This window comes from Schistocerca americana, chromosome 3 (assembly GCF_021461395.2).
Source record: "Schistocerca americana isolate TAMUIC-IGC-003095 chromosome 3, iqSchAmer2.1, whole genome shotgun sequence".
NCBI lineage: Eukaryota > Metazoa > Arthropoda > Insecta > Orthoptera > Acrididae > Schistocerca > Schistocerca americana.
Genome location: NC_060121.1, coordinates 237356633 through 237428721, shown reverse-complemented (window position 1 = coordinate 237428721; position 72089 = coordinate 237356633).

Genomic DNA, 72089 nt, shown 5'->3' with positions numbered 1-72089 from the left:
TTTCGTCCAATCGTGTAGCCCTCCTGTGTAACCGAATACAATATTGCTCAAACAGAACTGATGGCAGTAATTCACTGTACGTATTTAGCTTCTGTAGCGTAAGTACAGAGAGCTCTGATTTCTTTATGTTTCTGGCTAACACTTACAGTTGATAGCAAATGTAAAAGGCCATTACGGAGAGTAAACATCTGATAAACAATCACATATATCTAAACAATTAGAACCGCCAAATCAAACGAAAGGCAGGAAACACTGAACAAAACGGATAAATAAAACCACGGGCAACAGACATCATAAAAGCAGGTTACAACACTATAGAAAACTAAATTTCTTAACATGGCGATAAAGGGTCTCTATAGTTTGTGCGTTACAAGTCGTTAATACTGCTGAATTACGGAATTACACGTATGAATGAATTACACATACGTATGTTGCTGAAATGATTAACTCTTACTAACTCTGGGAGTATAGCCTTCATGACTGTGAGCATTGAGGGATATTTGTGATGTCCCGTTGTAATCAGAGAGATAAATAGCCCTAAGAGCTTCGTTGCGAAATTTCCAACTTTTCGATACACAAAGTACAGTCTCAACGTACTTAAGCAGTGTTACTTTCAAATCCATAAATCTCCGCCGAATATTAGTTTTCTGGGTGTTTGCTAGAAATTAGAATGTGAAATATTAAATGTCAATAGTATAGGCCTATTGTTATTAACAACGAAAACCGTCTCCGGTGAAATGACAGAATCGACAACATTCTACTAAGCGAGCAGTTTACAAGATAATTGCCAGTGCGTAGTTACAAGCTGTCATTAATTCATTCCGTCAAAACAACATTGTGCTTTACTCAATACGTTCAACAATGCCCCCGATGTAGTATTGTTTATAGAACTGAAAATTGCCAGATGGGTATGTGATCGCACCATATGTACAAGATGTACAATCTCGACAGGGTGCGCACTAACAGCTCGTACGTCGCTTGTGTCGGTAGGGACAGTTTAGTAACGCTGGAAGCTTACAATAACGAAGAGTATGTGCACATGCTATTCGTATGTGGTACGACTGACGGCATTTGCATGGAGAACTGCATGTTAAACCGGTAAATAAAATCTGAGCTGTTACTAACGTAAGTCTTTGATCATAATTTGGATGTTGTTACCTTTCTTATTCCCCGTGCATGCTAAGAAAGAGTACAGAGAAATTCTATCATATACAAGATACGTTTGAGTATTTTCTGTTTTATCGAAATATATTTCAGCATTTTCTGTGCTGTTTCCATATGGATTTCTTCATTTTCATTCTGTAAATTAATGTTACATGTTAATGCCTTCTGAAATCAGACTTCAAGAAAGCAGGTGTTGACAGATGTTAAAATTACCAAACTATCAGTTTAATAAGTCTCAGCTGCAAAATATTAACACGAATTCCTTACAGACGAATGGAAAAACTGGTAAAAGCCGACCTCGGGGAAGATCAGTTTGGATTCCGTAGAAATATAGGAACACGTGAGACAATACTAACCCAACGACTTATCTTAGAAGAAAGATTAAGGAATGGCAAACCTACGTTTCTAGCATTTGTAGACTTAGAGAAAGCTTATGACAATGTTGATTGGAATACTCTCTTTCAAATTCTAAAGGTGGCAGGGGTAAAATACACGAAGCGAAAGGCTATTTACAATTTGTACAGAAACCAGATGGCAGTTGTAAGAGTTGAGGGGCATGAAAGGGAAGCAGTGGCTGGGCTGGGAAGGGAATGAGACAGGGTTGTAGCCTATCCCCTACGGTATTCAATCTGTATATTGAGCAAGCAGTAAAGGAAACCAAAGAAAAATTCGGAGCAGGAATTAAAAGCCATGGAGAAGAAATAAAAACTTGGAGGTTCGCCGATGACATTGTAATTCTCTCAGAGACAGCAAAGGACCTGGAAGAGTAGTTGAAAGGAATGGTCAGTGTCTTGAAAGGAGGATATAATTGAATATAAGATGAACTTCAACAAAAGCAAAACGAGGATAATGGAATGAGCCGAATTAAGTTGGGTGATATTGAGGGCACTAGATTAGGAAATGAAACACTTAAAGTAGTAAATGAGTTCCGCTATTTGGGGAGAAAAACAACTGATGATGGTCGAAGTAGAGAGGATATAAAATGTAGACTGGCAATGGCAAGGAAAGCGTTTCTGAAGAAGAGAAATTTGTTAACATCGAGTATAGATTTAAGTATCAGGAAGTCTTTTCTGAAAGTATTTGTATAGGAGCGTGGCCATGTATGGTAGTGAAATATGGACGATAAATGGTTTGGACAAGAAGAGAAGAAGCTTTCGAAATGTGGTGCTACAGAAGAATGCTGAAGATTAGATGGATAGATCACATAACTAATGAGGAGGTATTGAATAGAATTGGGGAGAACAGGCGTTTGTGGCACAACTTCACAAGAAGAAGGGACCGGTTGGTAGGACATGTTCTGAGGCGTCAAGGGATCACAAATTTAACATTTGAGGGCAGCGTGGAGGGTAAAAATCGTAGAGGGAGACCAAGAGATGAATACACTAAGCAGATTCAGAAGGATGTAGGTTGCAGTAAGTACTGGGAGATGAAGAACCTTGCACAGGATAGGATAGCATGGAGAGCTGCATTAAACCAGTCTCAGGACTCAAGACCACAACAACAACAACACCTTCTGAAACGTATGTGACCAGATGCTTAAAACTATTCACAGTCACCAAACAGTGCTTATAAGGCGTTAGGTTTTACGTTGATTTACATGTATCTGGTACCGCGCGCCGCGGAATTCGAATCCGCGCCAGACGCCATGGACGTCGGAGACCCATAGAGGTTGCTGCACCGTAATCTGTGGCGGCGCGTGCCACCTGGCCCGCTTTTAGTGTGGGGGCGCCGCAGTGGAACACGTGGTCCCAGCGGCCAATAGCGGCGCTCCCGAGAGCGTACTTAAGCGCCGGCTACTCGCTCAGCCAGATCAGCCTTACCTCGGTCTTCAGCAAGGTCCTGGAATCTATCCTCACCCGACGCATCCACCAGCATCTCCGCCAGCACCGCCTCCTTCCCGTTACCCAGTGCGGCTTTCGGCCGTCCTTCTCGTCCGACGATCTTCACCTCACTCATCTCCTGTCCGACCAGCTTAATTCCCGTCGCTCCGCAATCTTCCTCTCCCTGGACCTCGAACGTGCTTATGACCACGTATGGCATTCCGGTCTCCTCTTCAAGCTCCAAACCTTCGCCCTTCCCATTAACTATGTCCGCCTGATCGGCTCCTTTGTCTCCCACCGTCTTTCCTACGTCACCATCCATAACGCGGATTCCTACACCTTTTTCCCCTCCACCGGTGTGCCCCAAGGCTCCGTCCTCTCCCCCCTTCTGTACCTTTTGTACACGGCGGACATGCCGCCGCCATCATCCCCCGTCCACCTTCTGCAGTTTGCCAATGACACCGCCTTCCTTGCCCTTGCCCCCACCCTGCAGCGCTCCCAACACCTTCTCCAATCCCATCTTGACTGGTTCACCACTTGGTGCAACCAGTGGTTGCTCAAGGTCAATCCCTCCAAATCCCAGGCGATCATTGTAGGCAAAACCACCCCTTCCTTCCGCCTCCTTGATTTCTATCTCACCATCTATGGCCGTCCTATCGCCCTCACTCCCACCCTTAAGTACCTTGGCGTCACCTTCGACCGTCGCCTCTCCTGGGCTCCACATCTCCGGACAATCCAAGCCAAGGCACGCTCCCGAATCCGTCTCCTCAAGCTCCTTTCCAGCTGTACGTGGGGTCTGGACCCCTCCACCATCTTCCACACCTATAAATCCCTCATCCGCCCTATCCTTTGTTACGCCCATCCGGCCTGGATCTCCGACCCCCCTACCCTTTATAAATCCCTCCAAATCCTTGAACGCCATGCTCTCCACCTCGCCAATGCATCCGTCTCCCTTCCTCCACGCAGATCCTGTACGATCTCATTCCGTTCCCCCACCTCCTCGATTTCCTTGAAAGGATACAGATCCTGTACACCTCCCGCAAACTCGATCCTCCTCACCCGCTTGTCTCACCCATCCTCTCCCACCTCCGCCCACTGCCGCACCTGTATTCCCATGTCCCACCCGGTCTCCATCTCTCCACCCTCCTTACCCTCTCCCAAGGTGGCTTCTGCCAGCTCCCTCTCCCTGATGATGTCCTCCTCCCCTCCATATACCCCTCCTATCAACTTTGATCCTGCCCCCCACTTCTGGTGTCCTTCCTTTAGGCACCCTACCTCCCTTCTCTTTCCTTTTCCCCCGTCCCCTCCCTCCATTCCTCTTCCCCTGGGCTTCCCCTCCACCTATCTCCCCTGCCCATGGCTTCTCTGCTCTCCCCTCTCCATCTCCCACTCCCCTTCTTCCTCTTCCTCTCTTGGCAGGTTCCCAGACTCGCACACGCCCAGTGAACATTCGCGCGCCGGAGATCATCGCCATCAGTGTCTCGTGTGTGTGCCTTCGTTTGTGTTTAGTGTTTGTTCGCCGTCACGCCACCACTGTGCACGTGTACCGTCGCCATCATCCATATTACGTGCGCCGTGTCAACTAGTGTTAGTGATGTTTCTCGTCCAGCGTGAACGGCTCCGTGTTTTCTTAGTGTCTGCATTTTTTTGCCCGCCGTTTTGATTGTATTCTCTGTGCCACCTATATGTATTACTTATTGTAAAACTCAAGGCTGAAGAGTGGCGTACTCTGCTGCTGACAGCCCGCCTTGTGTAAGATGATCAAAATCACAATAAAGAAAAAAAAAAAAAAACTCAGCCAGTCAGTCTAATCTCGCTTACGTCGGTTTACACCTCGCTTGCGCTAGACTGCTTACTTCCTGGTTCGTGTTCGAGTGGACGTGTTTGTTTCCTTGTGACTCTGTTGTTCGGTCTCGTCGTATTCGTTCTGTCCTACGTTGGTCGTGTCCGTCCTTTTCCGTTGTGTTGTTGTTCGCGGGCCTCTCCGCGGGTCCCACCGCTCCTTCCGTCAGTGCAACCCCGCGACCGTCCTGGTCGCAGTTACAACAATGCACATCTAAAGACACAACTCACAGAACTGAGGCACTGATAGTGAAGGCTTTTTTATACTGAGAATTAGGCCTAGGACACCAATTTCGAAATTATATATAAATATATAGTTGTTCACACATCTCACATGATTCCTTGACTTACGTATATTGACGGTTTTATGTACACAAGGCAGTCCACAGCTTATCTGCAAACAATGAAACCTTTGGATTCCTCTGTTTTTCCAACAATACATTCGACCAGCGATTTAGGGCTGCGACTGTCAGTCATTAGTTTTTGTGATAATGGTGTGTCAGACCACATTCGTTGTGATTTGAATCTACATTAGTCTGTTCAAGTTTGTCATTTCTGCTGTTATTGTCCCAACATTGTCATTGTTCATTGTCTTATTAGGTAGGTTGCTATCTGAAGTTGTGGTGCGACTGATAATGCCTTCTATTGTTACTCATGACATGAGTGCATGCAGTCGATTCTCTTCTCTCTCCTCCACAATTCTCATATTGTGCACCTCTCCCATTGAACCTTGCAGAAGTCGTACTTTTTTGTTTTTGTGAATGCTTCCACAATATCTGGTCATTCTAAAGTTGTGGCTATTAAGGATCCTCATCTATGTCTAAAATGCCGATGCTATGAAGTGCCGCCAAAAATTTCATTAAGTCGGAATCAGGTGCCATTAATGGTTTTTCTCCGATGTGGTGTGGCATTTTTCCCATAAGAAATCTCAAAATGTCTACTGGTGGCATGTATTGATCCCTATACTTCACTTCCTTATGATACCTTTCGGAATAATCTACTAACAAAGTTTCGAGAACTAGCTTTAAGCGATGACTCCAGGAATACTCTATAACCCTTACATATCGCTCCCACAGCTACGATGAGTACAACATTAGATTATCATGCACAGAGGTATTTCAATAATCATTCTTCCCATGCTCCATACATGAATGGAACAAGAAAAATCTCTAGTAACTCTCAATGAAACATACCCTCTGCCATGTAGTGTATAATACTTTATGGAGTATAGATGTGGACAAAGATGTAGAATAGCTACATAGTATCCCACGTGTTACGTTGTTTGAATCCTGGTTAAAAACTGACTAGGACATCTGTCAACTGCACGTGACCAATCTTTGAACAAAATTACGGTCTGAAACTATTGGTAAGTCTGACATGTGTAATCAACTTCTGTCAGTCATTATAGAACATTGTCTTGCATACAGACTCTGACAAATCTCGTCTTTTGCTTTTGGTTCAAGTTACACAAATGCATCACTGAAAGACTCTGCAGGTACCACCGGATAATGCCGTGTTTTCAGAGTATAAATCTAGAAAATTGCCTTTATTGCATTATACCACCCTTCCTCATGTCAGTCAGCGCTTCTGCCTCCAGGCCATCAGCTGTTCTTACAAAACGTGATTCATTCATGGTGATCTCAACACATTTAACTTTGCTCACAAATCTCATTAATTTTAACTACAATTTTTAATTTGAACTTTAATCTCATTGTTCATCATTTTCCATGTCGAAAGTGACTTCTTTTCCTTGTTTATTTCCTGATTAACAGCTTCATGCACCTTGTCTGTTATCTCAAAACTTTCATTTTTGAATTATTTGCAGTTCCTCTCTAGACCAACGATTTGCTTTCAGATTACTCCAGTTACATGTACGTTTTTCTGTAGATTCTACTCACTGAAAACATCCAGAACTACTTGGTGTATGCTTCTATCCAGCCTGACAATTTTTTATCTTGTACTTTGTGTTACCCTTTTAATTCGTTATCAAATGTTTTTACAAGTTGTTCGCTTTTTGTTGAACCCCCATGTCAAATTACTTTTCCAAGTGATTAAGCAACTTTGGATTTTTTTTTTTTGCTAAATTTTGTTCTTGATTGTGGAATTTATTATTCATACCTTCTTCTATAGCTCACTTTGAATGTTTTTCTCTTACAAAGCATTTACGGAAGTGGTTTATTCCTTTCGTGAGTTATTAATGTCATTGACTTTTGGGGCTAAATTCCTCTATAACTCAGTCATCCAATCTACTGTCACAATCAGTATCTCTTAGGATCCTATCATTGTTGTAATTCGCAGTGTCTAATAATTTAACTGCTTAATTATCCTCGATATTGTCTTAAATGTTTCCATCTTGTTCATTTTATTTTCCAATTCATTGAGAAAAGAAACAAATTTCACTAGTACATATTATTTTAAGCACACAGAATAGTTAATTGTTATTATCGCTCCAAACTGGCATCAATCTGATTTTAATAATGATTTAAATTGCGTATATGTTCGCTTATAACAATGTATTCTTATTGAGATACGCTTCCGTCAGTTTCTGAAATACATAGCTAACTACGCACTGTCAGTCACCAAGAAATAGATACTAAATGAATAGTGTACAACAATACACGCATTAAAACTTCTAGAAATTAAGTGTTTAGTCTCCCACCTCGTCCATTTCCTTTGTCGAAGTTTCCTTCCGTTTCGCTTGTTTTTATTTACTCTCTTCGTTTATTTGTGATTATGCATTGAATGCTTTTCAAATAGGTAAATTACTGTTATTATTCCATCGAATTAATCCTAAGTCAAACACTGAATCCGGAGATTGTCTGTCCTGGAGCACATCGCCCCATCTCGTGCAACAAACAGCGACTGACAGAAGAAATCTTTTCTTTCCATTCAGAGCAACTCTCATTCTGCATCCTTTTTCTAACAACATAAAGACAAAGTCTTTGAATGGTTTTTGATTAACTTAGTACACACCAAATTATTTACAAACTCACCGTCTATTGCACAAATTTGTTACGTAAAAGTGGGCGCGTCTTTCTTTGCATCTGCTCAGTTAAGCATACACCAGGAGAAGACAAATTAGATCTTCATCTTCCTTTTTCATTTATTCTTAAGGTAACAGAAAATGGGGCGACGCTGTGATAGAGCAACTCAAGTGGTCTAGATGAGAAAAATAACTACGTTCACGCTACATAAAACTGCGAAACTTAAAGTAAAGGGTTATGTCGCAGCTGGAGGAGCTTATGTGGGGACATCGTATACAATGAAAAGAACATATAAGAGCCTGGAAATACGGTAAAAGACCCACTACTTTTGCAGAATATTTAATAGAAATGACTCTCAGGCCAACTCCAAGAGAAAAAGACATGAAAAGACTAACAAAAAATGACATAGATTTTCTAATTTTGTAAGAAAATTATCGCATGAACAAAAAGAAGCAAAAAAGAAACTACTGATAAATGCAAACAATCCTGTCGGAGGAGCATGCGCGACAGAATTATACCAGTGATCGAAATTACCGTTACAGTTTTAAGGTCTACATCTACATCTACATCCACTCTTTTATTTAGAACACGACTGGTTTCAGGTTCTTATACGCCAGCCTTCAAGTGTTATACTGGAAATAGCAAGAGATGGGAGTTAGCAGGCTTTAAATTGACCCCACTTTTAATGTGTCCCTTTCATGCTATTTCTGCTAGCTATTAACTGGCATAACAGTTTTTGATAGGGTGGACTGAGGGTTTAGCTACTTTCCATCTTGTTCAGAAGCGAGATTCTTTTCAATAGTAGTGGCACATGTGTATGTTTGCATGGGGGCTTAATTAAATATATGATTGAAAATATTTTTTAGTTAGCTGTATGTCCGATTACGTAAGTCTCGTAATCGGTTGGCCCTGACTAGAATTGTTACGCTATCTGACTGCAAAGAACAATGTAAGAAAATTTTCGTAAACACAGTTAATTAATTAAGACCCCAGCAACTATAAAAATCTACGAAACCAATGAGCACAAGAGTAACTGTTCTGTATGTGGGAGTGTGACTCAACGCCCACATCTGGCACGGTTCTTTTCCAACAAGACAAGAATTTTTAAATACCAACTATACTGACGTGACAAAAGAAATTTAGAAAAACTACAATTACGCAAAAAAATCACAATTACACTCTAATCCAAGAACACAAGCCAGATGCTTTGTTGACTGAACCTGTAGTGACACATTATTTCAGATACACAACTAATAAAGGAACATTATAAATTTTACCTTCATATATATTGACGAAATGCACTCATTACAATAACATCTGCTATCTCTCCCATCAAATAACTGCATAAGACATGAAACAACGCTCTTTACTACTACATCTCGCTCCAACTTCACGACAACCACGAGCTCTGCCCACGCACACACTGTCCTCTCCGATGTCACAACAAGCACTGACTGCTACGAACTCTAAACATGCACTGTCCTCTCCGATCTCTTAACAACCACTGACTTCCACGAGCTCTCTACTAGCACTGACTGCTATGAACTCTCAACAACCACTGACCTCTACAATCTCATAACAAGCACTGTGGAGGCGGCTTAATAGTACTCTTTGGCGCACTCTCTGGCGCAGTGGCACAGTGTAGCCACCTTTCATATGCCCCTCCTCCACAGGCCAGAATTTGATGGTATTTTTGCCAGCATTGGTGGTGAAAATACCACCAAATTCGTCCACAAAAATACAGACAAAAATAAAAGATAATATTAATACCTAAACATCACATAATTAGTTAAAAATTTTGGCTTTGCACTGACCTTTCACTAACCTAATGTATGAAATACAGTAAGCAATACAACTTCTTTTCATACATGTGACTTTACATAATAGTTTACAATATACAAAAAATCAGTTTATGCAAATATTCACATAAAATGCCTTCAATGATTAGTTTATACAAAAAAAGAACACCAACAGGTAACATCTTTTCAGTAGAAGCAGTCCATCAGTTGCACCCAGTAAAGTTTAGCAGGTACACCCAGCAACAAGTCACATTAATTCAGTAGAAACAGTTCATCAGTGGCACCCAGCAATGTTAAGCAGGTGCAGACACCAACAAGTGACATCATTTCAGTAGAAGCAGTCCATCAGTTGCACCCAGCAATGTTGAGCAGGTGCAGACAGCAACAAGTGACCATCATTTCAGTAGAAGCAGTCCATCAGTTGCACTCAGTAAGGTTTAGCAGGTACACCCAGCACAAGTCACATTAGTTCAGTAGAGGCAATCCATCAGAGGTACCCAGCAATGTTGAGTAGGTGCAGACAGCAACAAGTGACTTCATTTCAGTAGAAACAGTTCATCAGTTGCACCCAGCAATGTTGAGCATGTGCAGACACCAACAAGTGACATTATTTCAGTAGAAGCAGTTCATCAGTTGCACCCAGCAATATTGAGAGCAGGTGCAGACACCAACAAGTGACACCATTTCAGTAGAAGCAGTCCATTAGTGGCATCAGCAATGTTGAGTAGGTGCAGACAGCAACAGGGGACATCTTTTCAGTAGAAGCAGTCCATCAGTTGCACCCCGCAATGTTGAGCAGGTGCAGACAGCAACAAGTGACTTCATTTCAGTAAAAACAGTTCATCAGTTGCACCCAGCAATATTGAGAGCAGGTGCAGACACCAACAAGTGACACCATTTCAGTAGAAGCAGTTCCACAAAATTCACAAGCACTGATCACACAGTTCATCAGCAGAAATTAAACACGACCAAATGTCACACATCATGTTGAAAAGTGCAGGTAACAGTTCAGAATATTTATCTTCACTAATCAGACAGTTCAGGCATGAACAATAGTTTGAATGCACATACAAATGCTTTTACACTAAACATACAAATCATAACAAACACATAAATGATATCAGATAATTGTCCTATTAACTATTACAATACACAAATACCAGTAAACCTATAATATTCATGGGTGTCAGTGCAAGCCACTACCAACAATAAAATAATATTTACGAGATAGGTGGGTAGGATTAGGAAAGGAAAACACACAAAACACACTCACTCATCTCTCATCCACATTAAGTACTACTGTGTAACTGAATAGTGTTAATTGTGTAAATGTAATTCTGTCAAAATCTGATGTTCATCATGTGTATCAAGTAGTACTGGCAGCAATGTATAACAGTCAATAATAGTTAAGTCAACGTCATAGTCATCATGTCAAGACCAATGTTTGCCAAGCCAGATCAAAATGTACTGTTGTTGAACAACTGTCAGTGAGCCAAGATATGCAATTACTTCCTCTCTCCAAAAAAAAGTATATACTGCTTAGTGATTTAACAAAGTGTGTGTATAGACTATCTTCCTTCTATTTTAGTGTTCTAGTCTGCTCTCTTCATCCTCCTTGTTCCATAAGACCAACAAAAAAAATATGCTCCTCACTTACTTTACCTCTTATACACCAAAACTCCAATAATCATCAACTTAATCTCAATAATACCTCAATAATACCTCTTCAATACGTCTTATCATCAATATCATTTACCTTACCTCTCATCAACTTCATATAATCTCTATACCTCAATAATACGTCGATAAATGTGAACCTTATTGCCAATATCATCTCACTTCCAACACAACTCTTTCCTCTAGTCAGTCTCCTCGAACAAGTACAGATAAAATCCTAATGCAACTTCAATTCAGCATCCCATACAATCCGAAGACACAGTGTCAACACACAACCTCTGTGTAATCCATCTGACCCAAATTTTCTACTCATTATCACATAATCTCAATACGTCACTAATACTTCTTCAATACGTCGATACATAATGCAACTTCAATTCAGTATCCCATACAATCCGAAGACACAGTGTCCACACACAACCTCTGTGTAATCCATCTGACCCAAATTTTTTACTCATTATAAATTATAAGATACATTTTGGTTCCTTGTCCATCATTAAATAAAAGAAATGCATACCTGACCTCTAACAGACTTAGTTCGAATAACTCTCAGTAATTAAGTACGATTACGGAGTGTGAATGATCATAATATTTCACAGTGTGTACACCACTTCAAGAATCATAGCAGAAGCAAACATGTGGAGTATTTTTTGTGTCAAGTGTCACTTCCTATTTCAATTGCTCACGAAAAATGCAGTGTAATAACTGTTAATGGTCTAAACCTAGTATTGGTATGTCATGTCGTTAGCTTCCTTCCTATTAGCATAAAGTTATACAGCTTCCATAAAACCTCAGCTCATGTGACTTCAATGACTTTCTTGTACTAATGTCGTTCGTCGAATGATAGCAGTTCATTTTCTCATCTTAAAAATATAAGGCACTGAGCGTAAGCAAAACTTGCAATAGCGAGTAAATATACCAGTAGAGAACAGAATGTCAATAAGTGGATGCAGCACAATTCCTACAACGAGGCTTTGCCAAGCGAACAATCTATAATTAATACCACAGTGTAACCTAAACTCTATGTTTATACACAGTACATCAGCATTGCTATACACCAAATTAAAGAGCAGTTATGGCAACAAAACAGAAATGTGTAAATATGTAATCCATACAAAAAGCAGCAAACATATATCTTACGTAATAAACAGGTCATTAGCATCATATCAGCATAAGCAAATAAATGTTCATATGTAATCTTAATAAGTAAACATGAAGGCACAAGCAGATAAATCACAAAGTATAACTTACATAACTAAACTCATCAGCACAATAAATCAGGTTACAATTATAACTCAAATAAATAAGCACAGCAGGCACATAATAAAAAAATATGACATCAGTGAAAAAGCATAGCACCCAAGCGATGCATAATCTATACAAGTCACAACCCAGTTCATTAATCAATAACTGTCAAAATCAGTCAGTGAAAAAGCATAGCAGCCAAGCGATGCATAATATACACAAGTTACAACCCAGTTCATTAATCAATAATTGTCAAAATCAGTAAATGTACACAAGCACGTCGCTTCACAAGTAAATCCATAGAACATAAAATTAGCACAAAGTATGAATCACGTAATCGCGAGCAGCAAATTACGTCTAAAGTACGTACCTATGTGGAAATATGTTACCTGAAAAATAAACTCAATTAATAGTTACCCTTTTTTAGTTAATTAGTTTCTTCTTGGAAATTACATTCTTCCTGAAAATTTCTCGATAGCAGGTCGTCTTAACGTCGGAGACACACAGAGTTTACCTGAAGTTCTTAAATATTTTATAGAACCGTATCCTGCAAAATACTGAATGTTAATAACAGAATTCATCAAGTCACTATAGCTTTATACAGAATTTAGTCGGAGAAATTAAACTGTGTGTTTGTTTACGGCTGTCAGTGCATTCGCACTGAGCGCTCGATCAGCTGTGGGCGCGTGACGTATTTTATACAACCGTATCCTGCAAAATACTGAATGATAATAACACAATTCAACAAATCCTTATAGCTTTATACAGAATTTAGTCGGAGAAATTAGACTGTGTATTTGTTTACGTCTGTCAGTGCATTCGCACTGAGCGCTCGATCAGCTGTAGGCGCGTGACGTAGGAAGTCATTGTTCGCGGTCAACGACTGCCTTGTGCGGCGCGCAGACTTGACTGTTGCTTTGAGTATGTGCCGCCGCCAAAACATAGCGCGGTATCCTTGTACTCTCCGCATGTTTACATCTAGCTGTTGGTTTCTCAAAAGTATGTCATTCCACAAAAATTTTAACATTTGATATATGATGTATTCCTTTAGAGCGTCGAGATTTAAGAGTTTCTACTTCGACAGTGTTATCATGAATAATTTTACGAATTCTATATGGACCGTTATAAAGCAGAAAAAATTTGCGACACAAGCCTTTTCCTTTGTGAGACAAACGGTGGGATTTAATTAATACCTTTTGACCAACTGACAAGATTTTTAAACGACCAGGACGTTTCGCTGATTTCTCTCTTCTAGCAGCCGCAGATGCAATATTTTGTAGAGCCAGGTTAACAACTTCAGAATGCCGCAGTTTCCGTGAAGGCGGAAAAGGAACGATTTCAGAAATGCGATTTGTTGGTACTTTATTTTTTAATATCAATAGAGGCGGTAAAGAAGTTGAGTCATTAGGAAGTTCATTCAGAATGTTTTGAAAAATATGAAGATACTGATCCCAAGTTCTGTGATTCTGATGACAATAAAGACGGCACAATTTATTGATTTCCTTCATCCATCTCTCTGAAGCATTAGATTGAGGGTGAAAAAGTGAAATGAAAATTGGTTTGATTTTACGACGCCGTAGAGTACGAAGCCAAATTTTAGAACGAAACTGTGATCCATTATCTGATATAACCTTGTCAACATGACCAACTTCTTTAAGAAAATGTTTGATGAAAGCATTAGATACTGAACGAGCTGTTGCTTTGCGTAAAGGTGTAAAACACACATATTTTGACGTCAACTCCACTGCTACGAAAATGTACGCAAAACCATTAGTAGAACGAACCACTGGACCAAACAAATCGACTGCAGCCATCTCCTTTAATTTCGCTGGAATGATGGGAAACAACGGTGCTCTGTGAGAAATCGTTGGAGGCTTAGCCATTTGACATAATTTACATTTGGCAAGAACAGATCGAATACGTTTTTCCATATTACTGAAGTAACAATTTTCTCGTAATTTGTGAAAGCATTTTCGGGGACCAAAGTGTGCATAACTGAGATGCGTATACCAAATCAATTTATTGACCCACTCATCAGGAATACAAACTAACCAAACGGAGTTGTCGACCGATTTTCGTTTAAAAAGAATGTTATTGCGAACTAAATAATGCTGTCTAATCGCTACGCTTTCCTTTCTACTCCACTTCTCCTTAATGTCCTTCCAGATTGGATCCTTATTTTGCTCCTTAGCGATATCCTGGAGCGAAGACGAAATAAAGTTCTCAAACGCAACACCTTGAATATACATCAAACAATAATTGTTTTCTTTGCAGTCCTCTTCAGCACTTCGTTTCAAACCTATAGGTGCACGTGATAAAGCATCGGCAACAATATTAGAAGAACCCTGTATGTAAACAATACTAAAGTCAAATTCCTGTAGGTACAACGCCCATCGTGACAATCTGCCATGAGTTAATTTTGTTGACATAAGAAATTCCAGAGCTCGATGATCGGTGTAAACCTTAGTACGTCTGCCAAACAAAAATGTGCGAAATTTTGTGAAAGCCCAAACAACAGCCAAAGCTTCAAGTTCCGTAATCGAATAATTCTTTTCTGATTTAGAAAGAACGCGACTTCCAAATGCAATAGTTTTCTGTACTACAACGCCGTTTTCTTCTATCTCTTGAAATAAGTGTGCCCCTAGGCCCTTGTATGATGAGTCCGTCGCCAAACAAAATTCTTTAGATAAATCCGGATGTGAAAGAAGTGGAGCAGCAACTAAAGCGTCACGAAGCTGTTCAAATTCTGACTGAGCTTCCTCATCCCAACACCAATTAGATTTCTTTCCGGATAGTTCACATAAACGAGGTGTGGCCAAATCGTCCAATTTAACAAAGCGTCGAAGAAAATTACAGACACCAAGGAAACTACGAACGTCACGTTTTGTAGTAGGAACAGCATAATTACGAATAGCATCTAATTTTTCTGGATCAGGAAGAATACCTTCTGTAGAAATAATGTGACCGAGAAATTTTCACCTGAGAACGATCAAATTTAGATTTTTCTAAGTTCACTGTCATGCCAACTTTTGCAAAGATACGTAACAATGAATCCAAAATCTTGCTGTGCTCACTCCAAGAACGTTTAGCGATAATAATGTCGTCAACATAAGAAGTAATATTGTCACGAAGATAAACAGGTAAAATTTCGTTTAGGCTACAAATGAATACTGCAGAAAATATAGTAACTCCACATGGTAATTTCCAAAGTCACTTTTAGGTACAATTAGTCATATCCGGTTATTGTTCCCTTACTCACTAGATAGATTGATAGTCGAAGAGTTGGTTTGACAGATGCAAAGAATAGTAAAAGAGTAGGTAGCGGTCCAGAAAACTAAAAGAGAAATAGCACCACTACAGCTCGGGGCCCTATGCTCGCTACGGCACATATTCACTTAGAATAGCGAATCCCCTGAGGACATTAATAACTGCACATAATTTCCAGTTTGTGACTTAGTGGCAAATTTGGCGGTAGTGCGTACGTAAATTGATCTAGCCATGAACATGGATGTATGTCGTTCTTCGAATTGCGAAATATCTTAATCTTCCGAACAGTTAAGAAGTGTTTATAGTCAATGTTTGCACCTCGTGGCGACAAAGACCTACCGCGTCTGTCCCAGTCCCAATGTCGATTATTGTTAAATTCACGCGCCTCGCGCTCTCTTACTGCATCCCGTAAATGAAATAAATTGCTTTCTTCAAACCCCTCTGCTAAACTAAGACTTGTCAATTTATCTGAGATGTCCTCAACTCTTTCCGATGAGTCACTTAATTGTCCTTTCTGTTTATTTACGTCTTCTGTAAATGTCGCGACTCGGGTTTCGGTGTTGTCACATTTGGTAGTTAACTGTTCACACTGTTGCGTTAAGTTATTTATTCTGTCATTCGGTACGGATTCCTCGATTCTTTCAATTATTTCTTCCTTATCTTTTGCACGTTGTAAATTTAACTCTGAAAATTTCTGTACTATCACGCGATCTTTTCCTTCCCGTTCTCTGTCCTGTTCCTCTTGTCTGATTTCTGTTGAAATTAAGCTATTATTGTGAGCCTTCAAAATCGGTTGTACTTCTCTAATTTCTTTCTTTGATTCATCATTCGTATTTTTGAAACATGTCCTTATTCGTGAGCATAACCGTGTTGTCATAGCTTTCATCTCCGTTCTAATTGTTCCCATCTCCGTTCTAATTGTTCCCATCTCCGTTCTAATTGTTCCCATCTCGGTTTTAATTGTTCCCATCTCTGTCTTCATTGTTCCCATCTGTGTTACCATTGTTCCCATTTGTGATCCCAGATTTAATATTGCACCCATCAACTGTTCCAAGGTAGCCGGTTCGCAATTCTTTTCGCGCCTAACATTTCCCGCAAAACCAGTTTCCTCCGTCATAGCTGTAAAGCTATCTGTGTTCGATACAATTTCAGAATCTTCTGTCGTTAATCTCCGATTCTGTGAATTTTCCGATTGAGAAACATTTTGAACTGTTACCGGACTATTTTCCTTGCTTATTAAATTGTTTTCCACTACATTACTCATGACACTGTTTTCCTCTGTTGGCGAGTTCGCCATGTTAACAATTTCGTTATTCTGACTATTCATCATTTTGCCTGTTTCATTGACCGCGTAATCATTTACACAACATAAAAAAAAATTCGTCACTGTACGAAAATTACACACAATGACCCCTTATCTCCAACAATACTATTCACACGCAATGTCTCCCTCAAACACGATCAATCGAACAATTGAAATAATTGCACAAGATTGTCAAACGCGTATACAAGGCAATAAAAATTAAATTTTGAAAAATACCATTAGAAGAATGCCAATTACCAAATCTACACACTCAATACAGACTACAATCACTAAACTCAAAATTACTACAACAATACTACAGTCTACAATTTTCACAATCAGAAAAATTCCAAGGGACGATCCGAAGCAGCGGTCGCCACGTGCATGGGGGCTTAATTAAATAAATTTGGTATTGCTTTTAATTTTAGTAACTGTATGTCCGATTACGTAAGTCTCGTAATCGGTTGGCCCTGACCAGTATTATTACGCTATCTGACTGCAACAAACAATGTAAGTAGATTTTCGTAAACACAATTAATTAATTAAGTCCCCAGCAACTATAAAAATCTACGAAACCAATGAGCACAAGAGTAACTGTTCTGTATGTGGGAGTGTGACTCAACGCCCACATCTGGCACGGTTCTTTTCCAACAAGACAAGAATTTTTAAATACCAACTATACTGACGTGACAAAAGAAATTTAGAAAAACTACAATTACGCAAAAAAATCACAATTACACTCTAATCCAAGAACACAAGCCAGATGCTTTGTTGACTGAACCTGTAGTGACACATTATTTCAGATACACAACTAATAAAGGAACATTATAAATTTTACCTTCATATATATTGACGAAATGCACTCATTACAATAACATCTGCTATCTCTCCCATCAAATAACTGCATAAGACATGAAACAACGCTCTTTACTACTACATCTCGCTCCAACTTCACGACAACCACGAGCTCTGCCCACGCACACACTGTCCTCTCCGATGTCACAACAAGCACTGACTGCTACGAACTCTAAACATGCACTGTCCTCTCCGATCTCTTAACAACCACTGACTTCCACGAGCTCTCTACTAGCACTGACTGCTATGAACTCTCAACAACCACTGACCTCTACAATCTCATAACAAGCACTGTGGAGGCGGCTTAATAGTACTCTTTGGCGCACTCTCTGGCGCAGTGGCACAGTGTAGCCACCTTTCATGTTCTTTTAACAGATGACTGTGACACGTTATTCCACGTTACCCTATATGTTGTTATTGTTGTTGCAGTCTTCAGTCCAGAGACTGGATTGATGCAGCTCTCCATTCTACTCTGTCCTGTGCAAGCTTCTTCATCTCCAAGTACCTACTGCTACTTACATCCTTCTGAATCTGCTTAGTGTATTCATCTCTTGGTCTCTCTCTGCGGTTTTTACCCTCCACGCTGCCCTCCAATACTAAATTGGTGATCCCTCGATGCCTCAGAACATGTCCTACCAACAGATCCCTTCTTCTGGTCAAGGTATGCCACAAATTTCTCTTCTCTCTAATTCTATTCAATACCTCCTCATTACTTATGTGATCTACCCATCTAATCTTCAGCATTCTTCTGTAGCACCACATTTCGAAAGCTTCTATTCTATTCTTGTCCAAACTGCTTATCGCCCACGTTTCACTTCCATACATGGCTACACTCCATACAAATACTTTCAGAAACGACTTCCGGACACTTAAATCTATACTCGATGTTAACAAATATCTCTTCATCAGAAACGCTTTCCTTGCCATTGCCAGTCTACGTTTTATACCCTCTCTACTTCGACTGTCATCACTTATTCTGCTCCTCAAATAGAAAAACTCATTTACTACTTCAAGCGTCTCATTTTCTAATCTAATTCTCTCAGCATCACCCGACTTAATTCGACTACATTCCATTATCATCTATTTGTTTTTGTTGATGTTCGTCTGATACTCTCCTTTCAAGACACTGTCCATTGCGTTCAGCTGCTCTTTAAGGTCCTTTGCTGTCTCTGACAGAATTACAATGTCATCGGCGAACCTCAAAGTTTTTGTTTCTTCTCCATGGATTTTAATTCCTGCTCCGAATTTTTCTTTTGTTTCCTTTACTGCTTGCTCAATATACAGATTGAATACCATCGGGGATAGGCTACAACCCTGTCTCCCTCCCTTCCCAACCACTGCTTCCCTTTCATGCCCCTCGACTCTTACAACTGCCATCTGGTTTCTGTACAAATTGTAAATAGCCTTTCACTTCCTGTATTTTACCCGGCCACCTTCAGAATTTGAAAGAGAGTATTCCAGTCAATATTGTCAAAAGCGTTCTCTAAGTCTACAAATGCTAGAAACGTAGGTTTGCCTTTCCTTAATCTATTTTCTAAGATAAGTCGTAGGGTCAGTATTGCCTCACGTGTTCCAACATTTCTACGTGATCCAAACTGATCTTCCCCAAGGTCGGCTTATACCAGTTTTTCCATTCGTCTGTAAAGAATTCGTGTAAGTATTTTGCTGCTGTGGCTTATGAAACTGTTAGTTCGGTAATTATCACATCTGTCAACACCCGCTTTCTTTGGGACTGGAATTATTATATTCTTCTTGAAGTCTGAGGGTATTTCGCCTGTCTCATACATCTTGCTCACCAGATGGTAGAGTTTTGCCAGGGCTGGCTCTCCCAGGGCTATCAGTAGCTCTGATGAAATGTTGTCTACTCCCGGTGCCTTGTGTCGGCTTAGGTCTTTCAGTGCTTTGTCAAACTCTTCACGCAGTATCATATCTCCCATTTCATCTTCATCTACATCCTCTTTCATTTTCATAATATAGTCCTCAAGTACATCACCATTGTAGAGACGCTCTGTATACTCCTTCCTCGTTTTGCTTTCTCTTCCTTGCTTATAACTGTGTTTCCATCTGAGCTCTTTATATTCATGCAAGTGGTTTTCTTTTCTCCAAAAGTCTTTAATTTTTCTGTAGGCAGTATCTATTTTACCCCTAGTGAGATATGCCTCTACATTCTTACATTTGCCTTCTAGTCATCCCTGCTTAGCCATTTTGCACTTCCTGTCGATCTCATTTTTGATACGTTTGTATTCCTTTCTGCCCGCTTGATTTACTGCATTTTTATATTTTCTCCTTTCATGAATTAAATTCAATTTGTATTCCGTTACCCAAGGATTTCTACTAGCCCTCGTCTTTTTACTTAATTGATTCCCAGCCGCCTTCACTATTTCATCCCTCAAAGACATCCATTCTTCTTCTACTATATTTATTTCCCTCATTCCTGTCAATCGTTTCCTAATGTTCTTCCTGAAACTCTCTACAACGTCTGGTTCTGTCAGTTTATCCAGATCCCATCTTCTTAAATTCCCACCTTTTTGCAGATTCTTCAGTTTTAATCTACAGTTCATAACCAATAGATTGTGGTCAGTGTCCACATATGCCCCTGGAAATGTCTTACAATTTAAAACCTGGTTCCTAAATCTCAGTCTTACCATTCTATAATCTATGTGAAACCTTCGAGTATCTCCAGGGCTGTTCCACGTATACAACCTTCTTTTATGATTCTTGAACCAAGTGTTAGCTATGATTAAGTTATGCTCTGTGCAAAATTCTACCAGGCGGCTTCCTCTTTCACTTCTTACCCCCATTCCATATTCACCTACTACGTTTCTTTCTCTTCCTTTTCCTACTATCGAATTCCAGTCACCCATGACTATTAAACTTTCGTCTCCCTTCACTATCTGAATAATTTCTGTTACCTCATCAAACATTTCATCAATCTCTTTGTCATCTGCGGAGCTAGTTGTCATATAATCTTGCGCTACTGTGGTAGGCATGGGCTTCGGGTCTATCTTGGCCACAATAATACGATCACTATGCTGCTTATAGTAGCTTACCCGCACTCATATTTTTTATTCATTATTATACCTACTCCTGCATTACCCCTATTTGACTTTGTATTTATAACTCTGTATTCACCTGACCAGAAGTCTTGCTCCTCCTGCCACCGAACTTCACTAATTCCCACTATATCTAACTTTAACCTATCTGTTTCCCTTTTTAAATTTTCTAACCTACCTGCCCGATTAAGGGATCTGGCTTTCCACGCTCCGATCCGTAGAACGCCAGTTTTCTTTCTCCTGATAACGATGTCCTCCTGAGTAGTCCCCGCCCGGAGATCCGAATGGTGGACTATTTTGCCTCTGGAATATTTTACCCAAGAGGACGCCATCATAATTTAACCATACAGTAAAGCTGCATGCCCTCGGGAAAAATTACGGCTGTAGTTTCCCCTTGCTTTTAGCCGTTCGCAGTACCAGCACAGCAAGGCCGTTTTGGTTAGTGTTACTAGGCCAGATCAGTCAATCACCCAGACTGTTGCCCCTGCATTTACTGGAAAAGCTGTTGCCCCTCTTCAGGAACAACACGTTTGTCTGGCCTCTTAACAGATACCCCTCCATTGTGGTTGCACCTACGGCACGGCTATATGTATCGCTGAGACACGCAAGCCTCCCCACCAACGGTCCATGGTTCATGGGGAATTACCCTATATAGCCCCCCTAAACTGAAAATTTACATGACACTGGTGGAAAGGGAAACGTTTCATTGCCTTTAACGGTTTGTACATAAATTGTATGTCACCGACTTCCACTCACTTTTACTACAATTATGTACTGGCCTGTTCAGTATGCTCATTTACCGCTCATAATGCAGTCTTAACGTTATTCATGTAACTTTCTATGTGATGACATTTTTTGTTTTAAATGTAAATCACTAATTTGAATTGTGAACGTCCGGGCTAGTGGCCCCCGTTCTTCTTCCCGTCAACAGATGACAGTACTTTTGTCCCTCTGGTTTACCAGCTTCCTTCCCCCTTCCCGTACGCCACTCCATGCTCTGCGCTCGCTGGTATCACACCGCATCCTGTAATTGTCCACCGCGGCGTTCGAGGTCACAGCACAAAATGCAAGTGCTCTGGTATTCATTGCAGATTTCATTACCCAGGCAGTCGTTCGTAGTACTGGCTGGTGTCACATTGCACTTAGGTTTTGCAGCACCTAGTCCGACCAGTGCTTTCTAAATTGTTCTATGGACCTGTTTTGTTTTTTATGTGTATTTCTGCGTGTAAAAACTATTATCATTCCCTGTCTCTTGCTATTATCAGTATAACACCTGAAGATAGGTGTATAAGAGCCCGAAACCTGTCGGGTTCTAAATAAGAGAGTCTTACATCTATAGCGGTATTTTCAATCTCTGGTACTAATAAATTACCAAGTGAATATGAGTAACAAGTCAGTGTTGATATTAGATAATTATATAACAGACAAACGGCCCAATAGACGATAACAAATGTCATTCCTCTTCTAAGCATTAAAAAAAAGTACACACACACACACACACACACACACACACACACACACACACACACACATCAATGCTAATACAGTCATATAAAAACGAGTGAAACTGGGAAGTTGGCAACACTTACAAAAGCAAATGATACTAGACACCAAAAATGGCAACTGAAATGTTAGGTTAGAAATCCATAGTGACTACATGAAAAGTGGATGCTTTCAGCAGGTTTTTCGTATGTAGGGCAGTTAAATGGTTTCAGTAGTGCATTATACGCCTTACTGTATACAGCGTGTCCCTGTTCCGTTAGGACTCCTTGTATGAAATTCCAAACTGCAATGCTATCTCGTGGTGAGTTGAGGCGTTACGATCCTTGAAGTTTCAAGAAGAGGAACTGGGACACATTGTGCAAGAACGTCTCTATTTTGTTATAAAATACTAGCTGTTCCCGAAGACGCCTTGCTGTGTCACAGGCTGGTTAAATGTAAAAGGAATGAAAAGTTTAAGTATACGTTTCTAATATGTATGGGAATAGGATATAGGTCCTGATCTCATTCTCCCCCCCCCCCCCCCCCCAACACGTATCTGTCCAGCTCTTCCTACCACTCTCTTGGTTCATCTCCTCCTCCTTCCCCCTCTTTCCTTCCATTACCTCCTCGCCCAGTCCAAATCCATCTCTTCCTCCCTTCACTCTCTCCACCTCCTCCTGATTCATGTCTTTCGCCCTCTTTCTGACCATCATCTTTCCCCATTTCTGTGTCTATCTTCAACTCTCCCCCTCTCTCTCCAACTCCTCCTGCCCTTCTGTCTTTCCATCTCCCTCTTATACTCCTTTTTATGTCCAGTCCCTCCCACACTTTTGTCAAGCTACTATTACCCCGCTCTCTGACCTTGATCCTTGTTTACTCTTATTGCAAATTCAGATTCTGTTGTAGTATTCTAATCATAAGCCAATAACCCATAAATAAATCTGTCCTGCTTGATAACGAAGTTTTACTATTATATACGTACAGGGTGAACATTAATAAACTGTAGAGACGGATTTCTGAGTGGAAATGGAGGAAAAATGGTCCTATAAAAAGTGTGGGGTAATACACCATTGCCACGGTAGATGGCGCTGACGAAAGAAAGTTCTTCTGACCACGTGCCGTGTATTCCATGAGTTTGCAGGCTAGATGATTGACGCAGCTCACTGTAAGCAGTAGAATGGTCTGGTATTCACGTCAGAAACAAGCCGAGATGGTGATTTCGTACGGCGAAGGAGACAGATACGATCGAGACGCAGAACCCGTTCCGGTCCTCCAAATCGTGTGTACGGACAGTACTCCGCTTCCCTGTACCTTCGCCTGTCTGAAAGGACCTATGATCACACAAACGTCCAAGAAGGACTTGAAATGTTGTGTGATGTGGTTGGTGCCTGTGAGAGTATTTGCTTTGGTACAACCGTGTTGCCTCTCGACTGTTTCCATTTGCTTGGCCGTACACAAACACCATCTCGGCGTGTTCCCGACATGAATACCGGAACATTCGTTGCTGCTTACAGTCCGTTGTGTCAATCTCACGGCCTGCAACACACAAGGAGCACATGGCCCATGGTTAGAGGAACTTTCATCCGTCAGCGCTATGTAGCGTGGCAACGATGCATTTCCGGACACATGTTTGTAAGACCTGTTTGCCTCCATTTCCAGCCAGTAATCAGTCCCTGGAGAGTGTCGGTTTCCCGGATTCCTTCATGTTCACAAGTAGGTGTTTGTGTGTGTGTGTCCAAACGTCATCCGGAAGAGTAGGTTCTTTTTAAGAATGTTTCCCCATTGTATACTACACTTATATTTATATATGATATACAGTATATTGAAATGTGCAGCCTATGTCCGTCCGAGTGTTCATTTCCGAGTATTCTATAAAAATTTTATGTAAATCAGTCAAGAACTTCTCCAGATTTTTGTAGTAACTTTTTCCCTTTTGTATCAAATATTTAATTACTTAGTATTTCAAAAAATAGGTGTGTAAAAACACACATGTATTGGAACGCAACGTTGTGTCAAAATCTGAAAGTAATCACCGAAGGACCTTCGAAGATGTGAGCTTTTGACCAAATAAACGTAAAATTTTTTATGATTTTCCCTATAATTTTTACATGTATGTTTATATTTTATATGCGACAGTACAGTACGTATTCGAATGTAACATTGTGTAAAAATTTCAAAGCAATCGTTGGAGAACTTCCAGAGATATACGATTTTTAACAAACGGACTTTTACATTTTTATTTATGCGATGACGCCCTTGGCAGAGGAAGACATGGTAGTCGGTTGGACTCTGTTGGCCCGTCCCGGTCTAGAACAAGGAAGTTTACCGATATTCGATACAAAAAGGCAAATCAATGAAATGATATCCAGAGGAGCTAGTATTGTTTTCTTCACGTTTACTTCGCCTCTCGGCAATCGCTCGTATCGTTTTAAGTTTGTATGTACGGCTTCGATGCTGGTTCTGGTGAGTGTATATTCCAAGACAGGCAGCGTACGAACAACAGAATATCGGCATCACTGGTGTGTTGTTTTTCCATGGGTCACTAACTCACGTTGACTGAAACAATATTTAGAGAAACTGGCCCAAATATGCCATGTTTTCATAAATGGTGTCTTAGATACTAAACCCGGAGGAGAAATCACCATTTCACTGAGTACAGTGAAAGCTGGATACACTAATTGTTTCGTTAGCAGCAAGTCAGTATCTGTTTTTGTTAACTGTATGCAAACTATAGGTTATTATGACTATGTACGTTGATAATTGCTGGCAGAATATTTGTTTTCTAGTAACTTTGACTATGCCATGAAAAGTAACATAGAAATGCAATGTAATAGACGTTCCGGAGTCGTAGCAACATTGAATATTTCATATTCATTAGTAATTTAATAAGGAGGGTGGTAGGAACAACGAATCGTCTGAAACTGTTGTAAATGGCGTATCTAAAAATTAACTTTACCAATTAATCAGAGACTCGTGAGGGTAACACCAATGATCTCCCGGTTACAAATAGGCCAGCACTTTTCCGCAGAGTTAACTTCCAACACGGTATCACTGATGTAGCTCCATTGTAGCATCTGTGACTACGGCTTTAAATAGTAGTGAATGGAAAGGTGAAAAAAATATCTGCTTAATAAGCGCGACACGAAGCACTTTTCAGATTACCTGCCCAGTCAACATTAAACATTCATCTCTAGGACTGTAAACGTGGAGCATATCTCGTGAACTGAATATGAAGATAAAATCAGAGGGATCACAGTTCACACTGAGGCTTACCGAACAATCGTTCATCCCTTACAGTACTCGCAACTGGAGACGGTAAGAGGAGAAATGAAAAAATGTTACACAAACTACCCTCGGACACACGCCAGAAAGTGGCTTGCGGAGTTAGGTGTTCAGATACTGACTGTGTACTCTCGATTATCCGCGGTAATTGGGGACTTGAAAACCGAGGATAATCGAATTCTAGGGATAACCCGAAATTAAATGTCTTACAGTTGTACACAAACAAAAATTAATTACAATGTCATAATTAAGATTACTTAACTACGTTTATAATAAATTAAACTTAATTCATCGCGTTAAGTTTCAGAATACAGTATTTGCAAAGAGTAGAGTGCGAGCCAATTTCACATTACACTACACCACTTTGAAACAAAATAGTCTTGTATTAATTTCTACCTCAGTGAGGTAGCTTTTGTTTAGTATACCGCTCTATGAACTTTACGCAACAACTTATCAGAAAAGGGAACTAGTCTAGTAACTCTTGGGAGGACAAGCATAGTGTAGACCGTCTCACTAGTGAACCTGCTGCATTTTCTAAGTGTTCTGTCAATAGATCGTTTGGATTGCTTTCGCAACAACATCACCTGTGTGAGCGACAAGCATTTAATTTAATTTACAGCTTTCCGATTTGTGTGATTTAACACGTAACCGAAATTTAGCTGATTCCTTTCAGTACCCATGTGGATAACTTCACACTTTACATTATTCATAATCCGTTGCCACTCTTCTCACCCCACAGAGGTCGTATGATGGCATTAGAAAACGGTAAATGACAGAATCATCTGCATACAGTTTAAGAGGGATACTCATATTGTTTCCTAAATCGCTTAAGTAAGGCAGAGAGAGCAGAGAGCTGTAACACTTTCTCGGGGAACGCCAGAATTATTTTTGTTTTACTCTATTACTTACCGTCAGTTACTAAGAACTATGAACTTTTTAACAAAAATCACGAATCACGAATTATAGTCTTTAATAGTAAATATAAAGATAAATATAAAAGTATAGCGTTAAATACAAAATTATGCGGTATCGCAGTATTCATCCAGATATCGCAAGAACATTGTCAGACGATATGTAATTCACACGTTGCAAATGTCCTGTGTTAAGCGATAATCAAGAACGTGTGCGGTGCGTTGGGATGAGAGCCGCTCTCTCGGATTTTTCATCGAGCGTGCTTGTGCCTAGAAGACGTAGTGGCTATAATGTTAATGGCGCTCGTTGATTAAAAGTCGTGTCTTATGCGCGGCACTAACAATCGTGTCGTTTTAGATCTTGAGCTTTAGAACGGCGTGGATTTGAGAAATGAACTTTTAGACGCTTACAGGATTATGTGTGAACGGGGGCGTGAGTCGTGCTTGGGTAGCTCAGTTGGTAGAGCACTTGGCCACGAAAGGCAAAGGACGCGAGTTCGAGTCTCGGTCCGGCACAGAGTTTTAATCTGCCAGGAAGTTTCATAGGATTATATGTATTTGCATGAACGGTGATATCTTGTATCGTGGCATTAAATGTTAATTTAACTAACATTAAATGTGAATATTTCTTTAAGCCAAATTTTCTTAAGGCTTGAAGTGCAACTTTGTTTCAAAAGAACTGAGACACTGTTTCCAGCACAGTACGACCTGTCGAGAAATGTGAGCTAATTGTAAGATCTTCGATTCCAATAAATAAAGGAACTGTAAAGTAAATGTTTTCGTGTCGCCACATTATTTTTGTGTTCAAATCACAGTTCCTATACAGACTGAAAGAATAGGTTTTTACTAAATTGTTTCTGTGATTGAGAGACAGACAACTGCGACCCTGAAAATGACCTATAAAGTGGGAGTCGTATGATCAAAACTGAGTAACTGAATTTCTCGCTGAGGATCTGATAACTGTCTGACTTCTAAATACCGATTACAGCAGATCTAGAATCGGCGTAGTTATCCTACTTTTTAATATTAACTTTTTATGCAAATTACTTGTTCGCAACATGATTATAACTTATGTGAAAGGCATTTAACTAGCTGTGCATTAGTTACGTAGAAGAAGGAGACACAAGAATATTCAGAATGACTAACGTAAGTGTTATATAATTTTAATGTGTCCTATAATAAAACGATATATATATATATATATATATATATATATATATATATATATATATATATATATATATATAAATTTTTTGTGTCCTATAATAAAACGCTCCCCCTCCGTGAACCATGGACCTTGCCATTGGTGGGGAGGCTTGCGCGCCTCGGCGATACAGATAGCCGTACCGTAGGTGCAACCACAACGGAGGGGTATCTGTTGAGAGCCCAGACAAACGTGTGGTTCCTGAAGAGCGGCAGCAGCCTTTTCAGTAGTTGCAGCGGCAACAGTCTGGATGATTGACTGATCTGGCCTTGTAACACAAACCAAAACGGCCTTGCTGTGATGGTACTGCGAACGGTTGAAAGCAAGGGGAAACTACAGCCGTATTTTTTCCCAAGTGCATGCAGCTTTACTGTATGGTTAATGATGATGGCGTCCTCTTGGGTGAAATATTCCAGAGGCAAAATAGTCCCCCATTCGGATCTCCGGGCGGGGACTACTGAAGAGGACGTCGTTATCAGGAGAAAGAAAACAGGCGTTCTACGGATCGGAGAGTGGAATGTCAGATCCCTTAATCGGGCAGGTAGGTTAGAATATTTAAAAAGGGAAACAGATAGGTTAAAGTTAGATAAAGTGGGAATTAGTGAAGTTCGGTGGCAGGAGGAACAAGACTTTTGGTCGGGCGGATACAGAGTTATAACTACAAAGTCAAATAGGGGTAATGCAGGAGTAGGTTTAATAATGAATAAAAATGTAGGAATGCGGATAAGCTACTACAAACAGCATAGTGAACGCATTATTGAGGCCAAGATAGACACGAAGCCCATGCCTACTACAGTAGTACAAGTTTATATGCCAACTAGCTCTGCAGATGACGAAGAAATTGAAGAAATGTATGATGAAATAAAAGAAATTATTCAGATAGTGAAGGGAGACGAAAATTTAATAGTCATGGGTGACTGGAATTCGGTAGTAGGAAAAGGGAGAGAAGGAAACGTAGTAGGTGAATATGGAATGGGGGTAAGAAGTGAAAGAGGAAGCCGCCTGGTAGAATTTTGCACAGAGCACAACTTAATCATAGCTAACACTTAGTTCAAGAATCATAAAAGAAGGTTGTATACATGGAAGAAGCCTGGAGATACTGACAGATTTCAGATAGATTATATAATGGTAAGACAGAGATTTAGGTTTTAAATTGTAAGACATTTCCAGGGGCAGATGTGGACTCTAACCACTATCTATTGGTTATGAACTGTAGATTAAAACTGAAGAAACTGCAAAAAGGTGGGAATTTAAGGAGATGGGACCTGGATAAACCGAAAAAACAGAGGTTGTACAGAATTTCAGGGAGAGCATGAGGGAACAAGTGACAGGAATGGATGAAAGAAATACAGTAGAAGAAGAATGGGTAGCTTTGAGGGATGAAATAGTGAAGGCAGCAGAGGATCAAGTAGGTAAAAAGGGCTAGTAGAAATCCTTGGGTAACAGAAGAAATATTGAATTTAATTGATGAAAGGAGAAAATATAAAAATGCAGGAAATGAATCAGGCAAAAAGGAATACAAACGTCTCAAAAATGAGATCGACAGGAAGTGCAAAATGGCTAAGCAGGGATGGCTAGAGGACAAATGTAAGGATGTAGAGGCCTATCTCACTAGTGGTAAGATAGATACTGCTTACAGGAAAATTAAAGAGACCCTTGGAGAAAGGAGAACCACTTGCATGAATATTAAGAGCTCAGATGGAAACCCAGTTTTAAGCAATGAAGGGAAAGCAGAAAGGTGGAATGAGTATATGGAGGGTCTATACAAGGGCGATGTTCCTGAGTACAATATTATGGAAATGGAAGAGGATGTAGATGAAGATGAAATGCGAGATACGAAACTGTGTGAAGAGTTTGACAGAGCACTGAAAGACCTGAGTCGAAACAAGGCCCCAGGAGTAGACAACATTCCACTAGAACTACTGACGGCCTTGGGAGAGCCAGTCCTGACAAAACTCTACCATCTGGTGAGCAAGATGTATGAGACAGGTGAAAACCCTCAGTCTTCAAGAATATATTAATTCCAATCCCAAAGAAAGCAGGTGTTGACATATGTGAAAATTACCGAACTATCATTTTAATAAGTCACGGCTGCAAAATACTAACGCGAATTCTTTACAGACGAATGGAAAAACTAGTAGAAGCCGACCTCGGGGAAGATCAGTTTGGATTTCGTAGAAATATTGGAACTCGTGAGGCAATACTGACCGTACGACTTCTCTTAGATGCTACATTAAGGAAAGGCAAACCTACGTTTCAGGCATTTGTAGACTTAGGGAAAGCTTTTGACAATGTTGACTGGAATACTCTCTTTCAAATTCTGAAGGTGGCAGGGGTAAAAATTGGGAGCGAAAGGCTATTTACAATTTGTATAGAAACCAAATGGCAGTTATAAGAGTTGAGGGGCATGAAAGGGAAGCAGTGGTTGGGAAGGGAGTGAGACAGGGTTGTAGCCTCTTCCCGATGTTATTCAATCTGCATATTGAGCAAACAGTGAAGGAAACAAAAGGAAAATTCGGAGTAGGTATTAAAACCCATGGAGAAGAAATAAAAACTTTGAGGTTCGCCGATGACGTAATTCTGTCAGAGACAGCAAAGGACTTGGAAGAGCAGTTGAACGAAATGGATAGTATCTTGAAAGAAGGTTATAAGATGAACATCAACAAAAGCAAAACGAGGATAATGGAATGTAGTCGAATTAAGTCGGGTGATGTTGAGGGTATTAGATTAGGAAATGAGACACTTAAAGTAGTAAAGGAGTTTTGCTATTTGGGGACCAAAATAACTGATGATGGTCGAAGTAGAGAGGATATAAAATGTAGACTGGAAATGGGAAGGGAAGCGTTTCTGAAGAAGAGAAATTTGTTAACATCGAGTATAGATTTAAGTGTCAGGAAGTCGTTTCTGAAAGTATTTGTGTGGAGTGTAGCCATGTATGGAAGTGAAACATGGACGATAAATAGTTTAGACAAGAATAGAATAGAAGCTTTCGAAATGTGGTGCAACAGAAGGATGCTGAAGATTAGATGGGTAGATCACATAACGGATGTGGAGGTGTTAAATAGGATTGGGAAGAAGAGACGTGTGTGGCACAACTTGACTAGAAAAGGGATCGGATGGTAGGACATGTTCTGAGGCATTAAGGGATCACCAATTTAGTATTGGAGGGCAGCGTGGAGGGTAAGAATCGTAGAGGTAGACAGTACACCAAGCAGATTCAGAAGGATGTAGGTTGCAGTAGGTACTGGGAGACGAAGAAGCTTGCACAGGATAGAGTAGCATGGAGAACTGCATCAAATCGGTCTCAGGACAGAAGAGCACAACAACAACAACAAGAACAATAATAAAACGCTTCTGTTGAATTTACACGAAATTTCACTAACTGAAAACTGTACCTCACATACTGCCCAAAAATATTTCTTTAGGCCCGACAGCAAATTCTTACCCTGCAACAGATAACTTGACTCTGCTCTGTTTGCAATGCAAATGATGATGTGAAACACATCACTATGTTGCAGTTTGCCATCTTATTATTATTTCTTTTAAGCTGTTGTTTTAGAAAATTAGTTATTGATTCTCTTTTCGAAATTATTAATTATTCATGCAAAAGTATCAGATGCGACAATGCAAATTTTACCGAACATGTTTCTTTGAACAGTGGGGATATGCTTTGTGGAATGTCTGTTAATGACAAAACGAAGTACTTCTAAACTTCCAACTACTATGAACAAACAGCAGTCTCTCTCTCTGCATTGTTATACTCGATAATGCCTGCTCCCACAAAGTATTTCTTGAATTTATAATACAATATTATTTAACTAATCCGAATGGAGCAGAGCTAATGAGAATACTGAACACGTGGTCGGCAGTTCTTCCTATCTGCCAACTCGTAAATGTTGGTGGACACAATATAATCTTTGCACAGCAGCAATTACTGAACTCGTGCTTACCGCTAATACACTCATAATAAGTTAACTTTTTCTGAAATGCTGTTTCCGTATCTAGTCAAGTTGAAAATCATGCTTCATCCTTAGGTTAAGTACCATGGAAAGTCTTGAACCGGAATTTCTTTGCGGCACATATGTTGTCCTTGCTGCTAATTCCACCACGATCCAATCCCTCTCTCCACGACTTGTATTGTATTCGACTTCTTGTTTTTACTGGCTGGATAATGAACTAGAGTATTTGAATTGGGAATGTTTTATGACTTTTAACTGTCAAGTCATAACTGGAAGGTAATGAAATGCTTTTAGCGCCTGTTGCCGAACAGACACCATTAAACATACCTGAAATAAACTTTATAGCAAATTTAATAGTAAATGGTCTTACTTACTTTTTCTCTCAGTGGGAAATTTTAGCCCCCTTTCTGCAGCGATGGTAGTCTCGAATACACCCATCGTGGAAGTTGCTACCTGTTTACCGTGTCGCTTAATGAAAAGAAGTCATATTTTGATCCGGTGAGTTGAACTGTTTCTAAACTAATTATGCAGGCACTGTAATTTATTTCACTTTCTTAACTCAAAATCCAATCTTAGTAACAAAACTGTTACAACATGAAAACCGATAAAAATAATCGCGTCCTCTCTTCCACACGACACACCACAGACTCTTCTCTTTCTGACGATTTAAACGAAATTCCAGTCACATCTCACTCATCTAACAGCATCTCTGGTGCAGGGCCTCTTTGGAAACATCTAGCAAGTGACATTACAGACTCCACAACTAGTATTGTCCAAGGCTGCGACTCGACTCGATTGTTATCTGCTAGCATGCCCGCCCTTTTCTTCTGGAAACCAAAGACCCTGTATCGCTCGTTTGACCACTATCCAAAGATATTTGAACTGACGATATTCCGAATGAACAGATAATCTTAATTATATTTGCGTTAATAAGTGTACCATGTGTCTAACCATTATTTACTAGTATTTAATTTAATGTATCAACTTTTCACCCCTAGACAAGAACGAGCAGATGTTATTAATAATCAGATTGCGTAATTGTAATGACCACATGGGTATTACTTAGGGCAGTTCGAAATTTTCCATACGTGCACGTTGTGAGAGACAGTTGGACTCGCAACTTGTGTGCTTTCTGTAGAGTACGGTATATGAGAACTCGCTTTCACAGCTGACGTTTTTCGCTTCGCAGTTATCGCCGAAATATATGTTCGCCGTCAGTAAATACTTTTTCAGAAGTACATGGCCAACAACATATTGGTTGAAACTTCATGGCAGGTTAAAACTGCGTGCCGGACCGAGACTCGAGCTCGAGATCTTTGCCTAGAGGAGCCACGAGATCTACCGACTGAGCTACGGAAAGACGTCTGTCGGACTGTCTTCACAGCTCTACGTCCACCAGTACCTCCTCTCCAATCTTCCTAACTTCACAGAAGTTCTCTTGTGGACCTTGCTGGTACTCCTGGAAGAAACGATGTTACGGAGACAGGACTTAGCCACAGCCTGGAGGATGTTTCCAGAATGAAATTTGCACTCTGCTTCAGAGAGTGTTCGGGTATAGAAACTGTGAGGACGGGTCGTGGGTCGCACTTGGGTAGCTCACTCTCTAGTTTGCCTATAGCAGTGCGGACGTGCTGTTTTAGTCCTCATCGCGGAGTGAGTGCTCGTGTTTGTTTGCTCAGTACTCGGCCGTTTCGTGCACGCTGGCTGTAGCACATAGACCAGAATGGCGAACGAAAACAGGAAACTGACTCGGAAATTACGTTCCAAAACAAATTTTCTCGACCAAAAGCACTCTAAGTAGAACAATTTTTAGGAGGCACACATTTATCCATTGCGAGCAGTACAGACCAAGTAAAGATCATCGACGATGCCACATGTGAACGGATTCTTCGGGAAACAAAACAGGGCCTCCGCTTCTGCTACGCTGAAGGCAATGTGGGTACTGTGGAAGGCGGTCATGTACATTTGGGGCTCTTCGCGATCAGGATATTTGAATTTCCATTTGAAATCCCAGCAGAAGAGATCGAGTGGGCTATTCGCTCACGTCGCGGAAAGATGGACACAATTCCGAACACATCCTTGTCCGGAACAGAGTCTCGCAGTTCAGAACTGAACTTAAAAGACATATCCCCTTACACCTCTATGTCGGCGGTTGCCGTGCCATCATCATCTACGACGGACAACCAAGGACCTATTCCAGAGGGGGGAAGGTGGGACATCTCTGATACGAATGCATCCAGCGTCACGCGACAACCGCCTGCGGACATGGCACAGCCGTCGCAACCGACAGAGCTTCCCATGACTTACGTTGCCACTCTCACCATTGCTGCCACTTCACCACGGTGTCCGACCAAACGCAGCATTCTTTGATGTTCTGGGCCGATGAGATGCCCGTCCTACGTGTCGCGGACTCCGACAGCGCAGCCCCTATCGACCAGATGACGATGTCCATGACAACAAAATGTTGGTAGACTCGTCGATCGTGCCGATTGAGGCCTTTTTGCCGGAGCCTCGTGAGTCTCTGCCGTCATCCGACACAGAAGGACACGCCAGAGAGAAACGACCCCCAAAGCGTCGTAAGCGCACGCGGAGAGGAACTTCAGAACAAGTTGAGGTCTAGACGCCATGGGACGAGGACTCCACCATCCAAGAGGATGCTCCTCCCGAGGCATCTGCTGCCGATGGAGGGTGGGAATTCAGAATGGAACTGAAGAAGTTTCGTAAATACCTACAGCTGAGCAACCAGACATGGATGCGCGAGGCGGGCGCTGCCCTCCACATGCCGAAGTGCAGACACCCATCTCGTGCCTTGAGGAGACGATGGAATCTGCTCCTGGTCCTCGTTCAACAGTGTCGGGGAAGATGATGAAGCCACTCAGGTTACACCGACAGAGTCCGCGCCGGTTCTGGCCGAGGTGTTGGGGGTGGCCAGAGGTGACATTGCGGGTTGACACACATTAGACATTTCCGAACTAATGAATAGCTTGGCACCAGCAATTCGACGACAGGCTTATCGTATCGCAACAATTAACTTCAATAGGATTGGAACGGCGATGAAAATACATCTGGTGCGATAGACGCTCCGTGTGTCCGATGTTCACTTTGCTTTACTGCAATAAGTGCGTCTCACATTCCTCCCCGGCTTTTATGGTTGTTGTTGTTGTGGTCTTCAGTCCTGGACTGGTTTGATGCAGCTCTCCATGCTACTCTATCCTGTGCAAGCTTCTTCATCTCCCAGTACCTACTGCAACCTACATCATTCTGAATCTGCTTAGTGTACTCATCTCTTGGTCTCCCTCTACGATTTTTACCCTCCACGGTGCCCTCCAATGCTAAATTTGTGATCCCTTGATGCCTCAAAACATGTCCTACCAACCGATCCCTTTTTCTAGTCAAGTTGTGCCACAAACTTCTCTTCTCCCCAATCCTACTCAACACCTCCTCATTAGTCACGTGATCTACCCACCTTATCTTCAGCATTCTTCTGCAGCACCACATTTCGAAAGCTTCTATTCTCCTTGTCCAAACTAGTTATCGTCCATGTTTCACTTCCATACATGGCTACACTCCATACAAATACTTTCAGAAACGACTTCCTGACACTTAAATCTATACTCGATGTTAACAAATTTCTCTTCTTGAGAAACGCTTTCCTCGCCATTGCCAATCTACATTTTATATCCTCTCTACTTCGACCATCATCAGTTATTTTACTCCCTAAATAGCAAAACTCCTTTACTACTTTAAGTGTCTCATTTCCTAATCTAATTCCCTCAGCATCACCCGATTTAATTCGACTACATTCCATTATCCTCCTTTTGGTTTTGTTGATGTTCATCTTATATCCTCCTTTCAAGACACTGTCCATTCCGTTCAACTGCTCTTCCAAGTCCTTTGCTGTCTCTGACAGAATTACAATGTCATCGGCGAACCTCAAAGTTTTTACTTCTTCTCCATGAATTTTAATACCTACTCCGAATTTTTCTTTTGTTTCCTTTACTGCTTGCTCAATATACAGATTGAATAACATCGGGGAGAGGCTACAACCCTGTCTCACTCCTTTCCCAACCACTGCTTCCCTTTCATGCCCCTCAACTCTTATAACTGCCATCTGGTTTCTGTACAAATTGTAAATAGCCTTTCGCTCCCTGTATTTTACCCCTGCCACCTTTAGAATTTGAAAGAGAGTATTCCAGTCAACATTGTCAAAAGCTTTCTCTAAGTCTACAAATGCTAGAAACATAGGTTTGCCTTTTCTTAATCTTTTTTCTAAGACAAGTCGTAAGGTTAGTATTGCCTCACGTGTTCCAACATTTCTACGGAATCCAAACTAATCTTCCCCGAGGTCCGCTTCTACTAGTTTTTCCATTCGTCTGTATAGAATTAGCGTTAGTATTTTGCAGCTGTGACTTATTAAACTGATAGTTCGGCAATTTTCACATCTGTCAACACATGCTTTCTTTGGGATTGGAATTATTATATTCTTCTTGAAGTTTGAGGGTATTTCGCCTGTCTCATACATCGTGCTCACCAGATGGTAGAGTTTTGTCATGACTGGCTCTCCCGAGGCCATCAGTAGTTCTAATGTTATGTTGTCTACTCCCGGGGCCTTGTTTCGACTCAGTTCTTTCAGAGCTCTGTCAAAGTCTTCACGCAGTATCTTATCTCCCATTTCGTCTTCATCTACATCCTCTTCAATTTCCATAATATTGTGCTCAAGTACATCACCCTTGTATAAACCCTCTATATACTCCTTCCACCTTTCTGCCTTCCCTTCTTTGCTTAGAACTGGGTTGTCATCTGAGCTCTTGATATTCATAAAAGTGGTTCTCTTCTCTCCAAAGGTCTCTTTAATTTTCCTGTAGGCAGTATCTATCTTACCCCTAGTGAGACAAGCCTCTACATCCTTACATTTGTCGTCTAGCCATCCCTGCTTAGCCATTTTGCACTTCCTGTCAATATCACTTTTGAGACGTTTGTATTCCTTTTTGCCTACTTCATTTACTGCATTTTTATATTTTCTCCTTTCATCAATTAAATTCAATATTTCTTCTGTTATGGTTATGCGACATATATGACACAGGGTGATTAGTCTGGCGGCGGTACGGCGATACTAGTGGGTGTCGGTTGAGCCGTGGTAAAAATTGCTGTTTTAAAGAGCAAGCCACAGCGCGTTCTGTGAACCAGGTGCAGCGGACGGTTCGGGAGAGCGATTTGGGGGTGCTGCGCCAGGTCTACTCCAGAAATCGCAGTTTATTGGAAGTTAAGTGATTGGTGATATGTTGTTTCATTCACTTGTTTAATTCTACTTGTTTTCTTGGTGAGGTCACCAGCCGCTTTGTTTTGGGGTAGTCCCACCATTCTTCTCCGTTTGACCATCCGCGGGAAGGTTGTTATTTATAAATTGGGTGGTCCGTTTTTTCGTTGTGGAGTAAGGGCGGATTAGAGCAACCTGCGTTTCGGATTGTTTGGTAATCTCCCTATCAATTTGCCGTACGTTAATAGCTGCCTCTGTCATGTTTGTCGGATTCGGTGTGTTAACGAATTTATTGATTGGAGTGTAACGGCCTAATTACTGAAATATGTTTTTCTGTTGCCTGTCATCTTGAGAGGCGGTATATGTGTACTGTAGAGCATGTTAACTCGTTTGGCCAACCTTGCATAATTTTATATAAGATTGCATTTCATTGGCTTTTATTTAAATGGTCATTATAGTATATAAAGTTGACACCCTTCCACCGTAAGACTTTTCTTAGAAGTTAAAATCAAGTTGCACCTTCGGTGGCAAGTTAATATTTTAATTTTAGTGTTTTGTACCATTCCCATCCCTCCTACGGGGTGCATAGTTTGTGTGCTTGTGTGAATTGTTAAAACTTTTACTTTAAGGTAATCTGGTGTGTTACAGATTTGCACCAGTGTAGTCTTTCAGAGATTGTTGTGAGCGGTCGTGACTACGGCCGTTCAAAAATGGCTCTGAGCACTATGGGACTCAACTGCTGTGGTCATAAGTCCCCTAGAACTTAGAACTACTTAAACCTAACTAACCTAAGGACAGCACACAACACCCAGCCATCACGAGGCAGAGAAACTACGGCCGTGTCAAAAGGGAGCGCCTATGTTCTCAGCCGAAAGCTCAACACTCAAAAATTTGTTTCTTTCTGCCTCTGAATAAATTGTAACTTGAAATTTAGAGGGTGCTATGTGCTCATAATTTTAAATCAGTTTCTTTTGTTTTTTTTTTTTTTTTAAAAAAGGCTTTTAGGAATAAAATTCCCATTTGTTAAAAGCAATTTGATTTTGATTTCATTAGTTACTCCCTGGCAACTACTTCCACGCTGACATAGTGTGATTAAATGTGTTATTGTTCTTGATGAATCGCTAGTAAATAAAATAAATTTAAGAATATTCTTTGAAAATAAACCACGGTTCAACGGTACTGCCATCGAAGATGTGACTTACATCCCTTCAGCCGGGGGCTGGCGATCAAGAGGCTAGGCACACGTATTATTAACGTATATGTTGCATCGGGAACCGACAAGCGTCACGAGATGTCGCAGGTCTACTCAGAGGAAATCATCCCCCTCTTTCTTGGTCACTACGATAACTAAATCTTGGGCGGCGATTTTAACTGTGCGCCTCCTAAAGACCAGGTCGCGCCCTTTCCGACTTTCCAATAATTTCGGATATTGGCTGAGAGATCTGAATCTCATCGTTCCTTGGGAGAAAATGCAAGGTTAACATCCCGAACACACATACCTACTAGTCACTCAGCCAGTCATCTTTGTGGCGTCTGTATCTCACATGATCTTGCGCCAGGAGTGTTGGACGCCGAACAGTGGCGTCTTGGCTTCTCAAACCATATTGCCTTCATATGCAAACTCACCCTCGAAGAAAAACGCGTATGGCGCAGCCGTGGTTTGTGGAAGATGAATGTGGCGTACCTCAAGGACCCAAAATGCAATCAGATTATCGCAGCCGCCTTCGCGGACTGCGAAACACATGTTCCAAGATAGCATTCGACGTTGCCGTGGTATAGACTGGGAAGCGTTCCGGTGGTTGATATTACAAAGGATATCGCTGCGTGGCACGTCACACTTTGGACTTCTACTACACGATGTTTAACGAACTCGCATCCCAACCGTCGTCGCTAGACCGACAGATGGCAAGCCGCCCAATTAATGCCAAAATATTGTCTCTTACATTGCGAGAATTGGGAAGGGCAATTGTGCCCACGCGGAGTCAAGATCGTACGAGCATGGTAATCGCATCGATGCACCATGTAGCGCTTGATAGCCGTCGACAACGATGACAGTTAATCATTGACCTCAGTTTGCCGGATGGTGGATCCTTAACCACACAGGCACCCATTGTGGAAGTCTTTGCAGAGCACTATTGAAGTTTTTACCAGTAATAGTATATAGAGGAGAGGGACTATAATGACGTCATGCAGCACGTGTCCCGCACTGTCGATGGCACAGCAGCTTCGTCGTTTTTAGCGGAGATTACGCAGTACAACTTTGAGGATGCACTAGATATGGGTGCACTTAACAAGTCGGCTGGGCCAGACGGGTTCTTGTTCGAATTCTGTCGGACTTCCCGCTCCTCGATGATGCCACGTTGGATCACCATGTATCGAGAGCTCGTGTCCCCTGGCTTATGCGTGCCACCTGCCATCGTTAATGGACTACTCATCCCGATACACAAGCCTTCAAGAGGTCGGTCGATTGAGAAAACCGCCCCATTACAACGTTAAATTCGTGCTATAGGGTCTTTGCCCGGATCCTGGCAGTACTCATAAAGAAGGTACTAACTCTAATCCTTTCAATAGAGCAAACGGCACAAGGAGGAGAGACCAACATGCAAACGGCCACTGACGAATGCCGGTATTTGACAGCTCTCGCCACATCCTGCCTCCTTCGAGCTATTGTGATCACTTGACTTCTATCACGCTTTCGACAGTGTGCACCACAAGTTTCTTATGTCAGTTCTAGCCCGCATGGGCTATCCATCTTACTTTCTCGACGTATTTTTGCACCTGTTACGTGGAACATCGTCCCTTGTATCGGTAAATGGACGTACGGTAGGTGCCTTGCCGATTCGGCTTTCGGTTCGACGTGGATACCGACTCTCCATAATTTTTCGCGCGATCGCACTGGAACCGCTCATAGGCAGTCTGAAACGCACACATTCGGGAAATTCATTGAGGGGCCACACCTTCCACTGCGGAGCGCATGCTGATGAGCTTCTACTGCTAGTCCGATCAAGTGATGAGGTATGCTGCGTGCTTGAATGTATCAAGCGATATGGACTGGCGGCGACAAACTACATGGATGTAGCCAAGTTGGTGGCGACTCATTTTGGAAGGAGACTCCAGGAGGGCTCCCCTCCCTCAGGTTATCCCACCCCTTCCTTACGTTCTCCCACTACCGACAGCGACGGCACACACACTAAGGCACCATTTGGATATTACCTTAGTGCAAGAAACCTATTTAAAGTCTGCTACGACACCGTCAACCATCCTCGACGTGAAGGTGGACTGGGACTTATAAACTTATGAACGCGGACTGCAGCCATATATTTACGAACAATGACGAAACTGATGACTCGTCAACATTCTTCTGTTGGAGAAACTGACTTCGGCGTCAACCCCTTCACCTGTCACGAATTGTGCACACCTTTCCCTCTCTTTTCCACATGTCGGCATTCATACTCGACTATAGTTATATGTAATCCGATATGCCCACCACTTGAGTTCTGAAGGCGAGAGACATCTATCGTTTGCCGCTGAGCTCCATATTTCTCATTGTGAATGAGGGTAAAAGCTCTGCCACACTGTGGCTTGCGGTATGCAGAGCAGTCCAGCTGTCCTTCCTCCCTACACATGTACGACCAGCGTAGTACTTTGTGGTCAACCGGAATTACGTGACGCGACTCAGGTTGCACGCTATTGAGCTAACATATTCTCCCCTCCGCCCACAGTGCCACCTCCAGGACACTGACGAACACCGTTTAACATCTGCAACAGCGTTTGATGTATGGACGCTCGTACTGAAGGTCCTCGCCTGTTGCCTTCGTGCTCCAGCTCACACGATAGACCTCCGGCTCCTCCTATGCCCAGAGGATACTTACACTACTGGCCATTAAAATTGCTACACTACGAAGATTATGTGCTAGCGAAATTTAACCGACAGGAAGAAGATGCTGTGATATGCAAATGATTAGCTTTTCAGAGCATTCACACAAGGTTGGCGCCGGTGGCGTCACCTACAACGTGCTGACACGAGGGAAGTTTCCAACCGATTTCTCATACACAAACAGCAGTTGACCGGAATTGCCTGGTGAAACGTTGTTGTGATGCCTCGTGTAAGGAGGAGAAACGCGTATCAACACGTTTCCGACTTTAATAAAGGTCGGATTGTAGCCTATCGCGATTGTGGTTTATCGTATCGCCACATTACTGCTCGCGTTGGTCGAGATCCAATGACTGTTAGCAGAATATGGAATCGGTGGGTTCAGGAGGGTAATACGGAAAGCAGTGCTGGATCCCAATGGCCTCGTATCACTAGTAGTCGAGGTGACAGGCATCTTATCCGCATGGCTGTAACGGATCGTGCAGCCACGTCACGATCCGTGAGTCAACAGATAGGGACGTTTGCAAGACAATAACCATCTGCAACGGACAGTTCGACGACGTTTGCAGCAGCATGGACTATCAGCTCGGAGACCATGGCTGCGGTTACCCTTGACGCTGCATCACAGACAGGAGTGCCTGCGATGGTGTACTCAACGACGAACCTGGATGCACGATTGGCGAAACGTCATTTTTTCGGATGAATCGTTCTGTTTACAGCATCATGATGGTCGCATCCGTGTTTGGCGACATCGCGGGGAACGCACATTGGAAGCGTGTATTCGTCATCGCCATACTGGCTTATCACTCGGCGTGTCGGTATGGGGTGCCATTGGTTACACGTCTCGGTCACCTCTTGTTCGCATTGAGGGCACTTTGAACAGTGGACGTTAAGTTTCAGATGTGTTACGACCCGTGGCTCTACCCTTCATTCGATCCCTGCGAAATCCTACATTTCAGCAGGAAAATGCACGACCGCATGTTGCAGGTCCTGTACGGGCCTTTCTGGATACAGAAAATGTTCGACTGCTGCCCTGGCCAGCACATTCTCCATATCTCTCACCAATTGAGAACGTGTGGTCAATGGTGGCCGAGCAACTGGCTCGCCACAATTCGCCAGTCACTACTCTTGATGAACTGTGGTATTGTGCTGAAGCTCCATGGGCAGCTATACCTGTACACGCCATCCTCGCTCTGTTTGACTCAGTGCGTAGGCGTATCAAGGCCGTTATTACAGCCACAGGTGGTTGTTCTGGGTACTGATTTCTCAGGATCTATGCACCCAAATTGCGTGAAAATGTAATCACATGTCAGTTCTAGTATAAATATTTGTCCAATGAATACCCGTTTATCATCTGCATTTCTTCTTGGTGTAGCAATTTTAATGGCCAGTAGTGTAGTTATATGCACTCCGATATGCCCACCACTTGAGTTCTGAAGGCGAGAGACAGCTATTGTTTGCCGCTGAGATCCATCTTTCGCATTGTGAATGAGAGTAAAAGCTCTGCGACACTATGGCCTGCTGTGCATAGAGCAGTCCAACAGCCCTTCCTTCCTACAGATGTACGACCAACGGGGTACCCTGTAGTCAACAGGAAATAATTGACGCGACTCAGATTGCACGCTATTGAGCTGGCGGATTCTCTCCTCTGCCCACAGTGCCACTTTCCGGACACTGACCAACACCGTTTAACATGTGCAACAGCGTTTGACATATGAACGCTGGTACTGAAGATCCTCGCCTATTACCTTCGTACCCCACCTGACACGATTTACCTCCGGCTCCTCCTATACCCAGAGGATACTTACTTCCCGACTGCGAGGACTCACACTCTCACACTGTTTAAAGCAGGGCTTCACAACATACGTGCTCGCGGAGCAAGCTGTGAGCAGCAAGGCGCGAGCACAGAGCAGCGCGAGCACGCTACCCCCACTACCGGACCAGAGCGGAGAGTGGGGAAAGTCATGTGGGGCACACAACAGCTGCCGCCAGTCAATGTAAATCCGCGGCCACCTGCAGGGATATCACTCACGAATTATTACTGCGACAAATGAAACAAATATAGGAGAATGTACACATGCCACATAATTTTATTAGCTTTGTGTATGCCTCTACATTCGCATTAATTTGTGAACTGTTACACAATAAAAGGTTTCACTGAAGTGTGGGATTCTCGGTTATCTTGTACTTTTTGCCCTTTACAATTTCGTCTATGTTCGGAGTAATTGTTCTTGTGCATTTTAGGCGCAGCGTGCAGTTTAAATTTCGATCAGACAATGCGTTTCTCAGGCGCGTCTTGTTACATTTCATTGCAGAGAACAGTTGTTCAGAAACATACGTGGAACCGAACATTGATATTATTGTAGCCGCCAGTTTGTGCAAACGAGGAAATCTATCCTGTGGGAAGTGTCTGTAGAATTCCAAAATGTTTTTCTTGTTCTGAAATTTATCTCTGTATTCTCTGTCACACTGCAGGTCAATAATTTCTTGCTGCAGCTCAGGACGAATTTCTTAAATATTTGCTGAATATGGAGAGAACAGATCAAAATCACTGTCTAGTGCTGTCAGATCTTGAAAGCGCTGATCAACTAAACTATGTGAATAACGTTCACAGTGTTTGTGAACATCTTGCATGGATGATAATCTAGGAAAAGGAGCTAGGTTTCCTGTTTCCAAGCTGACTCACCCAAAGTGTCAAATTCATTTTAAAAGCTCGTATTCGATTTACGAAATGAGTAATTAGCAGATCTTTACCTTGTAGTAAAATGTTCAAAGCATTCAGATGGCTAGTTAAATCTGCTAAGAACGCGAGATCACATTCAAACGTGCTCCCGCATTTCCCCTCCCTCCCTATTCCGCGACCTTGCACCTGCTCGCGTGCACGTGCCTGAGCAGTCGCGAGTACTCGCGCTCAAAACCGGCCAGTTGTTAAGCCCTGGTTTAAAGGAATGTCCATTTACTACTTACTCTGCCATGTCGAGAAGATGGCTCTTGACTATTGGCAATATCTCCAAGATAATCATAGCTCCCTTGAGCACTCCTTGCTGCCAACAAGTATTCGCAAATTACGTGAGCAGCGTCTTCATAAGCCCGCCTTACAGTTGGCGTGTACCGGGCAGGAGACGACGCCCGTAGTGGGCCCTGACACGAGACGAAACGCTTATTGACATCCTACCAATGAACATTGTCTGCAAACGGAAAGCTTTCTCGGAATGGCGTGCAGGATTTGTTTTCCATCATTATTTTCATTTCCTTTGACCCAGCGGTCGTCGTTTAAGTAATATAATAAGTATTTCTTCTCAGCACTTTTGAGTTCACTCGTGTGCTGAAGCATGGATACATTACATAAATGTGGTTTTTATAAAAAATGTATTTCATGTTGAAATGATTTATGTTATTTAAATTCTTAGAGTGTCTTCTTGCTAACAGAAACAATTTGTATTTCTCTTAGATCCCAGATTTTGGAGTTGAAGTACAAAGTAAATAGATAAATATAAAATTTTAAAAAATGGAAAAAAGAAAAAGTAAATGAAAATGAAATCGGAGGGGGCGCTCAGGGACGGGATGTGGTAAACACTGGGGCCAGGCCTCGAGTTACGACTACTGCTCATCCTGTCTCCACCAGCGTGAAGCTGACCGGTGTAATGTCCGGAGGAACTCTTGTCGTGTTTATCCGCCGACACTGGGTAAGTGACTTTCAACTAAAAGCTCTCCCCTTTATGGGGAGGCCACGCGGGGTGGCCGCGCGGTCAATGGGCGTCTTGTCACGGTCCGTGCGGCTCCACCCGTCGGAGGTTAGAGTCCTCCCTCGTGCATGTGTGTGTGTGTTGTCCTTAGCGTAAGTTAGTTAAAGTTAGATTAAGTAGTGCGTAAGCTTAGGGACCGATGACCTCAGCAGTTTGGTCCCATAACATCTTACCAGAAATTTCCAAATTTCTTTACAGGGATTTACGAAATGGATGTATGAGTGCAGGTTGTAGACAGATGGTTGACGATATATGAACGACATTTGGGTATGGTCGCGAGTCGTGCACGGGTAGCCAGATGGTACAGTTCCACTCCGAGCGCCGTGCGGGAAGGTTATTGTTTATTTCACTTGCCGCAGCGCCGCTTGAGCCAAGTTTTCCTCGTTAGTGTTGTTCTCTCTGCCGAGTGAGTCGTAGCGCCTCCGCTCCGTCTTACTGTTTTGTCTGTGTTTCGTCTACTTGCGGCGGCATCGGCCGCTCGGCTATGGCTACCATGGTTTCCACGTGTATTCCACGAAAAGGTACTGTGACCTTTACTTTCGAGAAAACAATGCGACATGTGCTGTCCGGGTCTCTAGAAATCCACGACTGGCTTGTCAGTACAATTCATGTGAACTCTGATGAGGTTCACACCGCTTGTTTTGACGCAGACGAGTACGTGTTTAACGTGAAATTCATGGTTCCCCTTCACGATGAAAGATTGTTTTCACGATATGGTTCTCAAGTCCCGTTCAAGCATCATGATAATTCCGTTAGTATGGTGTCACTCGCAGATACTGAAATCGGCTATAGCAATGTTCGAGTGTTCAACCTCCCGCCGGAGGTTGATGACATATTTCTAAAGTACATATCTACTCTTTATGGTAACGTGAAAGACGTCCGTCGTGGACGTCAGTCTACTCCACACAGATTACAGTGCTGTAGTGGAATTAGTTCAGTGGAATTGCATGTCAAAGGCAATATTCCATCACATTTACTAGTGTGCGGTTATCGCGTTCGTGTCATGTATACCGTTCAAGAGGGAACCTGATTTAATGAAAGTGGACACGTTCGGTCTAATTGCCCGCGATGGGGTTTTTGTATTAAAGGCGTCATTAATGCAGAGTCGAAAATTGGCGGTTGCTGATCTTGTTCTTTCCACTCACAACGCCGGACCTACTTCTGCTTCAGATCATAATGAACAAAAAGTCATTTCTGATAATGGTATTACTGAATTTCCGCCTTTACCTCCGCGACAGGTTGAGACTCCTATTGCCCCCAGGGTAGAACCCGTAACAGTGACAAGCAAGCGACGTCACACTGAAGATGGTGGTGAGCATCTGGCTGTGCCTTCTGCCCCAACCTCCTCCGCATCGATTGTGTACCCGGCTCCTCTCGATGCTACGGTACCTCCCATCCGTGGTACGATGGGTGGCGAAGAAGTTGTCTTCAGCATCCCTCCTGCTCGCGAAGTCTCTCCTTAGTTGCCTTCGTGTGCAGAGGAAGCGGAGTCCCCCCTCCGTTACAGTCTGAAACAACGAAATGTCCACCTGCTCCTTCGTCTTTAGACGCCGACGGCTTCCCGAATTTGCCGCTTACAACAACTCCTGAGGAGAATAAAATTAGCGACCATGTATCACCTGTTGTATTGGTAGTTCCACAGAATGCTTCCGTCCTAGCAACTGGACCTTGTCCTGAGATGCAGGAGGCTGTCCCTGCAACACCTCCCACACCTCCGTCTGCAGAGGCCGTCATGCCACCACGTAGCTTACAGAAACAGCGTATACAACCTGACCGTGCGGTGGCACGTAAGAAATCTAAGAAAAAAGGTTGTGATGATGGGGGTTCTGGTCCCCTGGCGTCTGATTCATGTGTGGACTTCGCAATGGACCTTGACGCTCAGCTGACTACCTAATTCTGCTCAATACGCTCCGAACATCCCTGTATAGCTGTGATCAATGACCCAAGCCTACACGATCCTTTCCTTAAATGTTAATCGAGTGGAATCATAATTGCGATTGGTTTCGCTGCGTCAGTTCATTTATGATTCATGTGCGGACATAGTCTTCTCACAGGAGGTGTTATTTAGTAATTTCTCCCTACCTGGTTTTCGTATGATGTTTAATGTAGCACCCGAATATTCTACGGGGACCGCCTTATTCTTTCGCAAAGGCATTCCTATTGCTGAGGTGGAAATGTTGAATTTTGGCAACGGCATAGGTTGCCAACTTTTTAATCTTACCTTGGTTCTTTTATATGCTCCTTTTGTCTCTGGTCGCGCAGAGTATCGTTCGCCTTTCTATAAAGTGGATATTGTTTATCTGTTGCGTAAGAGTCCGCCGGGTATTCTGTTAGGTGGCGATTTTAACTGTGTATTGCATCCTGCAGATAAATCTCCAAATTTTAATTTCTCTCGTGAATTACATGAATTGGCCCGCTCCTTAAGCCCAAAAGACGTCTGGATATGTAAATGCCTGACTTTGGTTAAACTTACCCACTTTACTGCTACTTCTAGTAGCAGATTAGATAAGTTTTACTTATCACACTGCCTGAGCGATTGTCTTCTTAATGTTGAAGTCATCCCAGCTTCCTTTACGGACCACTGTGCTGTGGCCACAATTCTCAATCTTGAACGGCTACCAGTCAATTTATTTCGCCCTCCGTGGATGTTAAACGTCGCACACCTAGCCCTTCTCTCGATGACGTGATGCGAGTCGTGTGGGAGCGTACTCTACGGTCCACCGGGAAACACTTTTCCACCCTTGACTGGAGGACACAGCTCGCAAAACCGAGGCTCCGGCAAACTTTCATACTTTTCTGTGCTGCCAAAGCCCGAGACTTTCGGAGACCTTGTGAATATTACTATTCCACCCTGCGTGAACTTTATGCTGCTTCGGATCACGGCCCTCTGCGAATTGCGGATGTTAGGCGTGTAAATGCAAAATTGTTGACCTTGAAGAGAATACAAATGAATGGTTTGAAAATCCGATCGAAGCCGCGTTCATTGGTTACGGAAGAACTGACTTCCTTAAATCATTTGCTTTGGCATCAGACCCGTCGCCGACGCACTTATATTCATTTTCTCACAACAAATGATGGACGTATCGCAATGGCGCAAGCTGATATAATGTGTATCTTACATCAGTACTATGTAGACATCTACGGCCTCGATGAGTCCAATGAAACCTTTTACGACCCTCTTGTCAGCATCTTAGGTAGACAATTACACCTGCTTCGGACTCTGGAGGCAGTTGGTTTCACTGTTGACACACGGCGAATGTTCTCAAATCTGTTTACGGGTGTTTATAGCTTCGGTGGTTGTTAATCGCCAACTGACGTCCCCAGTAAATATCCGAGGGTGAGTGCCTCAAGGAAGGCCGCTGTCAATGACTTTGTTTGTGTTGTCTCTGGAGCCCCTATTTCGGATGCTAGGATCCCAGATGACAGGTTGGACGCCTTCCGGCTGGACTATAGCTGTGGGTGCATACGCTAATGACGTGATGATTCTACTTCGCAATCCTGCTGAGATACCTCGACTAAAGGCTGTAATCGATAATTTTTGTCGGAGTTCAGGTGCAAAACTTAATGAAGGTAAATGAAAGCTTCTTTCCTTACGAGGCTTTGATGATGCTGTTGTTCCATGGGCTAATGCGGTAGATCGGCATACGTCTCTCGGTATCATCATTGATCGTTGTCTACTCAAAATCGTGGATGTCTTTTACGGAAACATTCAGGGAGCGATACTAGAGCATGAAAGTTCTCTTACTCTGCTGCAGAATGTCCGAATACTGGATACATATGACTTATATGGTGCTACAGAAGAATGCTGAAGATTAGATGGGTAGATCACATAACTAATGAGGAGGTATTGAATAGAATCGCGGAGAAGAAGAGTTTGTGGCACAACTTGACAAGAAGAAGGGACCGGTTGGTAGGACATGTTCTGAGGCATCAAGGGATCACAAACTTAGCATTGGAGGGCAGCGTGGAGGGTAAAAATCGTAGAGGGAGACCAAGAGATGAATACACTAATCAGATTCAGAAGGATGTAGGTTGCTGGGAGATGAAGAAGCTTGCACAGGATAGAGTAGCATGGAGAGCTGCATCAAACCAGTCTCAGGACTGAAGACAACAACAACAAGAACAACAGCATGTCTTATGGAAAGCTTAACAGGTGGCACAAGTTTATCCGCTTCCCTCGATAATGGCGAAGAAACTACAACAATTGTCTGGTCGTTTGTTATGGAAGAGACATATATTTCGCTTCAGGTATGAGGTGAGCATGAAGCCTCGTTCCTTCGGGGGGCCGGACCAGACTGATATACGAAGGAAGACCTAGATGCTATATGTGCGTCGTACTGTTTTGACGATGACTCAAGAAATTCACACATTCACGTTTATTTATTTATCTGTGTCCGTCCTGCTACTCTAAGTTAAAACACATTCGTGACTTCTATCTTACGGTGAGCTATTTACGGGCTGACATCTTATGGAGACCTGTCCTCACCATGAAATTCCTAAAGATTTGTTGGGAAGCAGTTTCTTGCCCGAATCTCGTTGAAAGAGAATCGCCGCAAACAACCTGGATGACGGTTTGGTTCAGTAGCAGTCTTCCGATTTTGCCGATGAGCGTAGCGTCCTCGTGGTACAACGTAGTAAATAACTTGATTACAACGAACTAGCGACTTTTGCGTATTAGGATTAGTGACGCGGATTTATGTAGTCGTTGTACGTCTCCAGATACGATACGACATTGCTTTACTTGTGGAGGTTATACGGCAAACTGGTCTTGGATCAGGACATAATTGGCCTTCCTTACTCGATCTTCTGAGCATACACTACGGACATCATACTGCGCTCAGATTCTTCTTTCCTTCCACGGTCGAAAACCCATACCGTTGTGTGGTTGCTGGAACATTTCGTTCATTATGTTGTAGAAGGCGAGGGAGAACATGACGTGAACTTCATGCAGTACATGGTCACTGCCTGTTGGACATGCTTGCGAATGCCTCGATATCGAGACCTCTTCACCAACTTGTTGAATCTTGTTTCCGTCGGCAAGGTGTTGTTTAATTTAATTTTTCTGCTGATAAATGTTGTTCTTTGTTATGTATGTTCCCATCTGATTTCTTTCAGCTTTTTCTCTCCTGGTTTCCGTTTTGTTTTGTGTTTTGATTCGGCATCGCTCCAGTTCTAATGTACGATGTGAATAGATTAAGTATAGATACACATGATTGTATACAATCCTTGCAATGAAATTGTAATTTTCTTAGTTTGCTACGAGGGTCACTCCAAAAGAAATGCACACTATTTTTGTAAAAATACAATTTTCATTCTGCATGTGCGAAAGTTTTACAGTGTATAGATACATCCTTCCCACTTGTTTTCAAACTTAGTGCAACCTGTTCCCGTGAGTGGCGCCGTTACAGCAGGTCTTCAAGATGGCTGCTACACTTGACGTTCGTCAGAAGCAACGTGCTGTCATAGAATTCCTGTACTGTGAAATCGAGACATTGGGAAACATCCACAAGAGGTTGAAAAAGGTGTATGGAGATGCTGCTGTCGATCGCAGTAGTCGGTGGGAAAGCACGTTACGTGATGAAAGCGGGCACGGCAATATTGACGATTGTCCTCGCAGCAGCAGGCCTCGTGCTGCACGCACTCCAGACAATGTGCAGAAACGAATTGGTGACTGCAGAAAGACACATCACAGTGAACGAATTGTCACGCTACGTTGGGATAAGGGAAGGAAGTGTTTGCAGAATACTGAAAGTGTTGGCGATAAAAAAGGTTTGTGCCAGGTGGGTTACCAGGATGTTGACAGTGGCTCACAAAACTCGGATGAACAACACTAAAACACCCGCCTTACAGTCCTGACATGGCTCCATGTGACTATCATATCTTTTGGAAACTGAAAGACTCTCTTCGTGGAACAAGGTTTGAAGATGATGACTCCCTTGTGCACGGTGCCAAACAGTGGCTCCAACAGGTTGGTCCAGAATTTTACCGTGCGGGTATACAGGCGCTGGTTCCAAGATGGCGTAAGGCAGTTGAGAGGGATGGAAAGTATGTGGAGAAATGAAGACATTGTTCCTAAAGAATGTGTCTACACAGTGTACAACTTTCAAACATGTAGAATAAAAGATGGATTAAAAAAAAATAGTGTGCATTTCTTTAGGAGTGACCCTCGTATGTAGAATGTAATCTGGTTTCATTTTCTTTCAACTTTTAGATTCTACTACAAACTATAAAAATATATAAGAAACACAAAATAAAGAAAAAAATTAAAAAAATTACTAAAAACTGTACAAAAATAATTGTTGATATATATCATGTGAGCTTGGTGGTAGTTTGTCGCCTATGATCTCGGGTTTTTTTCCTTTCTCCTTTTATTTATTATTGTGTTATCATAATTAATTTTTTCTCCCATTTTCAGGTATTATTATATGATGATTTGACTATGGTGTATCGAAGAGACATAATAGTACCAAGTTATTCTGATAAAAAAAAATAAAAAAGATGGTAAGACGACCGCTCGCGTTAAGTGGGAAAATCGGGCTGGAGTCCCAGTCCGGTAAAAATTTTCACTGTCATCATTCCATTATAAGCTGATAGTTGGTTATACTCGCAACTGTGAAAACATTTAATGTATTTCATATCGGCTGCAGTAGCCGCAATGGAACTTTGCATCGTATATGCAGTATATTTTCAGGTTTTTTTAACAGCTTTGAGTGTACCGACCATATATTACTTCAACATACGTTCAACATCCGCTATATTTATCGTTACGCTATGAAAGAGCTTCCTGTCTCAAAATATCTCATTACGAAAGAAATCAGATTCCATTAGTATTCATTCCTAGATCAAAATATTCTGTACTAAGAGAATATTTTCAGGCCGCTAACTCTGAGGCCACATCATCTAAATACTCAGATTACGTTGAATAAGTAATGCAACACATACTGTTTTGGTTCAGGTTCGAAGTGAGGAAACAAAAAAAAAAAAAAAAAAAAAACTCAATCACAATTCTCTGCTTGAAACGCACTTGCTTTACAGATGCCGTTTTGAAGGCTGCGTATAGCGCAGCCACCTACACTATGTGATCAGAAGTATCCGGACATCTGGCTGAAAATGACTTACAAATTCGTGGCGCCATTCTTCGGTAATGCTGGAATTCAGTATGGTGTTGGCTCACCCTTAGCCTTGGTGACAGCTTCCACTCTCGCAGGCATACGTTCTGTCATGTGCTGGAAGGTTTCTTGGGGAAATGCAGCCCATTCAGCACGGTGTGCTGCACTAAGGTGAGGAATCGATGTCTATCGGTGAGGCCTGGCACGAAGCCGGCGTTCCAAAACATTACAAAGGTGTTCTATAGGATTCAGGTCAGCACTCTGTGCAGGCCAGTCCATTACAGGGATGTTATTGTCGTGTAACCACTCCGCTATAGGCCGTGCATTATGAACAGGTGCTCGATCGTGTTGAAAGATGCAATCTCCATCCCCGATTTGCTCTTCAACAGTGGTAACCAAGAAGGGACTTAAAACATGAATGTAGGCCTGTGCTGTGATAGTGCCATGCAAAACAACAAGGGGTGCAACCCTCCTCCATGGAAAACACGACCACACCACAACACCACCGTTTCCGAATTTTACTGTTGGCACTACATACGCTGGCAGATAACGTTCACAGGGCATTCGCCATACCACACCCTGACAACGGATCGTCACTTTCTGTACCGTAATTCGTCACTCCAAACGTTTTTCCACTGTTAAGTCGTCCAGTTTTTACGTTCCGTACAGCAAGCGAGGCGTCGTTTGGCATTTTCAGTCGAAATGTGTGGCTTATGAGCAGCCGCTCGACCATGAAATCCAAATTTTCGCATCTCTCGCCTAACTGTCACAGTACTTGCAGTGGATCCTGATGCACTTTGGAATTCCTGTGTGATGGTCTGGATAGATGTCTGCCCATTAAACATGACGAACTGCTTCAACTGTCGACGGTCTCTGTCAGTCAACTGTCGAGGTCGACCTATTCGCTTTAGTCCTGTAAGTGTCACTTCACGTTTCCGCTTAATTATCACATCGGTAACAGTGGACCTAGGGATGTTTAGGAGTGTGGAAATCTCGCGTACAGACGTATGACACAAGTGACAGCCAATCACCTGACCACATTCAAAATTCTGTGAGTTCCGCGGAGCACCCCAACCTGTTCTCTCACGATGTCTAATGACTATTGAGGTCGCTGATATGGTGTACTGGCAGTAGGTGGCAGCACAATACACCTGATATGAAAAACGTGTCCGGATACTTTTGATGACATGGTGTATCAGCATTTCAAGAAACTATAGGGGCTAAAGCAGGAATATTCCGCCATGTCTCACAACATAATCCGCCCTTTTGCAAGTGAAACTGACCGACAGAAAATGCACTCTAAGACAAAAAAAAAAAAACAAAAAACGACGTTTCTATTATTAAGCTAGATAATTAGCTCGGTACTTGGACGATCTCAGCCGCCAGTTGGACGGAATTTGGCACGATATCCCTAACAAGGACATCGAATAACTCTATCAATCAATGACAAGCCGAATATCTGATTGTAGAAGGGACAGAGGTGAACTAACGCGTTATTGCTTCGCTCAGAAACCTGAAACTCTCTCTCTCTCTCTCTTGAATAACTGATCCAGTTTTTCTGAAACTGTAAACATTTGTTCGTCTGTACATTTAAATCACATCTACTGGTTTCTGTCTCAGTTGGGTAATTCCTTCAAGATGGGCCATTCTTTTTTGTCTTAGAATGTGTACTTATTTCTTGTCCTGCATATTACAGCAAGTGGGTCTGAACTGCTGGGAACTTCGAGACAAGTGCTGATCTTGAGTGTGTTGAGAATGACTACTGGAATGAATGCTTTTATATGAAGTTGTAGCTTTGGGTGTATTGGTGATAATCATGTATTCCTAATCATACGTTCAAGATCCTCTACATTTATCGTTGCGCCATAAAAGTCTTTCCTATCTCCGACTATCTCATGAAAAAGAGATCAGATCGCGTTAATACTCATTCGTTGCTCAAAATGTTGTGTAGAAGGGAACATTTTCAAGGCATTAACTCTTAGCTCATACTAGTAGGCGGCCTCAGAGTCTGTTGTAAAAACTCTGGGAAATAACTTAAAGAAGATTCTATTCAGGTTGTAATATGCCGATAAACTAAACTGTAGAAAGTGTTTTAAGGAAACACCATTCAGCGACTCTAATGACCGTAGATGCTACGTGGTCCAAAACCTGCTGCAAAGTAACACCGTCGATAGCAAAAAGGAGTTTGACATGGAAATTCTCACTTCGTATCTTAGAGTATTGAGGAAGTACATGTCATCAAATGTTTTTACGCCTGTCACAACAAACGCTGAGAGCAGGTTTTTTTTCGAGGGGATGGACCGTCGGCAGACGCTGGTCCCTATAATTTTGAGCTCTGCGATATCGTTCGGGACATTTCTGGGCACAGCCTCCTATCCTTAGTTCGTTTCTCTAGATAACCACTGAAACACCTCAAAGTTCGTCGTAATTCCTTTGTTACACCTTGTGTATTGCTTTTTGGTGTACTTTCGATATTACGATACTCATTAAAGCCCGCAAACAATTTCCAACTTGTATTGGTAGATTAAAAGCAGCAGTACCACGCCAACGCTTTTTGCTGCAACTGAAATTCTGTGGTTATGTATACTACCGTGAAAAAAAATTGTACACCTGGAAATATGACGGAGATTTTGATCAAAAGACGGTGTATGCCACATGGGGGGTGGTAGATTTACTGATAATGGTTACAACGTTGTCCGCCAACAGCACAGCGTAGCGGCATAGCTACCAGAGCGCGATTGGTGTCTAATAGGAAACACTCACAGCGAGAAGGCTGAGTGTGCTGCAAAGATGTGAAGCAAGCAGGTCACCATGCCATGGGGATGCACTCATGCTTCCTACAAACAAAGAAGAAAGTTTGAGAATGGTCAAAATGTGACCTTCTGAGTGCCTTTATGATCCTTTCAGAAAATTGCCACACATGTTTGATGTGCTGCGTCAGTTGTGCAACAATGCTTGTATCAGTGGTCCCGTGAACATTCTCACACCTGTAGACTAGGTTCTGAACGTTCACAGATCGCAGACATCCACCAGGATCGTAGTATTGTAAGGGCAGCAATGGGAGGTCGCATATCTACCACAGCACAGCTAAGACATTTTGGACGCGTCAACACGAATTGTTGAGAACATGTTACACTACCGTCCATTGAAACTGCTAGACCACGAAGATGACGTGCTACAGACCCGAAATTTAACCGACAGGAAGACGATGCTGTGATATGCAAATGATTAGCTTTTCAGTGCATTCTCACATGGTTGGCGCCGGTGGCGACACAAACAACGTGCTGACATGAGGAAAGTTTACAACCGATTTCTCATACACAAACAGCAGTTAACCGGAGTTGCCTGGTGAAACGTTGTTGTGATGCCTCGTGTAAGGAGGAGAAATGCGTACCATCACGTTTCCGACTTAGATAAAGGTCGCATTGTAGCCTATAGCGATTGCGGTTTACCGTATCGCGACATTGCTGCTCGCGTTGGTCGAGACCCAATGACTGTTAGCAGAATATGGAATCGGTGGGTTCAGGAGGGTAATACGGGACGCCGTGCTGGATCCCAACGGCCTCGTATCACTAGCAGTCGAGATGACAGACATCTTATCCGCATGGCTGTAACGGATCGTGCAGCCGCGTGTTGATTCCTGAGTAAACAGATGGGGACGTTTGCAAGACAACAACCATCTGCACGAACACGTCGACAACATTTGCAGCAGCATGGACTATCAGCTCGGAGACCATGGCTGCGGTTACCCTTGACGCTGCATCACAGACAGGAGCGCTTGCGATGGTGTACTCAACGACGAACCTTGGTGCCCGAATGGCAAAACGTCATTTTTTGGGATGAATCCAGGTTCTGTTTACTGCATCATTATGGTCGCATCCGTGTTTGACGACATCGCGGTGAACGCTCATTGGAAGCGTGTATTCGTCATCGCAATACTGGCGTATCACTCGGCGTGTCGGTATGGGGTGCCATTGGTTACACGTCTCGGTCACCTCTTGTTCGCATTGAGGGCACTTTGAACAGTGGACTTTACATTTCAGATGTGTTACGACCCGTGGCTCTACCCTTCATTCGATCCCTGCGAAACCCTACATTTCAGCAGGATAATGCACGACCAGTACGGGCCTTTCTGGATACAGAAAATGTTCGACTGCTACCCTGCGCAGCACATTCTCCAGATCTCTCATCAACTGAAAACTTCTGGTGAATTGTGGCCGAGCAACTGGCTCGTCACAATACGCCAGTCACTACTCTCGGTGAACTGTGGTATTGTGTTTAAGTGCACGAGCAGCTGTACCTGTACACGCCATCCAAGCTCTGTTTGACTCAATGCCCAGGCGTATCAAGGCCGTTATTACGGCCAGAGGTTGTTGTTCTGGGTACTGATTTCTCAGGATCTATGCACCCAAACTGCGTGAAAATGTAATCACATGTCACTTCTAGTATAATATATTTGTCCAATGAATACCCGTTTATCATCTGCATTTCTTATTGTTATAGCAATTTTAATGGCCAGTAGTATATTAACATTGGGACTATGGGCACACACACACCTGTAGCCCTTCTTCAGCTCACGCTACAGCATTGACTGCCACGGCTCGACTGGTGCAGTCAGAGGATCACTGGGGATATGGTATGGTGCGCCATTGCCTTCACGATGAAAGCAGATTTTGTCTGCACACAGGTGATGGTCATTTGCGTGTACCACGAAGATCTGGCAAGCGCTGTCTCATGCAGTGTATTCGTCCAAGACACACTGCCTCATGGTCTGGGGCGCGATAAGCTAAAACTCTCGATCATCTTTAGTGTTTCTGGTGGGATTGCTAACCAGAGCCCGGTACGCGCAGAAAGTTGTTAGAGCTGCTGTTTTGTCGTAGTGTTGTTCCAGTAGAATAGTCCCGGCACACACGCTGCCCGTGAAACTCAACGTGATCTGCAAGACGTGCAAAAACTTTCCTGTCTTTCCAGAGTTGTCTCTGATCGAACGCGTGTGGGATACAATGGATGGGAAGGGACTCGTGCAACTCGTCAGCCAACAACTTTTACAGAAACACGTGAACAGGACGAGCAGTCGTGACATAACGTATCCGAAGACTGTATTCTCAGTCTGTATTATTGGCTGCGTGCCAGAGTCAGCTTCTGCATTCCCGCTCGTGGTGGCTACTCCAGGTATTGATATGGGTGTTTCAGCATAGGTCGATACCTGGTATCTCACAACTGCCAGTACTATGGATATGTGAATGTAATCATTTCACGTACACCATGTCAGTGTTGAAACAATAAATCTTGAGTTATTTGGAAACCTCTAAGAGGGTATACTGTTTTTTTCGGCTAGTGTATTTTATAAATTCTTTATGAGCCGCGGTCATACACTGCACTTAGAATAAAGCTCTCGTCTTGACCACTATATCTGTTTTATTTCATTTATCCGTAGGGAAGAGGCGGGAAAGTGACAACCTGTAACTAGGCTGTTTAGGTTTTTACGTTGGTAACGCCACGTAGTTCTCTGTATGAAAATCGCTGACTGTGCTTTGTGCAGTCTGTGGTTGGTTGGACTCATTGTTGGAATATTCGCTTGTGTAGTGTTGGGATGTTGGATGTGAATAGCACGTAGCGTTGTGCAGTTGGAGGTGAGCCGCCAGCAGTGGTGGATGTGGGGAGAGAGATGCCAGAATTTTGAGTGGCTACTATGCGCAGACGAACTGAACGTGTCTCCGTCAGAAAAAGGAAATTTTGTAAGACAGGATGTCATGAATTGGTTATGACAGGTGGCCGAGCGGTTCTAGGCGCTATAGACTGGAAACGTGCGACCACTACGGTCGCAGGTTCGAATCGTGCCTCAAGCATGGATGTGTTTGATGTCCTTAGGTTAGTTAGGTTTAAGTAGTTCTAAGTTCTAGGGGACTGATGACCTTGGAAGTTAAGTACCATAGTGCTCAGAGCCATTTAAACCATATAAAATGACTTTTGAACACTATTAAGGTAAATACATTGTTTGTTCTCTATCAAAATCTTTCATTTGCTAATTATGCCTATCAGTAGTTAGTGCCTTCAGTAGTTAGAATCTTTTATTTAGCTGGCAGTATTGGCGCTGTCTGAATTGCAGTAGTTCGAGTAACGAAGATTTTTTTGAGGTAAGTGATTCATGAAAGGTATAGGTTATTGTTAGTCAGCGCCATTATTCTGTAGGGATAATTGAAAGTCAGATTTCGTTGCGCTATAAATATTGTGTGTCAGTTTAGTGATGATCAGAATAAGTAAAGAGAGAACTATCTGAGTACGTTCAGTTTTGCTCAGCTGTTTCAGTATCAAATAACGTAGAACTTTACCAGCACAGTCATTCCTTACATTCAGAGGGGAAGTTTCAAGGCATAAGGAATACCTTACGCCTTTTTTTTAAGTTGAGTATCAATGGACGGAACTGCACAGTCATTCCTTACATTCAGAGGGGAAGTTTCAAGGCATAAGGAATACCTTACGCCTTTTTTTTAAGTTGAGTATCAATGGACGGAACTGCATGGAAATAAGCGATTATAGTCTATAGCTACTGAAATATGATATCGAATAGTTTGATTATCTTGGGACGAAACAGAGTACTTTAAGCAACTCAGTTTTCATACAGTGGCAACTTAGTTTTAAACTAAAAAGTAAAGAATAAAGGAAACTGCTTTAATAAAGAACAAAATATATTTTATTCTAAAACATGAGTGGAATTATTTACATTTTTCACGAATAAAATTCAAATTATGTTCCTCGACTCCCGTACAAAGTTTGTGGGCCGAGAGGGAGCCCCTTTGGCCTTTAATCTGAATCTTCTTTCTTTGTAGTACATGCATTCTGTGTCTTCATCGTTGTCGTCAAAGAGAGCTCGTAAGGGGTCGGGTTTCCTACTCTTCGCACTCTTCTTGTTACTTCCTTTCTTCTTGTCGGTTGCTTTCCCTTTTTCGTCATTTCATTTTCTTTTCTTCTCTTTCTCTACTTGCCGCTTCAAGGTCACTTGCAAGGGGTTGATGGACATGCCGCCGCGGAGCCCTTGTTGCGACTGCTGGTGTTACGTGTTCGCCCTACACAAAGTGGCCGGGAGCTACCGCCGACGTGCCCATGTTACCCGGACTGAAGCCTTCGCATAAAAATTGTATACCCTCCAATAACATAACCCAACTGTCAATTACTAACGCAAAATTATGGAGTAAATATATGACCCTTTCAACACAATTTCTTTAAAAAGACATAAGTTCCATTCTCTCTCCACAATAAGTACACAAACTGACCACTCACCTGCAACAGGACAACCAAAACTCACAATAAGTACACAAACTGACCACTTACCTGACAACTGGACAACTAAAATGCACAAACATCATTATTACTCTGAGGAGCAGAACAGCGAGCACGTTAGGCTTCATGGAGTGACTGGACCCTCCAGGGAGAATAAGTTAAAACATTGCCCGCACCATGTCAGGGCCTTATAGCCCCCAGGATCCCAACCTTTCGGCTGGTCCTGGCGAGGGTTCGAGGGTTCGAGTCCTCCCTCGGGCATGTGTGTGTGTTTGTCCTCAGGATAATTTAGGTTAAGTAGTGTGTAAGCTTAGGGACTGATGACTTTAGCAGTTAAGTCCGATAAGATTTCACACACATTTGAACATTTGGTCCCAGTCTTTGCTTTCCACACCATAGCCACTTCACCTGGCTCCTCCCCTACATGTTTCGGCATTACGCGATTTTCAAAGGAACGAAATCCTATTAATTCAAATTATCGCGTCCAGCATAATTTGTGAATGTCATCATTGCCTTGTTGCGTTGAAAATAATGTAATGCCGAAACGCTTGAGAGTAACAGAATGAAAGGAACATAATTGTGGAATGTCATCAATGTTTTGTATGAACAGGACTTTTGTTGCTTTGAAAATAGTGTAATGCCGAAACGTTCAAGGCTAACAAAAAAAGAAAAAATACTGTGGTCAAGGCGAGAATTTCATTATGCGGGGTAACAATTACTGAACTATATGAAATAAAATCGTCATAACGTCTGAACGGCTTGCGCTAGGACGTTCTGACTCCACAATTGGCCACGGGGGATGATGGTTATTAGTATGTGCATGATTGGTTTGGTTTAGTGACAAAGCACATTTTGATTTGGATGGGTTCATCAATAAGCGAAATTGGCACAGTTGGGGAACTGAAAATCCGCATTTTGTGATGAAGAAGTCTCTTCACCCTCAATGGGTGGCTGTGTGGCGTGGAGTGACCAGTCATGGAATTATCAGTGCGATATTCCTTGATGACATGGTGACTACCGAACGGTACGTGAAGGTTTTGGAAGATGATTTCAACCCCATTATCCAAAGTGACCCTGATTTCGACAACATGTGTTTCATTGAAGACGGAGCTCGATCACATCGAAGCAAGAGAGTGTTTGATGCCCTTTAGGAGCACTTTGGAGAACGCATTCTAGCTCTGGGAAACCCAGAGGCCACTGGTATGGGTCTCGATTGGCTGCCAAATTCTCCGGATCTGAACACATGCGACTTGTTTTTGTGGGCCTATATTAGAGACAAGGTGTACAGCAATAATCCCAAAACTATTGCCGATCTGAAAACAGCCATTTAGGTGGTCATCCACTGCATCGATGTTCTGACACGTCAGCGGGTCATGCAGAATTTCGGTATTCGTCTGCACCACTTCATCACCAATGATGGTAGGCACATCGAAAATGTCATAACCTAAATGTAACGTAATAGGTAAGCACATTTAATTCACTAATATTTTATAGAAATTAATATGTAACTGGTGTATACATTTTTAGGGCCAATACTTCTGAAGAAGATATTCTTACAAATATCGAAACAATGGTCAAGGGATAATAAACCTTTATTTGGAGCTGGTTGGCTGATTTTTCATTCTGTTCTATATTAACAGTAACGTCAGATTTTTCGCAGGTGATATAGTTACCTACAGTGAAATACTGAATGTGAATAAATGTTAGTTTGGATCTTAATATGGTTTCAAAAAATATAAAAACTGGCGACTTCTTTTAAATGTTCAGAAATGTAAAATTGAGCGCATCACAAATCGAAAAAAAAAAAATATACTTTGCATCCGGTGACTAAAATTGCTGTGTGTCGAAGTTCAAATTACTCATCTCATACTAATACCTGGGTGTAACAATTTGTAGGGATGTGAAAGCGTAAGCAGGTATCAGACTGAGATTCACAGGAAGAATCTTAAGGAAATGTGGATTCAGTGAGAATCACACAGCCCACCAGTTTCACATCAAAAGTTATTCAAATCTTTCCCTCTATTTCGTCAGACATAAAACTGTGTTCCTCAAAAGAAGTAATAACACCCAAAAAAGGATATATTACTTCCAGTACATGGATGTCATAGGCGAAGCTAAAAGAAAAATCATCATTACATAAAGTGTAAATATAATAAACTTAGGTGTTACATGTTGTGTGAAATGAGAAATGCAGTAATAAGGCTTAATCAACAGTAAAATGATCCATATAAATGCTACGGGCTTAGCCATAAGGCATAGTCGAGAGTAAAAACTATCCATGTAAAATCTATGACAGACGTGCATAATTCACACAGACAGCTAACAGGACAGAAGAGACAATCCAGCAGGAAACTTAGCGTAGGTGCAGCTCACCCAAGAAGCCGTGCCAACCACCTAAGCCACCTAACATGTTAATAAAATCACACTAAAATAACAGTACAATAACAGTAACTTGACAACAGTTATCAAAGGAGCACATAAACCTAAGAAAATGGTGAACAAAACTATGACGCACATTAAATTAGGATAATAAAATATGGCATTTTTGAGAAAAGGAACATCTCGAAACAGCGCGGAAAATCTGATACAGCTGCTAGGTTAATTTAAAAACAGGCCGAGAGCCAACGAGAATGTTTCTGTTTCCATGTGGTAATTCGTCATTAAGAATAGAGTCCCTATAATTGACAATGTGCTTAAAAATTTGAAATTCCTCCAGCAAGTCCAGTCTAAAACCCTTCTCTCCCATACGTAAAATAGCCGTATCTTCTAATTTAGTGTGTGAGTTTGCACAACGTACGAGATGCTCAGCGTAAATACAGCCATGAACGTTACCGCCTTCTTTATCCAGTAAAATTAATGTTCTTTAAATCTCACTGCTATTCCTGTCTGCCCTCCACAGAAACAGGGGCAATCACTTCATCTCACTTTATAGACGCCAGAATGAGCAATTGGATCGTCATTACGCTTTAGGCGCGAATTATTTTTTATAAGACAGTTAGTAGTTGAAAACTGAACCTTACAGCCACATTTCTTAATAAGAAGGCGGCTTATCTTATACGAAATATTTCTTAGAAGCGGTATGAAAAAGAAATTCCCTCTCTCTTTATCCTCTCTGCGCAATTTATAATATTCTAGAGTGGTGGAACATTTTTGAGTGGTTTTAGTATCCAATATTCGGTCCACTAATGATGATTCGTAGCAGTTATTACGGGCTGTAGTTTTAATCAAATTTATCTCTTCCCGAAAAACGTCCGGGGATAACGGTGTAAGCAGAGCACGATGAATATAGCAATGGAAAAAAAGCCAGTTTGTGTGCTTGAGAAGAGATTAATTTCATTAAAACTGCAGCCTGTAATAACAGCTACGAATCGTCATTAGTAGACCGAATGTTGGAAATAAAACCGCTAAAATGTTCCAATCTAGGAAATAACAAATTAGAAAAAGAGGGCAAAGAGAAAGGGAATTTCTTCTCCCTACCGTTTCTAGGAAAGATTTCATATATGACAAGCCACCTTCCTACTAAGAAATATGGCTGTTTTAAACTAACAACAGTCTAGGAAAAAAAATTTTGTTCATGCCTTAAAGCTTGATGACGAACCATTTGCACGTTCTGGTGTCTATAAAGTGAGGTGTAATGATTGCCGTGTTTCTGTGTGGGGCAGAAAAGAAGAGCCGTCAAAGTTAGAGTCAAAGAACATTTTTAGATAAAGAGGCAGTAACATTCACGGCAATACTTACGCCGAGCATCTCGTACAATGTGCAGACTTCCCGATAAAATTTGAAGACACTGTTACTTTCACTAGGAAACAGAATGGTTTTAGACTGGACTCAATGGAGAAATTTCAAATTCTTAACCATAGTTTCAATTGTAGGGATTATATTATGAAAAAATTAATCCTAGCTTACAAGCAGAAAGTTTTTCGATGTTTTTGGCTTATTCTTAAATTGACATAGAAGCTGCGTCGAGTTTTCTGTGCTGTTTTCGAGATATTATTTTCCTAAAAGACGCAATCTGTCATTATCCTACTTTAATGTTCGTCGTTAGCTGCAACAGACAGAAGACATGCTTTGTTGGTGCTGCACATTTTCGCGATTTTGACAGAGATAAATTCACTCTGCAATGGTCTTCTTCGGCATGCCTGTGTAAAAGTGTGTACAGAAACAGCCAAGTGAAAAATCTGTGCAATACGTGCTTTGTGGGACGCCGTGTATACAAGATTCGTGTGCCGATTTAAGTTCTAGATTCACATATTTTACTGTTCACGTATCTTTTGCGTAATTTATAATTGGTTGTATTAATACCCGTTTGTACTACGAAAATTCAAACATTCGCGAGCACCGCAATAAACTCGTACTGTTATCGTCAACTGTAGGCTTAAGCTTATTTGTCCTCTTTAAAATTTTTGAGAACAGTAGACCTGTCTATAGTCGTACAGAAGTAGTTCTCTAATTTCATTCTATAATTATGTTAGAAATAGGTTATTTTCGAGAATTTTCGGACACTTACCAACTATAGTTTCTTAAGTTACCGGTGCGAGAGTTTTATTTTCTTAACTTATTTCGTTGCACATCAGCGATAGTGATTCACAGTTACTGCTGAAGAATACGTCACCCCCGAACTTCTCTGTATATAAATACAAATAAACGTGCGTTTTTGAGAATTTTCGGAAGCTACCATTGTCCTTTGCATAATCTAATGGTTTTTTGCAGTAAACCGGCTTTATTTATTCCATGTAGGCTTTCACGGCCGGCGTCTTTATCAGTAAACTCTTCCGGGCTAAGTTGCCGTGGTCGATCTGTAGAACTTCTTCTCCCTGACGTTTCGTTCTCAACTGCGGAGAACATCTTCCGAGGTGAGTCGACGACTGGCTGCTAGGAGCTGGGGCCGCCGCTTATATAGAGATCGTAGGGGGCGCCACCACACGTCACATGGCGTCGATGTGCAGCTATCTCTGGCTATCGTCTGTTCTCTCGATTGCAGGCAATCGATTGTCACGTGATTGATGCAACGTCGACCGCCATATCTTATCCAATTTTAATCCTTCTTCTTTACGATTAAAATTGTATTGATGTTTGTGGATTTCAATTGCCTCTCTATACATACGTGTATAATAGTGCGACGTCCTCGCTAGCACGCTTGTTTCACCAAATTTTATGTCGTGATCTCCATCCTTAAAAACATGTTCCGCTACTGCCGATTTGTCGATATGTCCCAAGCGACAGTTTCTTTTGTGCTCCGTCAACCGTGTATTGATGCTTCTTTTTTTTTTTTTTTTTTTTTTTTGGTAGTTCCTATGTAAACCCTGCCGCAACTACACGGAATTTTATATACCCCTGGGGTGGCTAGGGGGTGACGAGCATCTTTTGTTGATCTTAGGCATTCACTAATTTTCTTAGTAGGCCTAAAAATGGTCTCTACCTGAAACTTGGCTAGTACTTTTCCAATGCGATCCGTGATATTATGGATGAACGGAAGAAATACTTTTCCAGCTGATGGTTGTTGCTGTCTCCCATTTTTAGGCATTTTTCTATTTGGGTGAAGTGCTCGATTAATCTCGTTTTTTGTATAACCATTTTTCGCAAAGGCCATTCGTAAATGATTTAGTTCTTCTTGTAAGTAGCCTGGTTCACAAATATTATTGGCCCTATCCACCAGTGTTTTTATGACCCCCCTCTTTTGCCTAGGGTGGTGGTTTGAGTTCTTATGGAGGTAGCGATCGGTATGTGTACCTTTCCTGTAGACCTTATGGCCTAAGGTCCCATCCGCCCGTTTGATAACTGATACATCCAAGAAGTTAAGTTGTCCATTCTTCTCCTTCTCCATAGTAAATTTAATCTTTGGATTGATGCTATTTAAGTGTACCAGAAAATCATTCAAGTCTTCTTCCTCATGATTCCATATTACAAAGGTATCATCCACATACCGATACCACTTCGAGGGGCTTTTTTTGGCCGACTGCAATGCTTGATGTTCAAAATATTCCATGAATAAATTCGCAATTGCGGGACTTAGGGGGCTTCCCATGGCTACCCCATCGATCTGTTCATAAAATTCACCATTATACTGAAAATAGGTTGAGGATAGACAGTGTTGGAACAAGGCTACTATATCAGTAGGGAACATATTGGCTATATGGGAGAGAGCTTCATCAACTGGAACCATCGTGAACAAAGACACTATATCAAAACTGACAAGTATGTCATTAGGACCGACAGTAATTTCCCTCAATTTCTCAATGAAGTGTAGAGAGTTTTTAATATGACTCTCAGTTTTGCCTATGTGAGGTTGTAACAAAGAGGCAAGGTGTCTGGCTAGTTCTTGGGTAGGAGCTCCAATTGCGCTGACTATTGGTCTCAAAGGAACATCAGGTTTATGTATCTTTGGTAATCCATATAATCTTGGAGGATAAGCCTCCGTTTCACAAAGATACTTTTTAACTTCTGTAGGAATTGAAGACTGTTTTATCAGACGCTTGGTGGCATTCAGCACATTCGTTGTGGGATCCTTTTTCAACTTCTTGTATGTGCTGGGTTCCAGGAGATCACTGATCTTCTTGTGATAATCCTCAGTATTCATTAAAACAGTAACATTTCCCTTGTCAGCGGCAACTATAATAACATTCTTGTCTGCATTGATCTCCCGCAATGCCTTCCTTTCCCCTTGAGACAGATTGCTGCTGGGTGGCTTAGCTTTGCGTAATATCCTGGAGGTTTCCATTCTAATTTCATCAGCAGAATATGATGGTAACTGACGAATTCCTGCCTCTATATTAGCAATAATGTCCTCCACAGGAATCTTGGATGGAGTTATTGCAAAATTCCCTCCTTTAGACAGAACAGAAAGTTCTTCCTTAGACAATTCTTTTTCCGATAAATTAATAACCGTTTTGGAATTGTTTGGAATCGCTGTTTCCTGTCGACCCTCTTGTAGACGATCAAACTTGTCCTTCTGCCTATTGGAAGACACTTCTGCACTAATCTCCATAGATCTAAATGTTAAACTGTCCACTTTTTTCCAATGACAAAACTGCATAGTATTGCTAATAAGTAAATGGAGATTTAGCAGTTGGCCATCACATACCGCCAGTCCTCGTCGTGTCTGATGTATCCGCTCACGTAGTAATGCCAGTTCCATACGAGAATAAATACGGTTAGCTTGTGGCGAATGAAACATTCTTCTCACTTTTAAAAACTTGGGAACTATACCGGTATCACGACAGCGTAGCAGAAAGGTGAGTGAGCAAAGTTGTTGACGTTTCTTCTTGCGTAGGTTCTCCAGTCGTCGTACCCTAGTTGACATTTCCTCCCCGTAGAGGCGTCGAATCATTCCATGTAGGCTTTCACGGCCGGCGTCTTTATCAGTAAACTCTTCCGGGCTAAGTTGCCGTGGTCGATCTGTAGAACTTCTTCTCCCTGACGTTTCGTTCTCAACTGCGGAGAACATCTTCCGAGGTGAGTCGACGACTGGCTGCTAGGAGCTGGGGCCGCCGCTTATATAGAGATCGTAGGGGGCGCCACCACACGTCACATGGCGTCGATGTGCAGCTATCTCTGGCTATCGTCTGTTCTCTCGATTGCAGGCAATCGATTGTCACGTGATTAATGCAACGTCGACCGCCATATCTTATCCAATTTTAATCCTTCTTCTTTACGATTAAAATTGTATTGATGTTTGTGGATTTCAATTGCCTCTCTATACATACGTGTATAATAGTGCGACGTCCTCGCTAGCACGCTTGTTTCACCAAATTTTATGTCGTGATCTCCATCCTTAAAAACATGTTCCGCTACTGCCGATTTGTCGATATGTCCCAAGCGACAGTTTCTTTTGTGCTCCGTCAACCGTGTATTGATGCTTCTTTTGGTAGTTCCTATGTAAACCCTGCCGCAACTACACGGAATTTTATATACCCCTGGGGTGGCTAGGGGGTGACGAGCATCTTTTGTTGATCTTAGGCATTCACTAATTTTCTTAGTAGGCCTAAAAATGGTCTCTACCTGAAACTTGGCTAGTACTTTTCCAATGCGATCCGTGATATTATGGATGAACGGAAGAAATACTTTTCCAGCTGATGGTTGTTGCTGTCTCCCATTTTTAGGCATTTTTCTATTTGGGTGAAGTGCTCGTATGTATAGAGAGGCAATTGAAATCCACAAACATCAATACAATTTTAATCGTAAAGAAGAAGGATTCAAATTGGATAAGATATGGCGGTCGACGTTGCATCAATCACGTGACAATCGATTGCCTGCAATCGAGAGAACAGACGATAGCCAGAGATAGCTGCACATCGACGCCATGTGACGTGTGGTGGCGCCCCCTACGATCTCTATATAAGCGGCGGCCCCAGCTCCTAGCAGCCAGTCGTCGACTCACCTCGGAAGATGTTCTCCGCAGTTGAGAACGAAACGTCAGGGAGAAGAAGTTCTACAGATCGACCACGGCAACTTAGCCCGGAAGAGTTTACTGATAAAGACGCCGGCCGTGAAAGCCTACATGGAATGATTCGACGCCTCTACGGGGAGGAAATGTCAACTAGGGTACGACGACTGGAGAACCTACGCAAGAAGAAACGTCAACAACTTTGCTCACTCACCTTTCTGCTACGCTGTCGTGATACCGGTATAGTTCCCAAGTTTTTAAAAGTGAGAAGAATGTTTCATTCGCCACAAGCTAACCGTATTTATTCTCGTATGGAACTGGCATTACTACGTGAGCGGATACATCAGACACGACGAGGACTGGCGGTATGTGATGGCCAACTGCTAAATCTTCATTTACTTATTAGCAATACTATGCAGTTTTGTCATTGGAAAAAAGTGGACAGTTTAACATTTAGATCTATGGAGATTAGTGCAGAAGTGTCTTCCAATAGGCAGAAGGACAAGTTTGATCGTCTACAAGAGGGTCGACAGGAAACAGCGATTCCAAACAATTCCAAAACGGTTATTAATTTATCGGAAAAAGAATTGTCTAAGGAAGAACTTTCTGTTCTGTCTAAAGGAGGGAATTTTGCAATAACTCCATCCAAGATTCCTGTGGAGGACATTATTGCTAATATAGAGGCAGGAATTCGTCAGTTACCATCATATTCTGCTGATGAAATTAGAATGGAAACCTCCAGGATATTACGCAAAGCTAAGCCACCCAGCAGCAATCTGTCTCAAGGGGAAAGGAAGGCATTGCGGGAGATCAATGCAGACAAGAATGTTATTATAGTTGCCGCTGACAAGGGAAATGTTACTGTTTTAATGAATACTGAGGATTATCACAAGAAGATCAGTGATCTCCTGGAACCCAGCACATACAAGAAGTTGAAAAAGGATCCCACAACGAATGTGCTGAATGCCACCAAGCGTCTGATAAAACAGTCTTCAATTCCTACAGAAGTTAAAAAGTATCTTTGTGAAACGGAGGCTTATCCTCCAAGATTATATGGATTACCAAAGATACATAAACCTGATGTTCCTTTGAGACCAATAGTCAGCGCAATTGGAGCTCCTACCCAAGAACTAGCCAGACACCTTGCCTCTTTGTTACAACCTCACATAGGCAAAACTGAGAGTCATATTAAAAACTCTCTACACTTCATTGAGAAATTGAGGGAAATTACTGTCGGTCCTAATGACATACTTGTCAGTTTTGATATAGTGTCTTTGTTCACGATGGTTCCAGTTGATGAAGCTCTCTCCCATATAGCCAATATGTTCCCTACTGATATAGTAGCCTTGTTCCAACACTGTCTATCCTCAACCTATTTTCAGTATAATGGTGAATTTTATGAACAGATCGATGGGGTAGCCATGGGAAGCCCCCTAAGTCCCGCAATTGCGAATTTATTCATGGAATATTTTGAACATCAAGCATTGCAGTCGGCCAAAAAAAGCCCCTCGAAGTGGTATCGGTATGTGGATGATACCTTTGTAATATGGAATCATGAGGAAGAAGACTTGAATGATTTTCTGGTACACTTAAATAGCATCAATCCAAAGATTAAATTTACTATGGAGAAGGAGAAGAATGGACAACTTAACTTCTTGGATGTATCAGTTATCAAACGGGCGGATGGGACCTTAGGCCATAAGGTCTACAGGAAAGGTACACATACCGATCGCTACCTCCATAAGAACTCAAACCACCACCCTAGGCAAAAGAGGGGGGTCATAAAAACACTGGTGGATAGGGCCAATAATATTTGTGAACCAGGCTACTTACAAGAAGAACTAAATCATTTACGAATGGCCTTTGCGAAAAATGGTTATACAAAAAACGAGATTAATCGAGCACTTCACCCAAATAGAAAAATGCCTAAAAATGGGAGACAGCAACAACCATCAGCTGGAAAAGTATTTCTTCCGTTCATCCATAATATCACGGATCGCATTGGAAAAGTACTAGCCAAGTTTCAGGTAGAGACCATTTTTAGGCCTACTAAGAAAATTAGTGAATGCCTAAGATCAACAAAAGATGCTCGTCACCCCCTAGCCACCCCAGGGGTATATAAAATTCCGTGTAGTTGCGGCAGGGTTTACATAGGAACTACCAAAAGAAGCATCAATACACGGTTGACGGAGCACAAAAGAAACTGTCGCTTGGGACATATCGACAAATCGGCAGTAGCGGAACATGTTTTTAAGGATGGAGATCACGACATAAAATTTGGTGAAACAAGCGTGCTAGCGAGGACGTCGCACTATTATACACGTATGTATAGAGAGGCAATTGAAATCCACAAACATCAATACAATTTTAATCGTAAAGAAGAAGGATTAAAATTGGATAAGATATGGCGGTCGACGTTGCATCAATCACGTGACAATCGATTGCCTGCAATCGAGAGAACAGACGATAGCCAGAGATAGCTGCACATCGACGCCATGTGACGTGTGGTGGCGCCCCCTACGATCTCTATATAAGCGGCGGCCCCAGCTCCTAGCAGCCAGTCGTCGACTCACCTCGGAAGATGTTCTCCGCAGTTGAGAACGAAACGTCAGGGAGAAGAAGTTCTACAGATCGACCACGGCAACTTAGCCCGGAAGAGTTTACGGCTTTATTTAGTTACTGTATCAGATATTCTAACATACTGTATTACATCTAGTTTTTTATTAAAGAGGAGTAGCCCCATATATTATCTGCATTTCCCTAACAGCTGCAATTAACCTCAAAACTTTTTAGGAAACTAGTCATTTTTACAACAGATCTTCGTGCTTCCATAATAGAAATATCGTTTTGTGAATTTTCAGTTTTTATAAATGATTATCAACTTTTTAACTCAACAGATTAGAATATGATCAGCAGACTCAATTAAAAGTTGTTTGTCCACTACCCTGTAATACATTGCACCAGCCAAAATGCTGCCCAATTGTAAAGTTGTTTGTTCACTATTTAACATTTTAATGTTCGAATAATAAGTTCATTTTAACAATTTAATGTTCGGATAGTAAGTTGCCGTCTCTTTAATCTAAGAACAGATGATCAATGCAGCTAGCCGCTATCTCTGTGTAATGTCTTGTCTGTATAGACGTGTATCTGTTGTCTTTAAGATCCCTTCACCTTCACACATAAGTCGATACAGTAAAGTAAGGCCCTCCCAGTTCTTGGCTGATCCGTGATAGGACAGGCGAAAAATTTGACTAATGGAGGATTATTAGTATTATCTCTATTTTCATTCGCTCTCTCTCTTTCTCTCCTTTATCTATATATAGTTTTTAATATAAGATTTCATTACGTGACATAGTGATAAAAAGAATCAGCCAAATAGAATCTTTGGTGGAGTCCTTCATCTTGTTAATCAGCGCCTGGCTTGCTGTAAGAGATCTTTACATTTATTATTACTGTTAAACACTGCAGTCAGTCAGGAGAATCAATCGTTTGGGCAATTTGTTCCTTTTAAGAAAGATTGCGAATTCCAGATGTGTACGAAGCCTTTTTGGACGATTTAACGCAGACTCAGTGATTGCAGGCTCTCTTCGACACAACTGAAACTTCCCCACTAATTACAGGGCCAACGTGATCAACAAATGATTCAGAAAAAAACTCATTCTTTCATTCAATCCAGAACAAAAAAGTCTCAAACCTTATTTATGGTGGAAATCATGTATTAAATCCATCTCCATAACATGCCCAGATCTCCGGTGATTCCACGCCTTAATTATTTTCCTTTTACAATCTCTTTCTATTCAAAACAAACTGCTAGCGGCACAAATGTTAATTGGCTCTCTTTATCGAGAAGAAAAGCAGAATATGTATCTCTCAGAAACACGTCAATCACTCAACCGATACTCCAGAAGCTGTCCTCGTTACCACTCTAACAACCATGGAGAATGCATATGTGCATCTCTGTTATTCAAAGAATAAATGCACTAGAAAATACTTTGGCGTCGACGAGCTGTCGCCGCATATATTACGAGAATATCAGATCAGGTAACTTTTCCAAAGTGAATGAATGTGGATGGTTTGATTGAAAATGATTAATTGATGCGTGGTAGAGGGTATTTGCTGTGGGGACATTACAACCACCCTGTAATACATCGTACCAGCCAAAATACAGCTCAACTGTGAATGCTGTTCTTGAATACTGGATGAATTGGTTGAAGTTCTTAAGTAGTTGAAAATCGCTCTGACTTCCGTCAAATTAATGACAACTGCAGTGAATCGTTGTACCTGTGATATCTGTACCAGAGGTACCTCGAGTATCATCCTTTCTTGTGGATCCTGTCTCCTCCACCGAAAGTACAGGATCTGTCACCACTAGTCCACTTGTCTGCTAGTGGTGTGTCAGTCTTAGATCTAAGCATCCTCTACAAAGTGGACAGTAACCATGGAGGACTCAATGTATTGTATCTATCCCCCTGATCAAGAATTCTGGGGTGCTGTCTTTCACTGAAACTGAAACTGAGCCAGAGGGACTCACTTCACCTGTTTCAGGGAAACCTGTTTTGTCTGGTGTCAAGAGGAGGTAAATTCTGGGTCTG